Source organism: Lepus europaeus, chromosome 17 (genome assembly GCF_033115175.1).
Source record: "Lepus europaeus isolate LE1 chromosome 17, mLepTim1.pri, whole genome shotgun sequence".
Lineage (NCBI taxonomy): Eukaryota > Metazoa > Chordata > Mammalia > Lagomorpha > Leporidae > Lepus > Lepus europaeus.
In genome coordinates this window covers 84,793,727-84,865,815 of record NC_084843.1, presented here as the reverse complement: position 1 = coordinate 84,865,815, position 72,089 = coordinate 84,793,727, and the positions used below count along the sequence as shown (strand labels likewise).

Here is a 72,089-nt window from a genome sequence, read left to right as displayed (position 1 = left end):
GCAATGGACAGGTTCATCATTGTTGGGACTGGGGACAGCTAATGGTGTCCTGCAAAGTTCAGCAATGTTGAAATGGACTTGTGAAGGTAAGGAAGGTTATATACGGCCTTATGTTCTTCCCTCTTTACCATTTACACTATGGGGAAGAGATTTCTTGGACGCAATGGAAGTTAGGTTGGTAACAGCAGATAATTTAAATAAACAGCATTTTTTATAGGGGCCACTGCAAAAAATCTTTTTACAAATAAAATTCAGTGACTGACTCAAAAACCTGTGTGGGTGAGTCAGTGGCCCCTTACGGAAGAGAAAATACAGGCTCTTGAGCAGCTAGTACAAGAACAACTAGAAAAAGGGCATTTAGTAAAATCAAAAAGTCCTTGGAATACACCAGTATTTGTTATAAAGAAAAAATCAGGTAAATGGAGGCTTTTACAAGATTTAAGAGCCGTTAATGCAGTTATGAAGGACATGGGTCCGCTGCAACCTGGACTGCCATCTCCGGTTGCTGTTCCTAAAGGATGGAAAGTCATTATTATAGATCTACAAGATTGTTTCTTTACCATAAAATTGGATCCTACAAACTGTGAGCATTTTGCTTTCAGTGTGCCATCATCAAATTTTAAGCAACCTTATAGAAGGTATCAGTGGGTCACTTTACCACAAGGGATGAAAAATTCTCCTACATTATGTCAGAAATTTGTAGACAAGGCTATGCAAGTTATAAGGAAAAAATATGCTACTGCATATATAATTCATTATATGGATGATATATTATTGGCTCATAAAAATTCTGCTATATTAGATAATTTGTTGTATGATACTATTCAAACTTTAACTGCTCATGGCTTGGTTATTGCTCCTGATAAAGTGCAGAGAGATTGACCTCTAAATTATTTGGGTCAAATTATAAAGGATGATTATATTATTTCACAAAAAGTTACAATAAGAAGGGATAGGTTAAAGACATTAAATGATTATCAAAAATTATTAGGAGACATTAATTGGTTAAGACCTCATTTAAGAATAACCACAGGGGAACTGAGTCCCTTATATTCTATCTTGCATGGGGATTCAGATCCAAAGTCACTTAGAATTATGACCCCGGAAGCTTTACAGGCTTTACAGTTAGTTGAAGAGGCATTATCAAAAGCAAGAGTGCATCAGGTAAATTATACTGAGCCATGGAGTCTGTTAATATTTTCCACAGCTTATACGCCTACAGCTTGCCTATGGCAGGAGGGAGTCTTGGAGTGGCTTCACTTGCCTCATACACAGGCAAAAATGCTTGCAGATTATCCTTATTTATGTGCTTTATTAATTACCAAAGGTAGAGCTTGCTCTAAAGAATTGTTTGGCAAGGAGCCAGCCACTATTGTCACACCCTACAATAAAAATCAAGTAGAGGAGCTAATGCAAAATAATGAAGATTGGGTCATAGCGCTGCAAAACTATACAGGGCAAATAAAATATCATTATCCAAAACATCCTATTATAGAATTTGCAAGGCATGTGGAATTGGTATTTCCAGTCTGGTTTTCGCCACAACCCTTAGCTAAAGCTCAAAATATTTTTACTGATGGGTCATCTTCAGGTTGTGCTGTGGTTTATTCTAAAGAGCACGGTGTGTATGTTGAGAGTGGTGAAAAAACCTCTGCCCAGCAGGCGGAAATAAAAGCAGTCATTTTGGCCTTTACAAAATTTTCACAACCATTTAACCTTTATTCAGATTCTAAATATGTGGTTAATTTATTTCCGGCTCTAGAGACAGCTCTCTTATCAGGAAAATCACCCATTCTTACTTTATTAAGACAATTACAAAAGTTAATCAGGGAAAGAACGGCAAAGTTTTACATAGGACATATAAGAGGCCATAGTAAATTACCAGGTCCTTTAGCAGAAGGCAATGCTATTGCTGATATGCACTCAGCCTATTGTAGCTACAGTGCAGGAGGCATTAGAGAGTCATAACATTCATCACCAAAACGCAGCCTCTTTGCAAAAAATGTTCTCTATTACTAGAGAACAGACAAGACAGATTATAAAACAATGTACTCATTGTCCCCCCGTACATCATCCTCCAAAGATGGGTGTAAATCCCCGAGGTTTAAAAGCTAACATTATTTGGCAGATGGATGTAACTCATGTGTCTTCTTTTGGTAAGTTAGGATATGTGCATGTGACTGTTGACACTTTTTCTCATTTTGTGCATGCTTCTGCTAGAACGGGAGAAGCAGTAAAAGATGTTATTCAACATTTAATTCAGTGTTTTCAAATTATGGGCATTCCTTCTCAAATAAAAACTGATAATGGACCAGCTTATATCTCTAAAGCATTTACAAATTTTTGTGCCCAGTGGCACATAACTCATATTACAGGAATTCCTTATAATCCTCAAGGACAGGCAATCATTGAAAGAGCTCATCAAACATTAAAATTACAATTAGAACGTCTTCAAACTGCAAATTCTTATTTCTCACCCCATCATATATTGTCTCATTCATTGTTTGTTTTAAATCATTTGAATGTTGATGAAAAGGGCCTTACAGCAGCCCTACGACACTGGGACAGGGAGGTTTATAAGACCCCCCTGCCCAAAGTTCTCTGGAAAGACCTCTTAACAGGAATGTGGAAAGGTCCGGATGTGCTAATCACCTCGGGACGAGGTTATGCTTGTGTTTTTCCACAGGATGCAGACTCTCCTGTCTGGATCCCAGATAGGCTCATCAGGGAGGCCCCCGGCACAGCGCCGCAAGCAGCGACGCTGGAAGAAGCAGAGAAAACGCATGGAACATCAGATGAAGAAATTGGAAATAGTCCAGCAGAGGCAGAAAATCACTTGGACGATGATCCGTCACCTAGCTCGAAAGGCAAAGGAACTTCTCGCTAAACAAAAGAAGCCTCGTACAACCTCTTATCTTTTTGTGGCTTTTCTTGCCTTGATTTCAACTCCAAAAACTGAGGGGACTTCATATTGGGCTTATGTTCCTAATCCTCCCATTGTACAGCCTGTGGGGTGGTTGGATAGGGAACCCGTAAAAGTGTTAACAAATGATTCATTGCGGTTAGGCGGCATACAGGACTCTAACGCAAGAGTCTCCTCCTCCTCTATAATTTCCTTTGAAGGGAGAGCAGACTCATTGCCAATTTGTCTCACACTACAAGAAAAAGTTCCTAATGGTTGTCTCACCACGAGCTATAAAACTTTCCTAACTGACAGTCCAGACCACGACAATCCCGGTAAACGGTGGGTCTGGGAAACACAAATTCAAACATTAGGGGCTCAGGCTCCTTATTTCAATGACAGCTTTACACATGTTTCAGAGATTGATCTGCCACTCACGCCATGTGTAAAAAAGTATCAAAACCCAGATAAGACGTGGTTATCGTCTTTAACTAAATTCCCAACCTGGTTATCTTGTGGATTTTCTGTTGCTGCTTGGTATCAACCTGAGGGTGGTGACATAACAATTTGGGACTTTTCTAATTCAAATCCTGGGGATGGAAATTATGAAAAGTACTTAAAAGAAAAGAGTAATAAATTTCATAATTATGCTTATCTTAAACCGGGAAAACCTTTACGGTGATGGTTTTCTCCTGGCTTTGTAGAACCTACTTGGTTTGCAACAAAGGATAATGTAACTCGTAAACATACTGATTTATTTCGCTTAACAGCTGCTACAAATATGTTGTTAGAGAAACAACCCAATCAAACTGTTTCACAGCCTATTGCGGTTAAAGCATGTGTAGCTTATCCTAGTGCTATCTTGTTAGCTCAAACTGAAGCTGTAAAAATAACAAAAGAAGGTCGCTCATATAAAATTACTTGTGCTGCATGTAAAATGACAAATTGTATTACTTCTGCTGAGCCTAAGAATTTTACTACCATACTGTTGGTGCGTAGACCGCCGTTTGTGCTGCTACCTGTTGAATTAGGAGAAGAGAATTGGTATGATAATTCTGCTTTACAAGTATTAGATCTGTTAAGTGGGCTTTTACGTCCGAAACGCTTTGTTGCTGCTTTGATCTTAGGAATTACTGCTCTAATTACTATTATTACTAATTTTGCTATAGCAACTACTGCTCTAGTTCAGGAAATTCAAACTGCTCACTATGTCAATACATTAAATAAAAATATTACCATGGCATTAATTACACAAGAAGCAATAGATCAGAAATTAGAAGCAAAAATAAATGTGTTAGAGGAAGTAGTCTTGGCTTTGGGACAGGATGTTGCTAATCTGCAAACAATGTTTTCTGCTCGTTGTCATAGTAATTTTAAGTCAATCTGTGTTACTCCACTATCATACAATACTTCAGAACCTTGGGAGAAAATAAAAGCACACTTGCAGGGTGTATGGCATGATAATGAGGTTACACATGATTTACATGCTTTGCAAAAGGAGATAGCTGCCGTTAGTCAATCTAGGTTGCAAATAGGGGATTTACAGAATATAGCTGCAAGCTTAGAAGCAGGAATCAGAAACTTAAACCCCATAACTTGGAAAAACTACCTCATATATATAGGAATAGTGGCATTAGTAGTTTTGCTAATAATTCTTTTTCTTCCTGGAATCTTAAAGCTTCTATTTAGCTCATTACAGAATGTCCAGCAGGAGGTCTTCGAACTTCATCTTAAAAATAAAAAAAAAAGGGGGAGCTGCTGCGCCCACAGCTGTTGTGACACCCGCGTAGCAAACTTTTGTTGCGTTGGGGGGTCCACGCTGCAGGGACTAGAACCCGGTGTGCCGGCGCCGCAAGGCGGAGGACTAGCACGTTAAACCACAGCGCCAGCCACTGACCTTTACCTTTTCTTAAAAGTAGGACTGCGAATCATCACTACAATGTCTCCCTGTGTCCCTTGTAAAGTTAATCATGTAACCCCATTAGCCTTAACAAGTTTTTGTAATCTTGGAATTTCTTTTGTCTTCAGCAATGTAAGCTTCCCTATATAAACTCTGGTTTTCCCGCCAATAAACTGCAGGCAGACAACTGCAGCAACAGCATACTCAAAAAGTGTGTGTGTCTGTCTGTCATTCCCTTGGCCGATTTCTGTTCCTCCTGTGCTTTCGCCCCTCGTTCTCCCTCGGGTCTGGTGACTCCGCGAGAGCCGGTCCGCGGCAGTGTTAAAAAAGGATGAAATAAGAAATGAGAACAGAAATCAATGACAATAAAGTTATGCAATACAGAGAAGGCAGTTAAGTGTTTATACAGAGGAATAAAGTCAGTCAAGTTTTTCCTGGATATAGCTCCATCCTTTTTAAGGGGTTATAAAAGACTATTTTTGTCCTGGTTATCTTATTTTTTAAATATTTATTTATTTTACTTGAGAGGCAGAGTTATAGACAGAGAGAGTAAGAGACAAAGAGAGAGGTCTTCCATCTGTTGGTTCACTCCTCAAATGGCTACAATAGCTAGAGCTGAACCTATCTGAAGCCAGAAGCCAGGAGCTTCTTCCAGGTCTCCTATGTGGGTGCAGGGGCCCAAGCACTTGGGCCATCTTCTACTGCTGTTCCAGGCCATAGCAGAGAGCTGGATTGGAAGAGGAGCAGCTGAGACTCAAATCGGTGCCCACATAAGATGCTGGCACTGCAGGCATAGGCTTAGCTCACCAAGCCACAGAGCCAGCCCCCTGGGTATCTTATTAAAATAAGCCTATTTCCCTTTTGTTCTTCCCTCTCACCACCTTATCCATTTTCTAACCTACCACTGTTTCCATGTTTGCATGCTCTGCTTCTGACAGGGTAAAAAATAAGATTTATTCCCACAGGAACAATCTCTGGTAAAATCATAGGCCTACTGGAATAAGACCCAAAAGTTAACTGCATGCTTTCCAACAGCCAGAAATAATTCACAGCAAATAAGTCCACAAAACAGCCTGTGGAATGTCATAAATCTCCTAGGGGAGACTTTGCACTGTCAGGCAGTAAAACAAACTTGGCTATACACACACACACACACACACACTGGACTGTGGTAGGTAGGAATTGTGGGTAAGAATAAATTAGGGTACTGATCTGTGACCAATTTCCACTTGAAGTCCTGTTGTGTTGGCTTATTATATCTTTTTTAAAATTTTTTTTATTTTTTTGACAGGCAGAGTGGACAGTGAGAGAGAGAGACAGAGAGAAAGGTCTCCCTTTTGCTGTTGGTTCACCCTCCAATGGCCGCCGTGGCTGGCGCGCTGCGGCCAGTGCACCGCGCTGATCCAATGGCAGGAGCCAGGTGCTTATCCTGGTCTCCCATGGGGTGCAGGGCCCAAGCACTTGGGCCATCCTCCACTGCACTCCCTGGCCACAGCAGAGAGCTGGCCTGGAAGAGGGGCAACCGGGACAGAATCTGGTGCCCCGACCGAAACTAGAACCCGGTGTGCTGGCGCCGCAAGGCAGAGGATTAGCCTAGTGAGCCGCGGCTCCGGCCGGCTTATTATATCTTTAATTTAAATTGTGTTATGGTAATACTTTATTCAGAAGGGTATTTATTTATTTATTTATTATTGTAAGACTGACAAATGGGGCTGGCGCCGAGGCTCACTAGGCTAATCCTCCGCCTTGGGGCACCAGCACACCGGGTTCTAGTCCCAGTCAAGACACTGGATTCTGTCCCAGTTGCCCCCCTTCCAGGCCAGCTCTCTGCTGTGGCCCGGGAATGCAGTGGAGGATGGCCCAAATGCTTGGGCCCTGCACCCCATGGGAGACCAGGAGAAGCACCTGCTCCTGCCATTGGATCAGCGCAGTGTGCCGGCTGCAGCGCGCCAGCCGTGACAGCCATTAGAGGGTGAACCAATGGCAAATGGAAGACCTTTCTCTCTGTCTCTCTCTCTCACTGTCCACTCTGCCTGTCCAAAAAAAAAAAAAAAAACAAGATTGGACTTGTTAATTCTTAGATATAAATTCATGTGGATGGCAACGTTGTTGCTATGGAATCTGTGTTTCTTACATTGAATTCTAGATCTGGATTGAAGGGGAAAAAATCTCTGCACATTTAGTGCATGCATGGGGTTCTGTATTCTGGGATTAACGGGAAGCAGTAGTTTAACTACGTTCTTTTACTGAAGCCACCTTGGAATCCAGGGACAAGGTTAGAGTTGAATGTCTGGAAAAGCGATGATGGAAATAAAATTACTTTAAGAAATAAAAATCGGGGGCAGGCACTATGGTGCAGCAGGCAAAGAGACCACCTGGCATTCCATATGGGTGCCAGTTCCAGTTGCTGGCACTTGAAACTTCCACTGCTCCACTTCCAATCCAGCTCTTGACTATCACCTGGGAAAGCAGAGAGAAGATGCCCAAATCTTTGGGTCCCCGCATCTGCATGGGAGACCAGGAAGAAGCTCTTGGCTCCTGGCTTCAGATCAGCTCAGCTCCAGCCATTAGAGCCATTTGGGGAGTGAACCAGCAGATGGAAGACCTCTCTCTTTGTCTGCCTCTTTGTCTCTATATCTCTGTCTTTCAAATATATAAATAAATCTTAAAAAAATAAATAAATAATCTTTAAAAAAGAAATAAAATTCAAGTCCATCATATGGGAAAGATTCGACTTTGCAAGTTAGAATATTTGACTATTGTTACATATATTATGCTTCTGCCCATCTGCAGACTGGGAGTTTTATTTTGATATGTTGTATTCAAATTGTTCTGTTATTTTTGGAAGTTTCAATGCATTTGTATCTGTGAATATCCTGGAAGAATACCTAATGGGTCTCAAAACAAAGAAAGGTAATTCTCTTAAGGGAATCAATCGACAATTAAAATGGAGACGCACTCTCAATATGCATCAGTCCAATTTAACCATGTTCCCCAAATCTGAGTATCCCTAAGATTTAACAGTCTTCCTTCCAGTTTGCGGTCTCAGAAAATCCTCTTCCCTTCCACAAAGACACATCAGGGGATTCCCAGACCCTCCTGCCCTGCTGTATTTGATTGTCATCCATCTTGTTACCTCAAACACTGACATTTCCTACAGTATACACACACACACACATCTAGACTATAACTATAGTCATAGTTCCTAACTTAACCTGAACTCTGGGCCAGTTTTATTCCTCATTACTTCTAATTTGGGAAATGGCCACATTTCTGGCTTCATTTGAAATATGGGTGAGGGCAGAATATATCAGATCAGGTTTTGTTGCAGTTGATTTCTCCACAATGTTGCAGTGGGTTCGTTTCTGAGAAGAGCAGCGTGGTGGGGGCAAGAGGCGCGGAGTCAACACACAGACCCCGGGAGTCCGGTGAGAGCAGGCTTGAGGCAAGCAGCCTGCAGACTCGTTTATTACAGTTGGTACAACAGCTTATATAGCCAAGACCAGCCAATCTGGTCAAGGGGCAGTCCATACCCCAACCAATCACAGCCTGTTGCCAGGCAGTTTCCAGAGCCATCCAATCACAGCCTGTCGCCAGGCAGTTTCAAATCCATCCAATCACAGCCTGTCGCCAGGCAGTTTCCAGAGCCATCCAATCACAGCCTGTCGCCAGGCAGTTTCAAATCCATCCAATCACAGCCTGTTGCCAGGCAGTTTCCAGAGCCATCCAATCACAGCCTGTTGCTAGGCAGTTTCAAAGCCATTCCTGACTAACTGACGCTCGCTTGCCAGTGGCCACCTTGGCATGGCCTTCTCATTCCACTACAAGGTTTTAGGGTGACAATGGTATGAGGAAGGCAAGGGCAGCACACACTGCTCTCCCACCTTCCCTGAGAATAGGGGTCTCAACCAGGAAGTCTTCATTCTGTCTCAAGAAATGAAAGAAAGACGAGATGGCCAGGGCCAGGGCAGCACTGGGCACACAGCACTGTGCCTCTAGTGTCTGCACCTGTGACAGGGTTATTCCTTTGTGCATTCATGCCACTATGTTTTCAAAGCAGGAAACATGAGGCAGAGACAACAACGGAGTGTGCTCCTGACAGCTTTCTTTCCATCTGTGCATCGCCATGAGAATTCTCTAGAGCTTCTGTGTGCTGCCCTCATGGGAAGGCCCATGGGAGGAATGTGAGCTTGCTCCTGTTCACTGCAGGACAGAGTCATGGAGCCTGGAGGGGCCCAGGCAGAGCCAGCAGAGGGTAACTCTGCAACCAGATTCAGATCTCACAGGAGCACAAAAGGGCAATGAGAAGACTGATTGACAGAGAGGGGTTCTCCTACCCCAGCCTTCCTTTCATCAGCATTTCTGCTTCTGCCCTGGTGATCCTGGTCACCTGGCTCTCCATGTGGGAGCCCCAGTGGAAGCTCAAGGGGCTCAGCCACACCAGATACTGCAGCTGGTCACAAGTCTCCCATCTGGGGAACCCCTGTGGGCTGTGATTATAATTGCAATCCCACCTAGGATTCCCACTGGAGTTTCTTTATGTCAGAGTCAGGATTCCCTGAGCACCACACACTGCTTAAACAGAACATGGTAGGTCAGGTAGGAAATACAATGACCACTGACCACATTGACCTCAATTATTTGCAATACAGACACATATTAAGCACTAGAACAATGTTTTCCAATTTACACAAAAAAGGACAACAGAGTAGGTTCTTAAGATGGGCAGCTACCTTAAGATGGATGGGATTAAAATTTGTATGTTGCTGTTCTGGTTTTGCCACTCAGATAAATACGTAAGGTTCTGTTTTACAATACAAGAAAGATGGAGTTTGATTCCTTATTCAACACTATGGATTGAGTGTGACCTCCCAATTGGATGTGTCCTAGTAAGATTATCCTAATACGTGGCAAATTTATATCTCAGTTATTAAGACAGATGAGAGTTTTTCTCATTGTGTGCCTGTGTCTCTGCAAACTGAGACAATACTACATATTTCTGCTGCAAATATAATAAACAGAAAATGACATGATCTGGGCTGGTGCTGTGGTGTAGCAGATTAAGCATCTACCTGCCTGCCACCATCCCAGCTAGGTGTCAGTTTGAGTCCCAGCTGCTCCTCTTCTGATCCAGCTCCCTGCTGATGGCCTGGGAAAGCAACAGAAGATGGTCCACATGCTTGGGACCCTGCACCCATGTTGGAAACCCAGAAGAAGCTCCTGGCTCCAGGCTTTGGATCAGCCCACCTTAAGCCCTTGTGGTTATTTAAGAAGGATAACAGTGGCTGGATGGAAGACCTCTATCTCTCTCTCTCTCCCTCTCTGTGTCTGTAACTCTGTCTCTCAAGTAAATAAATAAATCATTAAAAAACTGAAAATAACATAATATGAAAAAATACTTGTTTCTATGAATTTATTTCAAATAACACTTATTTTAATTTCATGATACTTACCTAACCTGAAGAAAGTTAGCCTACATTAGAAATACATCATATCCAACATATCTTTCTAAGCCAGTCTTAAGTGTAGAGAAATATGAAAAGATATTTTGTTGTTAATCAATGTATACCAAATAAACTTGAACATTTATAATACTACCTAGTGCAATTTAAATATCTCAATATAATCACAGAAATAGGATGAAATATTTCATGTTTGCCAGCACATATTGTAATTTAAAATAATCATAAAACTTGAATTTATTTTAAGAAGGAATAGATTAATGCGAAATAAAATTGAGGGAGTTTAACAACTACAGATGGGCAGTTAGAAGCATGAAGCTGAATTTCTGACTTTTTGTCAGTCTAATCAGTTGTTTTAATTTTTTTATAAAGATTTATTATTTCACTTGAAAGTTAGAGTTACACAGAGAGAGGAGGAGAGGCATAGAGAGTGAAAGGTCTTCCATCTGCTGGTTCACTCCCCAGTTAGCTGCAACAGCTGGAGCTCCTCCAAAGCCAGGAGCAGGAAGCCTCTTCTGGGTCTCCCACATGGGTGCAGGTACCCAAGGACTTGGGCCATCCTCCACTGCTATCCCAGGCCATAGCAGAGAGCAGGATCAGAAGAGGAACAGCCAGGACTAGAATCAGCACCCACATGGGATGCTGGAGCTTCAGGCCAGGGCATTAACCTGCTGCACCACAGCACTGGCCCAGTTGTTTTAATTTTAAATGTTGAACATTTGAACATGAGATATTTTAGTATGAAAGTCTTTGATCTAAAGACACTTTGACATTTCCCATAACATCTTAAAAATATAGCATTTATATTACTGATATTTGGCTTGATACATTGAAAAATATGCACAAAAAATTCCCTTGAGAGGAGAACACAAAAAGACTCTTAGATCAAATCATATTCCAAATAAAAAAACCCTCTTTGAAAGAGACAAATATACTGCACAGACCATATCTGGGAGTGTGACCTGCACTTATGATTGGAGGAGAAAAGCTCATTCAGGTTTGTGCCAGTGAGGCTGACACAGAGAAGGACATTCTCAGTGTGTGGAGGGACCACAGTCATGACCATGATGGCCAGTCCCAAGTGCTCTCTGAACTCACTCAGACCCCTGGAATTCTAAGCCCTAGGTGCAGATTCTCAACACATAGTCAATATGTGAGAATGGGCATGCAAAGTACACTAATTATTTATGCCTATAGGAAATCCTCACCCCCCCCAAAAAAAACCCTGCAATTGGACAATCTTACAATTGGACAAACACCAGGGAAAACACATGGGCGACTGACAGCCACAGCCTTGATTTCAAACCAGGCCAGAAAGGTCAGAGTCCTGTGTGAACAAAGACTCAGGCTGCATGGCCAGTGTCTCCATCTTTCCCACACTGCTCTCTGGAGACCATCAGGAGGGTAGATACTTGGGTGTCCGAATCCTCACCTTCCAAAGGGAATGCAACATCCATAGAATTCTCAGCAGTACGTAGGAGCCACTGTTTCACCTCGTGGAACATGTTTTCGACAGAGCAGATGCTAACGACGACACATCTGACTGAGGCCTATCTTCATGAGACACAATGTGTTCTGAATGTTTGGTTTATAGTGGGAAATACAAGCCCAGAAAATAGTCTAATGAAACACTTATTTTAGATGATAGAATTTTTATTTCACTCTCCCCTTTTCTATTTCCATGATTTTAGCAAGGAACAAAATATTGTGGGATCTCCTATTACTGAGTATTTGAAGTCAAGTATTATACTATTTATCTTTTATGCTATGAAATTATAGAGTTTAATGTCTCAGATTTAAAATATTTCCTCAATGTCTAATTTATACATAGCCTGCATGAAATACCATGCAAATTTAACAGAAAAAAAGAGATACAGATATTACCTTAAAATATTCCTTCCTTCCTTTTAATACAGAATGCCAGCTTAAAAATTACACATTTGATTTGCTTTCTGTGTATTTTCCATCTTTAGCCATCAGGAAACAGTCATGCTTCATTAACAGATGCTAATTTTTGTGATACATTAAGTAAACTATTTTGCCAGATGTTGTCTTTGAGTATTATTTTAAAGTTTACACTTTAAATTTAGCATAGAAATCAACAGGGTGTGAGTCCTCTGGGTAATTAAATCTTAATTTTTGAGAGTGGATTGGGTCTAGGGAAAAGCTTCTAAGAAGGGGTTTGTTTTTGCCACAGTTGTCACTGCAGAAGTGACCCATGAGCTGGAGCAATGGGAAATCCCTGTTTTTCCAGTGATCAGCTGATTTCTAACCCTGTTGACTGACTCATCAAAATGGCTGACTCTGCCACTCTCTGCTGGGGCGGTGGAACCTGAAAGATTTCCTTGTTTTGTCGCTCTGTTTTCCCATAAATTCCTCAATGCAGTGTTGACTACTCACTGACCTCCGGAGCAAGTGCAGATTGCTTCCAGCATTCATGGCGAGAAGAAAGAATGCTGCTCCACGTGATTTGTGATCACTTCTGACTGCGTGACTGGGCAGCCTCTGATGCTCTCAACTGCACAGGTTGCCCTAAAACAGGAGACTGTTCCAGCTACAGGCAAGAGGACCATGTAGGTCAGGAGCGCTGCCTTCCCAGTCCCGGCTCACCCTTCCCAGGAAACTAGGTGGCAAGGGTAAGCACAAAAATTAAAAAACAAAAAACAAAAAGAAAGAATGAAAAAACCACACCAGTAGGATCTCTGTCTTTAATCTGCTGTACACTGCTATTTAATGCTATAACTAGTAAACCAACAGTATTTTTCACTTTGTGTTGCTATGTGGGGGCAAACTGTTGAAATCTTTGCTTAATATATACTGAACTGATCTTCTGTGTATAAAGAGAATTGAAAATGAATCTTGATGTGAATGAAAAGGGAGAAGGAGCAGGAAAGGGGAGGGTTGCAGGTGGGAGGGAAGTAATGGGGGGAAGCCATTGTAATCCATAAGCTGTACTTTGGAAATTTATATTCATTAAATAAAAGTTTAAAAAAATTGATTAATTTTCTATGCAATTTCCAACTTAACACCAGGTTGTTTTTTTTTTCATTTTCAATTATCTTTATATACAGAAGATCAATTCAGTATATACTAAATAAAGATTTCATCAGTTTGTACCCACACAGAAACACAAAGTGTAAAAATACTGTTTTAGTACTAGTTATAGCATCACTTCACATTGGACAGCACATTAAGGACAGATCCCACATGAGAAGTAAGTACACAGTGACTCCTGTTGTTGGCTTAACAATTTGACACTCTTGTTTATGGCATCAGTAATCTCCCTAGGCTCTAGTCATGAGTTGCCAAGGCTATGGAAGCCTTTAGGGTTCGCTGACTTTGATCTTATTCCGATAGGGTCATAGTCAAATTAGAAGTTCTCTCCTCCCTTCAGAGAAAGGTACCTTCTTCTTTGATGGCCCTATTCTTTCCAATGGGATCTCACTCGCTGAGATCCTTCATTTAGGTCTTTTTGTTTTTCCAGGGTGTCTTGGCTTTCCATGCCTACAATACTCTCATGGGCTCTTGAGCCAGATCTGAATGCCTTAAGGGCTGATTCTGAGGCCAGAGTGCTATTTAGGACATCTGCCATTCTATGAGTCTGCTGTGTATCCCGCTTCCCATGATGGATGGTTCTCTCTCCTATTGATTCTATCAGTTAGTATTAGCAGATATTTGTCTTGTTTGTGTGATCCCTTTGACTCTCAGACCTATCAGAGTCATCAATTGTGAACTGAAATTGATCACTTGGACTAGTGAGATGGCATTGGTACATGCCACCTTGATGGGATTGTGTTGGAATCCCCTGGCACGTTTCTAACTCCACCATTTGGGGCAAGTCCGATTGAGCATGTCCCAAATTGTACATCTCCTCCCTCTCTTTTTCCCACTCTTATATTTAACAGGGATCACTTTTCAGTTAAAATTTAAACACCTAAGAATAATTGTGTGTTAATTACAGAGTTCAACCACTAGTACTAGAACAACAACAACAACAAATACTAAAAAGGATAAAGTATTACATTGTACATCTAGAGTCAGGACAAGAGCTGATCAGGTCATTGTTTCTCATAGTGTCCATTTCACTTCAACAGGTTTCCCCTTTGGTACTCAGTTAGTTGTTGCTGATCAGGGAAAACAAATGATATTTGTCTCTTTGGGACTGGCTTAATTCACTCAGCATGATGTTTTCCAGATTCCTCCATCTTGTTGCAAATGACCGGGTTTATTGTTTTTTACTGAGCTACATATTCTTTTTAAAGTCATTTATAATATATTTAGGATAATTTAGAATGTATTAGTGATCTGGACTAGTCAAGTACTGGGCAAAAGCACTTGAAGTTAAGTTTATAATTCGCAATTTATCTTGACACTTAAATTTGCAGGCCACCTTGCAAAAAATCCAATTATAAGTATTTTTGTAAATTACCAAACTATCCAATCCAATGGAATTCAGTTCTATGATCATGCCTCAGTGACTATCATTCTGATAATTATATATGAGTAATCATGATGTGCAGATCATATGGTTTACAACCTCAATTAGATTGAAAGAACTGATCAGCATCAATCTTTGCTAAAATGTCTTCCTTAATAGCTTTGTAAACTGTCATTTGCTCCAAAATTATGATTGTAGAGATGATGGAAAACTTAATTCTGTTCAAGTAGTCTGACTTCTCTTATCTTGTTTCCACAGGAAGTTTTTGTGCTTTTTCTTTCTGGGTTGCTGAAGTGGAGGGCTAACTTGTAGTTACGTGAACACCTGGTCTTCTGCGGAAACAACTATGGTGAGAAAACTAGTTTGTCTGAGGGGTCCAAAGTACTTCAAAAACTCCTTTGACCATCTTTATTGCATAGCTAAGGATTTTGAAATCCATGCAGTCGTTGTCCATGCCTTTCCCTTGGTTCAGTTTCTTTTGGCCTAAGATGAACCTCAGTATAACTAGGAATAGTATCATTTATGCTTATAGTTTCAAAAACACAATGGGACTGAGGGAGTCCTCAGTCATAATCACTTAGATGACCACAGATGGGGCTAACTTGTACTTAGACAAGTATTCTTGTACTCTATCACATCAAGCAGTTTCTTCATTTTAGTTTTGCTATTGTTGCTACTGTTGTCATAGAAGGTGGGGCTGGGAATTAGTATGTAACAATGCAAAATTTACAAGCTTTCATAACTAAAGCATTGGAAAACAATCCTGAAAGAAGGAATTCCCAAATAATCTCTTTTAATGGAGGTATATGCCATCTTTTCTTATCAAACAGTGAGTCACTGTGCTGAATGATTTGTGTGGGCATGTATATCATAAAATGGTACTTTAGAGATATTTTCTAGCATTCTTGAAGATGAAATATTGTCTCCTAGCCCTTGTTTTTTTGTATATGTTGTTATCATCTTTCCTTAAGATTCTATTGTTATTTTAATTGTACATATTTTTGGGTGTAGTATGATAACTTGATGCATGTGTGCAAGGTGTACAATGACCATATCAAGGTAATTATTATCTCTGTCTACTTAAAATTTTTCTTAATTTTTGGAAGCAAGCAATAATTGTACATGTTTGTGGCATACAGTATGATATGATATATATTACATATATGATATAATTTACATTATGTATATTATATAATATATGACACTCTGATGTGTACAATAAAATAATGGTAGCTAATGCTTTCATTTTCTTATATTTTCATTGTATTTGGAGCCTATCAGCCACTCTCTTCTAGTTCTTCATATCATATAATATATACACCATATATAATGTATACCCAATTTAGTATGGTTTAAAAAGAATTGATATTAGTTCTTCCATCCTTTTCAGTATGTTGGAATAGTTTGAAAAATGTTGAGGTTATTTCCTCTTTTTTAAAGGTTTATTTATTTATTTGAAAGACAGAGTTAGAGAGAGGCAGAGGCAGATAGAGGTCTTCCATCTGCTGGCTCATTCCCCAGATGGCTGCAACAGCTACAGCTGAACCAATCTGAAGCCAGGAGCCAGGAGCTTCTTCCAGGTCTCCCAAATGGGTGCAGGGGCCCAAAGACTTGAGGCATTTTCTACTGTTTTCCCAGGCCACAACAGAGAGCTGGATCAGAAGTGGAGCATTCAGGTCTTGAACTGGTGCCCATATGGGATGCCAGCACTGTAGGCAGTGGCTTTACCTGTTATGCCACAGCACTGGCCCCAGGGTTATTTCTTCTTTAAATGTTTTGTAGAATTCAATAGTAAAGTCATCAGGTCCAGGAGTTTCTTGGATGGGAGACTTTTTTTTGAAGATTTATTTTATTTATTTGAAAGACAGAGTTACAGAGAGAGTTAGAGGTCTTCCATCTGCTGGTTCACTTCCCAGATGGCCACAACGGCTGGTGCTGGGCTGATCCGAAGCCAGGAGCCAGGAGCTTTTTCAGGGTTTTGCACATGGGTGCAGGGGCCCAAGGAGTTGGCCCATCTTCCACTGCTTTCCCAGGCCATGGAGAGAGCTGGGTCAGAAGAGGAGCAGCTGGGACTAGAACTGGTGCCCATATGGGATGCCAGCATTTCAGGTCAGGGCTTTAAACCACTGTGCCCTTTGATGGGAGACTTAATTACTACTTCAATCTTGTTGCTTCCTATGGGTCCACTTTGATTTTTATATTTTTAATTTAATCTTGGTAGGTTATATACATGCAGGAATTTACTCATTGCTTTAAGGATTCCCAGTTTATTAGCATATAGTTGTTTAGAGTAGTTTCTTATGATCCTTTGTATTTCTGTAGTATTAGGTGTAATGTCCCTCTCTTCATCTTTAATTTTACTATTTGAATTCTCTCTCTTTTTCTTTGTTATTCGGGATCAAAGTTGTCTAATTTGTTTATCTTCACAAAAATTCACTGTCATTTTTTCAACTTTTTTATTTTTAAGTTTCAATTTAATCCATTTCAGCTCTGATTCTTATTGTTTCTCACTCCTGCTAATTTGGGGTATTGTTTGTTGTTGCTTTTCTAAGTCCTTGAGATGCATCATTAGATTCTATCTTTGAGATCTTTCTATTTTTTAATACAAGTAGTTACTGCTGCAAGTTTTCCTCTACATATTTTATTTCACAGGTTTTGGTATGTTGTTCTTTCATTCTCATTTTTTAAATTACTTTTCAAATTTCTTCAATGACCCAGTGGTCATTCAGTATTTGTAAGTTTTCCTTTTTCAGAAAAGGCTATTATTTGAAATGCAAAGCCAGAGAGAGGTGTGCATATATATATATATATATTTATAAATATATTTATATATATGTATATATGTATACACATATATATTTATAAATATATATGTGTATACATACACATATATGTGTATGTATATATACATACATATACACACACATATATATATATATATATATGGATAGAGAGAGACAGAGAGACAGAGAGACAGAGAGTCAGAGAGCTGGTTCACTTCCCGAATAGCCACAACAGCTGGGGTCAAATCAGGTCAAAGGCAAGAGCCTGGAACTCCATCCAGGTCTCCCACATGGGTGGCTGGGACCCAAGTGCATAGGCCATCTTTGGGGTCTTCCCAGGGGCAATAGCAGGCATCTGGATCAGAAGTGGAGTAGCCAGGACTCAAACTGGCACTCAAATGGGATGCCAGTGTTGCAGGTGGAGGATTAACCCACTGAGCCCCAATGCTGGCTACATATTTTAAATTTTCTACTATTCATCTTGTTAATGATTTCTAGTTTTATTCCTTTGTGATCTGAGAAAATACATGGTATGATTTCAGCACTTCTAAATTTATAGCCTTGATTTGTAGCCTAATAATATATGGTTTACCCTGGAAAATGTTCCATGTGCTAGTGAGAAGAATGTGTATTCTATAGTTATTGAGTGAAATGTTCTACAAATATGTGTTAAGTCTATTTTTTCAACACTATGGTTCAGCTCTGATGTATCTTTGTTAATTTTTGAGAAAGTGATCTGTCCATTGATGACAATGGGTGTTGAAATCCTCCACTATTATTGCATTGGAGTCTATCTCTTCCTTTAGGTCGAACAATATTTACTATATATATCCGGGTAGAATTGTGTTGGGTGCATATATATTTATGAATTTTTAAATCTTTTACTGAATTGATACTTTTATCAACATATACTATCCTTCTTTACTTCTTTTTATAGTTTTTGATTTAAAGTCTATTTTATCTGACATCAGGATAGCTATTCCCACTTGTTTGTGGTTTCCATTGCAGTGCCAAGAGCCGACACTGGCAGCAATGGCAGCCCCCCTACTTTTCTGAGTCTCTGTGCTGTTTATAGTTCTATCACTTTTTATTGAAGTATTCCTTCAGTGTATTCCCTCAGTTCTAACATTTTAGTATAGAACCCTTTTCCTGACAAGTCTCCCAGCCAGAGCACTGGGGTAGGAGTAGCAGTCCCTTACATGTTTATCATGTGTTTGTGAAAAGAACACTTCAAATCTCTTCTATTAATAATAATCAGTTGTACAATACATTGTTGTCATCATGGTAACTGTTGTGCAATAAACCTCTTGAATTTATTCCTCCTTTCAAAATGAAATTTTATATTCTTTGATCAACATCTCCCTAGTCATCACCCTCTCAACTCCACCCATTGGAGTCTTCACTCTTTTTGTAGTTCAACATTTTTAGCTTCCAGTGAGAACATGTAGTATTTGTCTGTCTGTGCCTGGCTTATCTCAGTTAACATAATGTCCTCCAGATTTATCTATTTTGTTGCAAATGGTAGGATTTCATTCTTTTTTTAAAGGTGGAATAGATTTTAGTGGGTATGTATACTATTTCTTTTATTTGACAGGTAGAGTTATAGACACTGAGAGAGAGAGAGACATAGAGAAAGGTCTTCCTTTCATTGGTCATTCCCCAAATGGCCGCTATGGCCAGCGCTGATCTGAAGCCAGAAGCCAGGTGCTTCTCCCTGGTCTCCCATGTGAGTGCAGGGGCCCAAGCACCTGGGCCATCCTCCACTGCCCTCTCGGGCCATAGCAGAGAGCTGGACTGGAAGAATGAGCAACCGGGACTAGAACCCGGCGCTCATATGAGATGCCAGCACCGCAAGTGGAGGATTAACCAAGTGAGCCATGGCACCAGCCATGTATACTATTTTTAATCTGTTCATCTGTTGATGTATGCTTCAGTTGTTTCTTGCCTTGGCTGTCTTGCTACAAATGAACATGGGAGTACAGATACCTCTTCAACATTGTAATTTCTTTTACTTTGTATAAAGACACAGGAATGAAGTTACTGGATCATGTATATTTGAAAAGTTTATACTGTGTTATACTAGTAGCCGTACAATTCATATTAATTAACATGCCTGTCAACAGTGTGTAAGGGTTTGTCTTTCTTCACATCCTTACCAATATGTTCTGTTTCTTTTTTTGATAATAGTCACTCCAACTGGTATGAGGTGATGTCTCATCATGGTCTTAATTGTACTTCCCTAATGATCAATGATGTTGAGCATTGCTTTTATATACTTGGTGTTTGCTTGAGGCTACTTCAAAAAGTTCATGAAAAATTGAATTAAAACTTAAGTTTTTTGGCATGGGCACTGTGGCATAGTGGATTAAGCTGCTGCCTGCGATAACAGTATCCCATACAGGCACCAGTTTGAGACCCAGTTGCTCTACTTCCGATTCAGCTCTCCGCTAATACAACTGGGAAAGCAGCAGAAGATGGCCCAAGTATTTGAGTCCTTGTACCAACATGGAGACCTGGGAGACCATGGAGACCATTTTATTTATTTATTTATTTTTTTTTTTTTACATTTTCAGAAATTCGTGTTTAATCATTCTATATTTTGTATTAATTTGTCTTACAGTAAATGTTTTTCTAATTACATTAAAGTCGTAAGATTTTTCATTTGCTGAGTCTGTTAGAAATTGAGTGATTACTTATGGTATACTCATTTCTGTTTCTTTTCATGTAAACTGAAGAATGATTTTTAGGAGAGGGATTTTTTTATTCATCACATTGATTTTTATTTATGAACTCCCACATGTCTCTTGATGTCTCATTTCTGGCTAATTTCTCATATTAACTGAATTCAAAGGATACCACCTTTTGCAAATTCTATATCTATGTAAGCCTGAATTCTATGAAAGTTTTCTATATCCCTTAAACAACTAAGAAAACCCCTGTGTGAATTATCTGATGTATAATGATTTATTTCCAACAAATGGCTTTTTTCACATTAATAACATTTATAAGCTTTCTCTCTTACCTGAACTCCTTTTGTACTGGGTGTGACTTTCTTAGCAAAAGGCTAGGTCACAATGGTTACAGTGATTTCAGGGAAAAGCTCTTCCATATTGTATTTTAATGTTGTTCCCTTGTTTAAATTCCATGACATGTCATGAGGTATTACTTCTGACAAAAGGATTTCAACATTACAGTCATTCTTAATTTCCACATTACAAATTTTCTGATGTTGTAAGGTGTGATTCTGGCAAAGAGCTTTCCAACACTCATTACACTCACAAGCTTTTTCCCCGTGTGAGTTCTCTGGTAAAGATTTTTCTACATGCATTATATTCAAAGGGTTTTTCCTCATTATGAATTAGATGATGTGCAATGAGGGTTGAATTATGGTAAAAAGCTTTCTGAGTCATTTCATTCATAAGGTTTCTTCCCTGTGTGAATGTTCTGATGTTTGATTAATGGTGAAAGGCTTCTCCAGTCATTGCATTTGGAAGTTTCCCCTCTATATGTGTTCTCTGATGCATTATGAGTTATCACTTATTCCCAAAGGCTCTTCCACACCCATTACATTCATAACTTTTCTCTCATGGAGACCATTTTAAAATTTGCCAATCAACCTTTAAGAAAGTGGACGTTTTATTTTGGAATAATTTTAGATTTACAGAAAAATTGTGAAGAGAATACAAAGCTTGCATAAATATTTTACCCACATTCCCTTACTGTTATTTGTTAAACCTAAGAGATTGCCATGGGTATATTGTTACTAATTAAACTCCATACCTTTTTGAATTTCACTAGTTTTTCTACTGTTTTTTTTTCTGTTCTGGGATCCAATCCATGACACCATATCGCATTTAGTCGTCAAGTGTCCTTAGTCTCCATTCATCTATGACAGTTTCTTAACCTTTTAACGTGTTTTCACTCTCTTGATAGTTTCAGAGTCCTGCTGAATATTTTATAGAACATACCTTGGTTGCATTGTCTGATGCCTTTCACATGATTATAGTGGGATTATGTTTCTGAGGACAAGGAATACAGAGCTGGAGTTCCCTCATTTTATCATAACATAGGGAGTGCTATTAATATGAGTTAATCACTGGTGATGTTAATTTTAATGACTTGAATAAAGTGATATTTACAAGATTTCCCCCATGTAAGGTCACTATTATTATCTTTTCAGTCTATTTTTTTGGAAATGAGTCATTCAATTCATCCCACATTTGACATGTATGTGTCTATAGTCAAGGCAGGAAAATGAGAGATGGGGATTAACCACTATGTCTTGGAGTTCTTTGTAAGGAAAATTCTTATTTTATTCTTCTTTCTTTAATTTTTAAAAAATGTTATTTATTTCATTTTGTTTGAAGGGCATAGATACTGAGAGACAGAAAAAGGGAGGCAGAAAAAGGGGGGAGATGTACAGTTCAGTACATGCTCACTCAGACTTACCCGTAATAGTAGAGCTAGAAATGTGCCATGGGACTCTAAATCCCATTAAGTTGGCATGTACCAATGCCATCTTACTAGTTAAAGTGATCAGTTTCAGTTCACAATTGATCATAAAGATAGGGTTAAGTGTCAAAGGGAACACATAAATAAGACCAGTGTCTGCTAATAATAATTGATAGAATTAAAAAGGAGAGAACAATCTAACATGGGAAACGGGATTCACAGCAGACTCATAGGATGGCAAATGCCCTAAATAGCACTCTGGCATTTGGATCAGGATAAAAATCCCATGAAAGTTTCTCAGGCATGGAAAGGCAAGACACTGTGGCAAAAAAAAAAAGACCTAAATGAAAGACCTCTGTGAGTGAGATCCCAGCGGAAAGAACGGGCCATCAAAGAAGGAGGTACCTTTCTCTGAAGGGAGGAGAGAATTTCCACTTTGACTATGACCTTGTCTAAATAAGATCGGAGTTGGTGAACTCAAAAGGCTTCCATAGCCTTGGCAGCTCATGACAAGAGCCTCAGTGATTACTGACATCCTAAATAAGAGTGTCAATTGTGAAATCAACAACGGGAGTCACTGTGCACTTGCTCCCCATGTAGGATCTCTGTCCTTAATGTGTTGTACTATGCGAATTAATGGTAAAACTACTACTCAAACAGTACTCTATACTTTGTGTGTCTGTGTGGGTGCAGCATGTTGAAATCTTTACTTGCTATATCTTATGTTGATTTTTTGTATACATAAATAATTGAAAATGAATCTTGATGAAGAGTGGGATGGGAGAGGAAATAGGAGATGGGATGGTTTGCGGGTGAGAGGATGGTTAGGGGGGAAAAATGCTATAATCCAAAAGTTGTACTTTGGAAATTTATATTTATTAAATAAAAGTTAAAACAGGAAAATCCCAAAGAAAAATCCTCTGTCCACTGGTTCACTCCCCAAATGCCCAGGACAGACAGGGCTGAGCCAGGCCAAAAGACCAGAACTCTAAGTCTCCCAGGTGGGTAACAGGGATAAGAGTACGTGAACTATCACCTACTGCATTCAAGGATGTGTATTAGAAAGAAGCTGAAATTAAATGTGGAGGTGGGACTTGCACCCAGGCACTCCAATATGGGAGGGAGGCATTCCAAGCAGTGTTTCAACAACGTAACAAACAGCTACCTCTCCCCATTTCTTAATCAAATAATTTATTGGCATTTGTATGGATTCATGAACTTATTTTATGATTTGGGTTATAATCCCCTGATATATTTTGTTCTAAGTTTTCCAGCTTTGGCCATTGGGAACTGTTTTAGGTTGACTCCAATATTCTTTTGACATATACATGATTTTTTCCCTTTTATCTCTTTAGATATTGGCACTAAAGATGCTCTCAACTCATTTTATGTTGTTCTATACTCCTAGAGTCAGTTATTTTTCCAGAAATTCCTAGTTCTTTTTATTATAAAATATTTTTAGAAACCAAGATCTGAGTATTAGATGTGCTTATTGTAACTTAATGTCATTGTCTCTGGATCTTCTCTGTGGACAGAGCTAGGGAATATGAGTATGTGAGGGGCTTCAAAAAATCATAGAAAATATGCATTATATTTAAAATTATTTTATTTAATTATTTTTATTACTTTGGAAAGACAGAATTACAGAGAGGTAGAGACAAAGAGAGATGTCTTCAATCCACTGGTTCACTCCCCAGAAGGCCACAATGGCCAGAGCTGTGCTGATCCGAAGCCAGGAACAGGAACTTCTTCTGGGTCTCCATGTGGGTGCAGGGGCTCAAGGACTTAGGCCATCTTCTACGGCTTTCCCAGGCCATAGCAGAGAGCTGGATTGGAAGAGAAGCAGCCAGGACTAGAACCGGCACCCATATGGGATGCCAGCGCTTCAGGCCGGGGCTTTTAACCCGCTGAGCCACAGTGCCAGCCCCACTGCTTCAGTCTTCTTGGTTGTTTATGGGTCTGGCTAGATTTGCTATATCTTCTTGATTTAATATGGGGCTTGCACGGGCTTGCCTTGCCTTAACAACACACCTGAGGCCAGGTGCTTAGCAAGAGGGCTCTAAGTTCAGGCCCTGGCCAGGGTCCTGCAGCTGTGTCAAACCAGGGGTCTGCTGTCACCCTGGGGAGCTGAGATAGAGCAGGACAGGAAGCTGGGGCATGGGGCAGGGCCAGTAACCACCAGCCACAGGCCCCGCCTCTTAAAGGACCCGTCATCCCCACACAGCACAAGCTCCCATCACTGGAGCCTTTGGCGGCTGCTCAGACCCTCTCAGACCTGACGGTGTGTGCACATCCACAGCCACATCTCTGCACGTAGATGGGAGCATGGCCCGATGATGCTGACATGGCAGCCGGCTTTCTCCATCTCAGTTTCTGCAAAGCCTCTGTCCGGGAAATGGGCAGTAGGCTCCACGTGCCCTTAATGCCTTTCCTCGCGTGCTGAACCCTAAAACTATCTGCAAAATGCTGTCCCCAGCACTGTGGAATGGCAAGGCCACCAGCTGTGGTTCTGTATCTCTCTCTCCTGTTGGGTGAAATTTGCAGGGAGCAAAGTGCTGGCATCCCGGGGCAGGGTTCTGCGGGAGTCTACACGGTTCCCTTTCCCCACCGTGGGTGACTGTCCCTGCCCTTGCACCTTCGCTGTTCCCATTCCTTGAGCCTTGTGCGCACCTGGCCAGCTGGATCTAGGGCAGGGACGTGGCCACAGACAAGGTGTTTATCCACCTGGGCAGCTTCTAGCGGAGTTGCTCGAACCCTGCTGCTCCCAGTGTTCCTGGGGGCGGGTAGTGACAGGAAGAGGGTGCACTCAGGTGGGAGTGGGCCATCTCAGGTGACTGCCGTGGGTGCTGTCACCCCAGCAGGTCCACTGGTACCAGGTGCTCCACATGGCTCTGCCTTCAGCCCTTCACAGAATGATGTAACTGACAATCACCCACCATTCCGGGTCTGACAAAGGCCAGCACTTGCCATAGTTTTGTTTTACATAAATTCCAGTTGTTGAGAAATGTTCCGTGGAAGCAATTGACAGTCTTTTCCCTGGGTAAACTGAGGCTGGCCACAGTGGAGTTATGGGAGGGTGGTGGGGCCACTCTGCTAGTGGGGAGCAGGGAAGAAGGGTGCCTTGGCCTGGGCTGCTGGGCAAGGGGGGGTCAGGGAGCTCTCTCTGCCAAGCCACCAGGTGTGTGGGAGGGGAGGCTGCCGCTTGCCCACAGACCCTGAAATGACGGCCTCATCCCAGGGGCTTGCCAGGCATGTTCCGGAAGGGTCCAGAAGGGTCCTTTCACACCCGCTCCCCTTGTCCATCCTGCTCGCTGTACTCCCTGCTTCCCCTCCTCACTCCTAGGATGACGCTCCTGCCTTCTCACAGACCCCCCCCCCATCACCTCCTGCGCAGCTGGGGGCTGAGGTGGGATTCGCTCAGGGGCTCATTTCCCAGGAGGAGCAGGTTTTGGGCCAGGGACACTCACCCACGCCAGAGCCAGCTTGACATGGCTGCTCTCAGGCCAAGTGGGAAGTGAGTTGTGAAGAATGAGACAGGGGAGGTGAGGGCGGGAGGCAGGTGCTCCTTTGGCTCCTTGGCACCCTGGGGGGCACGGGCATGGAGGTGGCTGCATGTGCCTTCCTTGCAGCATGAGGCTGAACCCTGGAGCCCTGGCCTGCTCAGGGAGGCATTTGCCGCTTCTGGACGGGGGAGCTGGGGTTTGTCCAGTACTGCCCGCGGCATGTCTAAGGATGCACAGGTGGGGGTGTAGTGAGGCCCCAGTCCAGGGCTTCCTCCTGGGACCCCAGGCCCTCCCTGAACCAGCAGGTGTGCGTGCCTGGCTGAGCGGGTGGCGCTGGGCAGGCACACAGAGGCTGTGGGCTTCCGGCTCCCATGAAGGGAATGTGGTATCTCTGAAGCTTGGCGAGATGTCACCCCCAGACCACCTGTGCCTGTACCCCCTCCCCTCTTGCAGAGGTCTCTCTGCTCCTGGAGGAATGGCATGGCCAGAGAGGGGACAGAGGTGGTGGGAGGCCTGGCCACTCTCAGCTGAGGCCAAGCACCCAGGCTCCTCCTGGCTGCCCTCAGCACCTCCTGCGCCCGACTGCCAGACCTCTCCCCCCGGTGCTGCCATCTCAGACAGGAGCCCTGAGGCCTTGGTGTCTGCCTGGCCACCCCAGGCTTCATCATAGCTAAGCTCAGGGGCTGGGGCCCCCAGCAGCTGAGCCCCTACAGGTGCCCAGGGCCCAGTCCAGCCAACACGAGTGGAGGATGTGGGAGGCTCAGCTGCCAGTTGGGGCCTTTTAAGTAGCGCGAGCTCATTCCCATGCTTTTTGGAGGCAGGGGTCCCAGGCCGAGCGCCAGCAGGGCTGTGTTCTCTCTGCTCACGCTGGCCGGGGCTCCTGTACCTGTGTGGCTTCCATCCCCAGTGAGACGTAGCTCAAGGCTGTGTTCCACCTGGCTCAGCCTCTGTCTTTCTGGGGCCACATTTTCTCTGTCTGCTCCTCCTTGCAAGGATGCCAGGCACTGGATTCGGGGCCCACTCTAATTGAGGGTGACCTCACTGCAACCGATTCCTGCCATGGAGACTTGATCTCCAGATGAGCTCACCCCAATGTTTGGCATTTGCAAGTATGTATGGGCAGGGGGCATAATTTGACCCACAGCAGATACATTCTGGGAGCTGTGACCTTGGCCTGGTGCTCACTGTGGTGCAGATCCCTGGAGAGCCTGGGCTGGGGGAATCCTGTGGTGAAGCTCCTGGGCTCGGGCCAGCACCCCGGGGGTGCAGAGCACCCGTGAAATTCAGCTGTCTGTGGACATGGCACTTCCCAGGGCCATGCAGACCTGAGAGGCAGGGGCCACGAAAGAGGGAGGTGCTGTTGCCCAGTGCTCCCAGTGTGCAGGGAGTCAGCCCAGGGTTCCCAGCTCTGCATGGCTGAACCACCAGGGATGAGAGCGGAGGCCAGCAAGTGGGCTGATTCAGGACCCACCGGTCCTGGGAAGACATGGATGCCTTTGATTCCAACGGCACTTGTCCCAGCCCCCCAATGAGCAGGGGAGTGGAGGGCATTGAGGATGATGGGGTTTGCAGGTCCCAGGGTTGGTTCCCGTCACCATCTTGGCACTCATTGGATGGAAACTTCCCAACCGGCACAGGTCCCTGAGGTGCTGGGCATGGCTGCAGCATGGAGTCATCAGGTGACAGGTAGAATCAGCTGTCCCAGCCCCCGGGGTAGGGAGCAACTGTGAAGTGGACTGTGGGCCTGTTGTCCTGTGCGGGTGGAGGAGTGGAGCGGAGCTGATTCCAAGTGTCAGGGGCTGCACCTTGCTTGTTTCACTTCCTTTTCCTGCCTGGGTTCAGCACTTGTCCCTGGAGCCCCTGTGATGGACTGGAGCTCGGAGTTAATGAGACAGCCCTGGGACCTCCAGAGCTCACCTCCCAGGGGAGGGGCAGAAATCAAACAGCACACACACTGAGTGTTAGAGTAGTGTGGAGGAAAGGGATGAGTGAGACGGCAGTGTGGTGGCAGGGTGCGGGCAGGCCTCAGTGACTCAGCAGTATTGGAGTAAAGACGCGGGAAAGACAGGTGGGTATCTGGGTGTGCACATAGCAGAGCAAGGCAGGCCTGTGCCAAGGTCCTGCAGCAGGCAGGCATGGGGGGTGTGCAGCAGGCTTGAGCAGAGAGGAGCGGGGCTGGATGGAGCTGAGGTCAGAAGCCACAGGGTAGGAGGTGGCTGCAGGGATCCGGGTGAGGGCGAGGGAGGAGTGGCTGTTGGGTACCACATCTGACCAGAGTCCAAGCTGGTGGTGCGTGTGAGTGGAGCACCCTGGGGCTACAGTCTGAGCAGGTGGGAAGCCTGGAGGTGAGGACCCAGGCAGAAGGACCTGTAGGGCTGCTTTGTGACACATGGTGGAGGGGGATGGGCCCGATCCAGGGTGTGGCTCAGAGGGGACAGGGACCAGGGCCCTGGGTGCTGCAGGAAGCAGGCCATGGGGGAACCCAGGCTCCTGTCAGTGCTGCCTCCTCTGAGCTCGGGAGGAGAACCAGACCCTCCAGACCCTCGGGTGCAGGCGAGAGGCTGGGGACAACCTGGGACTTACCCAGGGGACAGGCAGATGTCTGGGCTCAGCAGGGGGGCCTGGTCCCTGGCAGAAGTGTGGGAGTCACAACCTCCCATGGTATTTGAAGTTCAGAGGTTGGAGACACCTTGGAGAAAATGGCAGGGAGGAGCCTCAGGAACGTGGGCAGCATGGCTGGGGGCTCCCAGGGCTGGGGGCTGCTGGGGCTGGAGGCTCCTGGGCTCAGAGCCAGGTTTGCAGGGTGTGCCCCCTGGAGCTCCAGGCCCGGGCTGCCACTGAAGAGGGTGGGAGGTGCACTGACGGCTGGGGTTGGCTGGGGACCCGGATGTGGGGCAGCGTGGGGCCCAGCAGCGAGTCCTCATGGAGGAGGGGCTGGGGAGAGGTGTTCAGGAGTCAGAGGAGGGCTGGCAGCTGATGCTAGTGTGGAGGGAATGGTTGTGAGGCTGCCTCTGAGGTAGATCCTTTGGGGTGGGCTGGTGCTAGGTTAGCGCTAGGGTTGGCTAGTGTCCAGCCCTTTCACCAAGGCTATGGCTGACCCCACTACTCCTGAGTGTGCACAAGCAGGCCCTCCTCCCTCCCTCTCCCTACCCCTGCCTTCTTGGATGTTCAGCAACAGCTGATGAGTGATGAGTGACGCTCAGGGGTGCAGGCTCCAGGGCTGCTGGTGAGCCCCTCCCCACCTCCACCCTGGGCTCTGACAGCCCCTGGGCCTGGCTCCAGGTCCTTGCTGTGCTCTTCCAAGAGTGGGGGCATTTATGGAAGTCCAGACCATGTGCTGGGGCAGGGGAGCCTGGGACCCTAGCAGCCCCCTGGCCTCATGAGCTCCGGGGTTCCAGCTCAGCGCTGGCTCTTGTACCTGCCCCATTTGTGCAATCAGTTGAGGCCTTGCCTGCCCCCTCCCCCTGCAGTGGCTACACCTCCTCCTCTTGGGTCGGGGGCTCTCAGGAGGCTGCACCCCTCATCTCAGGGTGGGGGCTCTCAGGAGGCTGCAGCCCCTCCTCTTGGGGTGGGGGCCTCTCAGGAGGCTGCACCTCCTCTTGGGGTGGGGGCTCTCAGGAGGCTCACCCCTCCTCTCAGGGTAGGGGGGCTCTCAGGAGGCTGCATCCCCTAATCTCAGGGTGGTGGCTCTCAGGAGGCTGCAGCCCCTCCTCTTTGGGTGGGGGGGCTCTCAGGAGGCTGCACCCACCCCTCTCAGGAGGCTCACCTCTGCCCCTTGGGGTGGGGGGCCTCTCAGACGGCTGCACATTTCCCACTAATACACAGAACCCTCCCGCCCGTTAGAGCCTGAGATTCCACTCCTTGGGTCCCTGTGCATCCCAGCTCCACAGCTGTGCACAGCTCTGCCTGCTTCCCAGGATCCCCTCCTCACTGTGCCACAGGCCCAGAGCCGCTGAGCCCAGCTCCTCTCTGCCTGCCTTCTGGAAGGTTCCCCAAGTGCCCCTCCTCTCTGCCTGCTGAAGTTGGTAGCCAGAGTCAGGGATGCGCGCGCCCACGCAGCTTCCTGATCTTGCCCGTCTGACTCCCACTTGGCATGTGTTTGCATACCTGGGCCCCAGCACGGTCACCCCTCCATCCCCAGTGCCCAGCTGTTCACCTGACTTCTCTGTCTCAGTTTCTGTGTCTGTAAGATAGGTTAACAACAGCAGCAGTCTCATAGGCTTGCCGGGGCTGGAACGAGTTAACGCACGTCGAGGAGGCTGCATGGCACTTGGCACGCATGGGCATTTGGCGTTGGTCAGTCAGCCCAGCTGTCACAACAGCACCTGCACACTGGGCCTTGAACAACCGACACTCACCAGCTCCCAGTGCCTGAGGCTGCAAGCCCAGAGTGGATGTGTGGGCGGCGCTGGTTTCCCGAGGCCTCTCTCCCTGTGGCTGGAGTGGTTGTCCCTCTGTGGGCATCCGGATCCTCGTCACCTCTTCCTGTGAGGATGGTCAGAAACGGGGGAGGGAGGGTGCAGGGGGGCACACCCCACAGCCGCACGTGTGGCCTCACTCAGCTTTCACGACCCTGGGCCCGGTCAGCCTGTGCCTGCCCCAGCGGGTGCTCGCTGATGCTGTGGAGTGAGTGAATGAATGAATGGATTATGCAAATGAGGTGCTGAGGTGCTTCCTGGGCGCCTGGGGAAATCACGGGGCGCCAGGGAGCTGCCTCTCACCTTCAGGTACGCCGCCGAATTGCTTTGTGTGTGCGTCTCCCACTCTCCGTTTCCTGCCCAGGACCCTGTGTGTTTGTGTGTTTGTGTGATTGCGTGATTGTGTGTGAGCATGCATGTTTGTGTGGGTGCACACACACCTGTTTTCCTAGAGGAGGGAGCACTTCCTCTTGGGGCCAGAGGTACTGGTGAGAGGCTTCATGGCATTGTGGGAGAGGGCAAGAGGTGCCAGGGAGACCCCCATGCAACCCCCCTGTGGCCTCTGTGACCAGCCGCTCTGGATGGAGCAGGTACTTGGCTGTTTGCCCCAGGAGCAGTAGACGCAGGTCCTGGCTGTGCCGGGCACCCTTGTCTCTGGGGACCCGCCCTACACTTAGGCATTGGGCTCCTGTGACCTCATCCTGTTCCAACCTCCTATTTGTGAGCTGTTGGCCTGGGCAACTGTCTGCCCCCAGGCTGTGGAGAGGGGAGTGGGGAGGGCTGGGGTGGAAGACACACCTGGGGGCCTGGGTCTCACGCTCCTGAGGACACAGGCCCCCAGCACACAGGCAGAGGCCTCTCCAACCACCCTGCTCCTGGGTGTCTCAGACCTCTCCAGGGCCAGCCTGTGGCAGGCACACAGCAAGTGTGTGTTGAATGACTGACGGGCTGCGTCACACACAGTAGGTCTGCAGACTTTGTTTCCCAAGTGCAGGCTGTGTGTGGTGTGAGCCCAAGCCTCCGTACTGGGGGCCTTTGTCTTGAAGGGACATGAGCAGGCCTGAGGCAGAGGCCGGGGCCAGCAGTGCCCCAGTCCTGAGTGGCTGTTGCCTGGGGAGCGGTGGCTTCCAGTGCATAACGTGAGTTGGCAGTTGTGGGCCACTGGAAGTGGCAGCAGGGCAGGTGCTTCTGCCTGACTTGCTCTGTCCTGTGGCCACAGGGGGAGGGACAGGGCAGGGATGGACATGGTCGGCTGTGTGCTGGGCCTCTGGAGAGAGGCTGGCCAAGCTGCGCCCCTGGGACCCCCAAACTGCCAGCCCCCAGAGGCTTCAGGCTTCCGCAGAGCCAAGCTGGCACTGGCCATGGTCGGTTGCTGCCTGCGTTGCTCAGTGTTGGTCCCTGAAACAGAGTCCCTGAGGTGGCCCCCTCCTCCAGAGAACACAGCTCAGCTTTGACCATGGCCTGGGGATGCACTATGGCCGGCAGCAGCAAGAGGCAGGGAGACGCACGTCCATGTCTGTGTCTGTGTCCTTGGCTCTGCCCTCATGACCCCACCCAGCTGCATCAGCACCGGAAGCCCCCAGCTCTGAGAACCATCGTGGCGTGATGGTTCCACCCTCTTCTGGCCACAAACATGGTCTTGGGGACTCAGAGCCTGAGCGTGGGGGTGGATGTTGAAGCCTTGGTGGTCCCCGGGGTCCCCAGCATGCCCTGGCTGGGCTGTGCTTCTGAGAGCTCCAGAGAGGGGCACTGGTTCCAGGGAGCGAGAGGAGGGGAAGCCGGGGTCGGTAGCTGCCTGCATTGCTCAGTGTTGGTCCCTGTGTTCCTCCAGAGAACACAGCTCAGCTTTGACCATTGTCCATGGATGCACCATGGCTGGCAGTGGCAAGAGGCAGGGAGATGCATGTCCATGTCCATGTCCTTGTCCCTGGCTCCACTCTCATGACCCCACCCAGCTGCATTAGCTCCCGAAGCCCCCAGCTCTGAGAACCGTCGTGGCGTGACGGTTCCACACTCTTTGGGACATGAACATGGTCTTAGGTACTCAGCGCTGGAACATGGGGGCAAATGTTGAAGCCTTGGTCCCCAGGGTCCCCAGGGAACCCTGGAGGGGCTGTGCTTCTGAGAGCTCTGGAGAGGGGTGCCGGCTCCAGGGAGTGAGAGGAGGGGAAGCCAGGGTCCCCAAGGCCTGGCTGCCTGCGTGCAGAGCAGCGCTGACTTCTACAGGCACTGGGGGTGGGGGTGGGGGGTCTGCGAGCAGCAGGGCTGTCGCAGGGGAGGGCTGTCTGCAGTGGCGTGGGGTGGGGCCAGGCAGGTTCCTGCAGAGCCCTGGGACTGGGGCAACTGAATGGAGCTGCCCCTTTCCTCCCTTCCCCCTCCCCAGCACCACCCAGCCCTCACTGCCCATGGTGCTCCTGGGTGCTGCATTTGGGACAGAGCTCCAGCTACCTAAAACTCAGAGGGGACTCTGCCAGCGTGAGGCCCACGTAACGTGGGGCTTCACTGCCACCAACTCACTCATCAGCTGCGACCTGGGTGTCCTTTCTCAGGGCATAGGTGGAACAGGCCCCAGACAGAGGCCTGGCCTAGTGAGGCTGTGATGGGCCAGGGGTATTTGTGCAGAGGCTCAGGTGCTGGCTGGCCTGAGCTCAGGTCTGGCAGGGGACAGGGGCTGCCTAGGCATCCAGAGCAGCAGGATGTCACTGGTGTCACTCCCCTGCGCAGAGGCCAGGGGGACAGTGAGGGGTGGGCAGGAAGAGGTGAGGCCTCAGACATGAGACCTGGAGCCCAGCTGACTCACCTGTAGAATGGGCTTTAGCCCAGTTCCTTTCTCTGGACCGTGGTGGGTCTGGCCCTGAGGGGCCAGGACTCTGTAGACCACCTGGCCACACCCCTGGGCACCCCACATGGGGCTGTCAGAGATAAGGCCCTGTCGTTTTGCTGTGTGTGGGTGGGGCCTCAGAGGCTCTGCCTCTCCATTCCCCTCCCTGGGCCTCTCTCTCCTCCCTACCCTGTGCCTGAGCCCTGCCCTGAGCCCTGCTTCCTTGGGGAGCTGCACTTCTCTGACCTCGCCTGGTGGGAGAGCTCAGCCCTCAGCCCCCAGCCCCTGCTGGCCCACCAGAAATGCTGGCAGCTGGGCACGGCCAGGGCATCCACTCTGGGCACCACCAGGAATGCTGCAGGCTCCCAAGGGCCGGAGGCACAGAGGAGGAGCTTTCTAGCTCCCAGCTGGATGCTGACCCTGCTGGTCTGATGGGGCCCCTCCTCGCCCTCCTGCCTCCGCCTCCAGGAAGCCCACACACACCCAGGCTTAGGTGGTGTCTTACTGCCATGAAATGAGCATGCACAGTTTGCAAATAACACTAGGACATCAGGGTCTTCCATGGAAGTCCCCCGTGGCGCGTGGACTGTCACAGAGTGATGGCAGCCTGGATCCCCGCATGTGCAGCCGGCCGGGGCCACAGTTCAGCGGAGACCATGGAAGTGGGCTTACAGCCTGCCTGCTGTTCCGCAAGTGCTGAGTCACCAGGCACCATGTAGTTGATGCCTTGCATGGACTCTTGGCTTCTACCAGGACACAGCCCCACCAGCCCTTCCCAGGGGAAAATTCCACTAGTTGAAATTTTCTTCATCCCCAACCTCCCACACAGCCCTCTGGGAGCCCTGGCCATGCCCCCTTGGGCCTGCAGGCTGGCTGGGAGCTTTGGTCACTGTCCCTGCCCCCTCCCTGCCCCTGCCTCTCAGGAGCCCAGGGTACCACAGGTTTCTGTTGAGTCAGAGCCTTGGCAGGTGGGGTTGGCAGTCTGGGGCTCCTCAGGGTGTTTGTCTCCTGGGACCCATCTGCCCACCCCTGCAGGGTGCTCACAGGGGTGGGGGGGAGGCCTGGTCCCCACACTCTGTGGCCCCCGCCTGGGGCATAATCTGGCCTGGCCCATCCAAGGGAGCTGAGTACTGCTCCATGGAGACCCACAGATGCGCAGCAGCCTGGCCCCAGGGTCCCTGGTGCTTTGGGGTGCCGGCCCCTGGCTTGGAGGGTCCAATCTACTCCCAACAACACACCATGGCCAGAGTACTTTCTGGCTTGACTCCGCCAGCCTGCAGCGTGAGTTTTGTGCCAGGGCACACGCATGTGTGCAGGAACAGCTGTGGGTGTGAGTGTGGGTGTGGGGAAGCGCTCGCTGAGCACCGTGGTCCCTGTATGGCCAGGGCTCCTGGCTGCCCAGGAGCTCCACAAGGGCACCTCACAGTCTGAGGATGCGACCCCGCCAGCCAGCTGCTAATCAAGTACTCTTTGCTGTGGCCCCCTTCCCCACCCCTCTCCTGCCAGGGTCTGCCACCCGGGGCTGAAGGCCGAGGGAGAGTTTGCCTGAATCTCCTTGGAGAAACGCCACAGGAATCAGGGCGAAGGTGCTGTCCAGCTGCAGGAAGCGGCGATCCGAGCAGCGGCCCGGTTCTTTCCCCAAATTAAATTACTCATCATTTCCTCCTCCTTAATAAAATAATTACTGCCTCCACTCTCTGCCCTCAGCGCGCAGGTCTCTGAATGCAGAAGGAGCTGCAGGTGCTGCGCCCATCCCATCCCGTCCTGCGCCCCCCCCCCAGGGACCCTGCCTCACCCATGGCTCTATGGCTGCCGGCCTGGCCACACCCGTCCTGCCTCTGAGCAGTGGCTGCGAGCCCTGGATGACCACTGGGGACGAGGAGAGGCGTCGCCATCGCGCTAGGGCATCGCTGAGCACGAGAAAAGTCACCACCCACGCGTTCCTCACCACTTGCGACCCCTGCTGAACTCCCCCTTGCCCACTCCCCGCAGTGTGGTCTGGGACCCCATAGCGTCATACGCCATCCTCCCTGTCCCCCGCTCTGATCCGTGCCTGCGTCTTAACGAGGACTCCGCAGACGCCAGGCCACCGGCGAGACGCACGCCGACACCTGCCAGTCTTCGTGTCCACAGCTCCAAGGAATAAAACTGGGCTCCCCAGAGGAGCCCCAGCACGGGTGTCAGCGAGAGGACGTCGGGGATGCCACCCTCGGGACTCCCAGGAGGCGGCCAGATCCCCTGCAAGGCGCTCCTGGCAGGGGTGCATGGGCGGGGTAGAGCCAGGGTGGGAGTCAGAGCTTTGATCTCAGCGCGACCACCCCTGGACAGATCACTTCGTGCCAGTACCCCGGTTTCTCCATCCGCAGACGGTGGAGGAGGCTGGCCTCCCTCTACAGCTGGGGTGGGTCTGTGCTGTAGGGACCCTTGGTGTGGAGGATATCTGGTGCACCTGGCCACAGTGCCCAGCACACTGGACATACGAGTGCACGCCCTTGGCTCTTAGCCCAGGTCCCTGGCTTTCTGAGCACCCTCCTGAAGCCCCATGCCCTTGTCTGCTCCAGGGTGCCCCCTGCTGCTCAGCGTGAGCTTTGCGTGAGTGCAGCAGGTGAGGTGATGGCGGGGGCCCCGTGGACCCAGAGAAGATATGAGTGTCCTGTTTCTATGTTTGGTTCTATGGGACCGACTGAGACCATGGCGCTGATCAGTTGAGCTGCTACTGTTTGCCGAAGTGGGCTAGGAGCCGGGGTGCTCCAGTGAACAACTCCCCAAGTCTGCAGTCGGGACCACCAGGCTGGAGGAGCCAAGGGCACCCAGAACAGGGTCCTAGCCAGTGGTGCCATGCAGGGGCCCTAGGGTGGTAGGTGCTGCATCAAGAGCAGATCACTAGGGGGTGAGGTCTGCGGTGGGTGGGAGTTGGGCATTGGCTCGGTGGTTAAATGCTGCTGACCCACCTTGGAGGGCCTGGGTTCGAGTCCCAGCTGATTGCAGCTCCCTGCTGATGCACAACCTGGGAGGCAGCTGGGGTGGCCCAAGCACGTGGGAGACCTGGAGGGAGGAGCACTCAGCTCCTGGCCTTGGTGCAGCGCAGGTCTTTCTGTTGCAGGTTTCAGGGGTGAGGCAGTGGATGGAGATCTCTCTCTTAGTCTCTCTGTGTCTCTCAAACCAAAACCGAAAATGGGGCTGAGGGGTGGGCCCAGGGCCCACGTGCATGTGCCCCGGTCAGTGAGACGTGGAATGCAGAATGACCGTGACCAGGTGTCTGTGGTGGACATCTGGATGGACCCAGTGAGCTCCAGTGTGCTCGGGAGCAGGTGCGGCCCAGGAGGGAGCAGGGTGCACAGCGGGGCCCCTGCCCAGAAGCCCAACCACACTCCCCCTCCTCACTTCTGGCTGCCGTGTCCTGTGCCCAGCCCCCAGGTGTCCTGACCAGGCCCTATTACCCACTGGACAGCAAGGATGGAGAAGTGACAGGTGCACGGGGTCTGTGGTGGTGAGCCACAGTCGGTCCTCTGCCCTTCTGTGGGGTGGTAGAAGCTGGGTGGCCATGGCTGGGGAAGGCCTGGGGCCCACCCTGTAGCCAGACTGTGTGGCCTTGTGGATTTCTCTGCAGTGTGAAGTCTGGAGGTGGCCACAGGCCTAGTGTGCAGTGGGCAGCCCATTCCAGAGCCTCACGGCCTCCCAGGTCAGCAGTGCGTGGCCTGCCTCTTCCACGTGTGCCCACAAGGGCTGGGGCAGGACACACTGACAGCAGATGCAGGCTGGATGGCAGCAGGACTGAGGCTTCTGTGGGTTTGCAGGTAGGGATCTGGTGGGAGCTGCGAGCTTGACTGGCAGGAAGCTGGGGACTGGGGCAGGGGTGGCGAGCAGAGACTATCTCCTGCAGCAGAGAAGCTGCAGGAGGCCACGTACAGGGAAAGCTAGATCCGGAGCTGCGCCTGGCAGTGCCCAGAGGAGCAGAGTGCTAAATGCACAGCTGGGAGGGTCCTGTTGCCAACTCCCCTGTGTCTGTGAGATGCCGGCCTAGGGTGAGAGCAAGCACCCTCTGGCCCCAGGCTTTGTCCAGGTGTTCCCTCCTCCCTCCTGTCCTTCCCTGTTCAGGGCCCTCCTGACCACGTCTGACAGGTGCCTCCACCCACTGTCACCCGCCTTCCACATTCAGCCCTCTGACATCGCCAAGCCCTGTGCCGCTGTCTCTGCAGACAGCACCAGGTTAGCCTCGGATGAAGCAGCCAGCGCCCCCTGGTGGATCCCTCAGGGCTCACCGTCCCCTGGGATGGTGACTGACTTTCTGAGCTAATGCCACTTTTCCTCTGACCACACCCATGCCCCCAGGACGAGGAGAGGCAGGCTTTCCTCTGGGACAGGGCGAGACTCCACCTCCCGCTGTCCCCACATCCTTGGCAGATCCTGCTTGGGGCAGGCATGGGCCTGGCTACAGTGTGGCTCACGTGAGACCCCTGTGGGGCAGTGGTGAAGTGTGGTGCTCCCACCTCCTTGCTTCCCTGCACCTGGATGGTGGCCTGCCAGTCGCCATCACAATTGGGAATGTTTGCTTGCTGAGCTGGAGAGACCATGTCATGTGCATGCAGGGCATGCTCCTCCCCCGAGAGCCCACAGGAGTTACCTGCCCCCATCAACCTTGTCCCAGGCACCCAGAGCCGCCTTGGTGGGGCTGGGCTCCCCAATCCCCCTGCTGTCCACTGCCCACTATTCCTAGTGAGCAGGGGTTCCTGCTCTGCACTGTCTGTGCTTTAGGGGCCCTGTGGGTGGTGGTTTCTCCCAGGCTTGTCACATGTCCCCTGTAGACATACATGATGCATGGCCTCCTGCCCTTCTGGTACACAGGAAGCAGATCCAGAGCAGAGCCACCCCTTCATCAGTGAGGATCTGCCTTTTCCCCGCTGCAGCAGGGTAGCCTGGAGGTCATTTGGGTCTTCTGGTACCTGGGCTCCATGCACTGATTCTGAAATTGAGATGGTCTCAGCAGCAGAGTGAGGTGATTGATTAGTGATGCCTGCCACAGTCAGGATGGGACTCGGGTCCGTTTGCCCACTCCACTCAAATCCTTTAGGTCTGACCATCCAGTTTTGCTGTCACCAAGGGATTGTTTCCAGCCCTCAAAAGCTCAGCAGGACTCACAGCAATAGCCATGTCTGTGCACTCTGCTGAGAGGGCCCCACTGTGGGCAAGGGGGAAGTCTGAGTGTGTTGTGGGAACCTAGTGGGCTTTGAGAGGGTCAGTTGCAGTCTCAGTTTGGGAGATGAGGCCAGAAGAAGCAGTCATCCTCATGGCCCTGTTTTGCCACCCCTGTGGTATGGATGCTCCCACCTGCATAGACTCTGTACCCCACTTTTGCTGGTGTAGACCCTGCCTCCTGCAGCCCCTTCTCAGGTTGTCCTAGAGCTTCCTGGTCCTTTAAAGCACTTTACAAGAGATTCATTCATTTATTTGAAATGCAGAGTCACAGAGAGAAAGGGAGAGACAGAGAGAGAAGTCTTCCATTCACTGGTTCACTCCCCAGGTGGCTGCAACAGACAGGGCTGGGTGAGACCTAAAGCCAGGAGCCAGGAACTCTGTCTGGGTCTTCCACACAAATGCAAGGATCCAGGCACTTGGGCCATCTTCTGCTGCTTTCCCAGGTGCATTAACAGGGAGCTGGTTTGGATGCAGAACAGCCGGGACTCCATGTGGTGCCCATATGGGAATGCCGGCATTGTGGGGGGCTGAGGCACCAGACCCTACAGAGCTCTTTGCCTGGCATTCCCACGGTCTCTGCTGTTGGCTGGGCAGGAATGGCTGCTTCCCTTATAGATGGGGAAACTTAGAGACAAGGCTCGAAGAGCTGGAGGAATGAGCAGGTGCAGAACCACAGCAGAGGTGCGTGCCTGTCACATGGCCCTGTGGACAGGACCCAATCTGCATGTGTCCTCTCATGCCTGCCTTCTGAGATGAGACAAGACCTTGTGCTTAGATTTCTTTATAAAGCACTTTGTAAATGAGCCAAGACTTAAAGCTTTAAACTTCTGAGGCAGTAAGTCCACATTTTTCTATTTGCTATGTCCATGTGGCCCTTAATGTGGCAAGTCCTCACGGGCTTCCTTCACATGCTCGAGCCTTGTCATCCATCAAGTCACCCACCCACCCACCCATTCATCCCTTCATTCATCCACCCATCCATCCATCGAACCACCCACACATCCATCATCTGCCCTCCCATCCATCTACCCACCATCCATCCACACACCCACCCATCATCTATCCATTCTCCACCCATCCATCCATGCATCATCAACCCATCCATCCATCTACCCACCCATCTATCCACTCATCCATCCATCCATCCACTCATCCATCCACCCATCCATCCACTCATGCAACCATCCACCCATCCACTCATCCATCCATCCAGCCAGCCAGCCAGCCATCCCATTCATTCATTCATCCACCCATCAACTCAGCTGTGGCTCCCTAAGGAGGCCTTCCCCTGGAGTCTGCCCCCGACAAGTGAACCTGAAGGAACTGAGTTCTAAAGGGGGAATGGACATAGAGTAAAAAATTTGTCTTCATTGAAGAGCCTGATTTGCAGGAAGGTCCTGAGCACCTGCTGCATGCCTCGGCCCAGGCTCATGCATTTCCTTGGGAAACAAACACCGGTCCCCACCACCAGGCCCCCCAAAGGCAGTGGGGGTGCACATGTGACTCCATGCAGTGAACTGGGGACCCCGGCACCTGAAGTACAGCTGAATCCTCCCTCCCCAGGTTGCTGTGTCTGTCTGTGATACATGCCAGAGGGGAGAGAGGAGAGGTCCCCATGTGACCCTAGAAGGGACTCACCCCAGTGAGAACGTGCTGTCATCCAGGAGGCCTGGGGAAAGAGGAAGTGGGCTGGTGAGCAGTTACGTGGCCCCTACTGGGTGTTCCTGGGGGCTCTCCAGGGAAGTGACATGGTACATGAAGAGGCAGGGGCTTCCCGTGCCCTAGGGCTGAGCAGCTCTGCCCCCACCCCTTATGGCTCAGCAGCCATGAGACAGTGGGGGGTCTCTGTGAGCAGTTCTGCATGACACCTGTGGCTCTGCCTGTAGCCACTGGTCAGCTCCCTAACCCTCCTCCTGGGGCCTGGGCTCCAAGCTGGAAGGTAACACATATGGACCAGATGGACCTGATGGCCCTATCCTGTGTGCCCGAGGAGGCGGGACCAGGTGTCCCAGGTGGGCTGGGGTTAGGCGGCTTTCACAGTGCAGTGTGGAAGACAGCACTGGCCAGTGGCTTCCTGGCATGGTGAGGCTGTCCCAGCCTGCTGATTCCTGGCATGGCCTGTTGCTGCCTGGCCTGGCCTGGCCAGGGCTCTGTTGGGCTGTGGCTGCTCCCACTCTCTGTAATGCCGTCTCTTTGGGGGACACTTTCTTGCTGATTGCAGGCAGCTGGACTTCTGTTTGGAGTCCCCTCCATCCCCTCCTGGTCCAAGTCTGAGCACCTCTTCAGCCTTGGCCAGCTAGGGACCTGAGTGAGATCCCACTCACCTTGGGACTTTGGGGTTTTCATGAGGCAGGAGTGACCAGGCCACCCTTGCCTTTCCCCCCTCACAAAGAACCCAACAAGCCCCTGGGACTGGCCCCCTTGCTTCAGCCTGGAATCACGTTCAGAGTATCAGAGAGGGTGGGTGGCCAGCCAAAGGCCACACAGCACCTGAGATGCAGAACTGGGATTCAGATCAAGGTCAGTCCAGCTCGAGGGCTGGTGCTGGCCCCAGGACCCTGGCTTTCTGCTTGGCTAGGCAGTACTGGTGGCATAGGATGCCTGCTTCTCTTTTGATCCCTGAAGCACCAGCAACCACCACAGCTCAGTGTCCAAAGTGAACAGAGAAGAGGGGAGGCGGTCCACTGCTTTCAGGGTAGGGAGAGAGCTCGAAACTGGCCACTTTTGGTGCCAGGTTCCCCAGGCAGCACGCAGCAGATTAGGGAAAAGCTCATCCTTTGGGAGAGTTGCACACAGTGAGCCAGGGCAGGCATGGGCAGGCACCTGAGGAAGACAGGCAGCGAGGGTGGGGTCACAGAGGAGAAGAGGGTAGGTGCTGTGGGAGCTGTGTGTGGCCGGCACTGAGCACCAACCAAAGTCCTGCTTAATCCACAGGTGCCAGGGCAGACCTGGGTGCCGATTCTGCCCCCAGCCAACAGCGTGGCCTTCAGCTGCTTCCCTGCCTTCTCTGGGTACCTGTAGGACCAAGCATCCTTTCTTGGGCTGGCCCAGGCTGGCCCCCGTCCCTGTGGCCGGCTCTAAGGCTGCGACATCTGGGCCGCCAGACCAGGGATGCGGTCCCTTCCTGCGCACGCAGGGGGACTGAGGCTTACAGCCTCTCATCCACTGTCTTGACCCACGACCTGGGGGCACAGCCACGCCCTTCGCACTGCGCCCTCGGCTTCCTGTTTGAGTCTGAGCTGCAGACAGCCCCACCAAGGTGGGCCAGGGGAAACCGAGGCACTCAGAGCCAGCGTCGGGAGTGTGGCCGCGGGAGAGTGTAGAGAGAGGCCTGCTCAGGGCACCTGAGGATATAGGTCAGTCGTCAGCCCCAGCGGATGGCAGGGGATGTGGCTCAGCGGTGGGAGTTGAGGCTCTCTTGAAGAGTGCTTGTCTTGCTTCTGGAAGGTTCTTCCTGATGCATGTCAGGACAGAGCAGGGTTCCCACTGGGGCTGGCTGTCGGGCCGAGCCCTTCCCTCTCCACCACCACTCCTGCCCCCATACCCCGTGTTCCTGGAACGTTCTGGAATTAGAACTTTCTGGAAGGCTCTCAGCGCCCCCACCGCATCCCTCCCCCCACGCAGGGCGGGCACCCAACCGGGCTCTGTGCGAGGCTGTAAAATTAGCAGCTTCGTTCTGCTGTCAGGAAGTCAGCTGGGTACACGCGTGTGCCAGGGGGTGTGTTTTTCTGCAACCCACCGTGATAAAAATACAGAGGCTGCCCCCGCGGACAGAGGCCGTTTGCTAAATTTATACCACAGCCATGTTCCCAAAGGCCATGGCAACCTGTGGCAGCCGGCTGGGGCCAGGGGCTGAGGCTCAGGGGCCTTGTGATGGGAGGCCGGGAGTACAGCCCGGCTCTGTCCTGCAAGGCTGCGCTCCTGGCCCCGAGAGCCCAGTTCAGAGATGTCACCTGACGCATGGCAGGGGGACGAGGTGGCCCAGGCTGGGGCTCCAGCCCTGACCTGAGTGAGCTGAAAGCCGTGCGGTGAACGAATGCCGGCCAGGCAGAGAGGATACTGAGGCCGGAGTGCTGAGGGGCACCCATGTCATGCGGTGGGCTCTGCAGTGGAGGCTCAGTTCTACGTCCCACGCAAGGTGAAGGGGATGGGGCTGGCTCAGCTCTCCGGGGGGTGGGCACTGCTGTCCGGTGTGCAGCGTGAACGGGGGAGACTCGCTGTGAGCCGGGGAGCCCAGCCACAGCCAGGGACACAAGGCAATCCCAGAGTGGCCAGGGCCATTCCTGTCCATGTTCACAGGTGAGGGTTTGCACGTCCATCCCAGCAGGGAGCATGGCGGGCAGGGCCTCGGCTTCACCTGGGAAGGCACTGGGGAGTCCACGCACATTTTCCTGGGGCTCGGCACCCTGTCTGAGGATGTTGGGGGTGTCTGGTTGTGGTGTCCCCCGTGGGGCTGAGGGGTGGTTCTGAGCCTGGAGCTGGGCAGGGAGCTCCACTCTTGGGGTGCTGTGTGAATGCAAAGGATCGCACCACAGCGGGGAGAGGGGACCCTGGGGACAGTTGGGGGGCTGGTCTAAGTACCCCACAGCCTCCGCATTGCCTCCCTGTGGCTGCCCAGCCCCCACCATCACGGGCACCCTCCATCTTGCAGGCCCATGAGGAAGAAGAGTGACATGTTCAGGGCATGCAGCCGGAGGAGCAGAGCTAGGGTTCGAGGCCGGGGCTGCAGTCTGGCCTTCGTTCTGGCCGCTGTGTGGGGGACAAAGCCGGCCCTGCCAACCGTGGATGCCCCGCCACATTCACGTCCACTGACGCAGAGAGCGTTACACAGCGTCAGCGTCAGCAGCCGGGGGGCGGGGCCAACCTCAGTGCTGTTCCACTTCCCTTGGGAGTCTGCCTGCTGTCAGGCCCCCCCATCTCAGCTGCCAGGCCTGGGGACCCGACTGCCTGCAGAGGCACGGACCAGCCTGCCCCAGCCTCGCCTTGGGGCTCACAGCTCACATCTGTGTCCCCGCTCCGGAGGAAAAGGCCATAGGTGCTCGAGCTGTCCCCGTTTGTGGTCAGGTACCTGCCTGTTGAGAGAGGGGCATCTCTGTTCAGAAACAGGGTAACTGAGGGGCTGGGGCAGGCTTTGTAACTTCCCAAAAATGCAAGGTCTTCACCCGGTCCGTCCAGGTTCTCCAGCCTCAACCATGGGGACAGGGGGTAGAGGGGGTACTTAGAGACGTGGGACAGAGCTGGGGACAGAGTCAGAGATGCACTTGGCCGCCCATATCCTCGAGGGTCCATGCCAAGACCCCCAGCGAGCGCCTGAAGCCACAGCTGATGCCGGACGTGCCTGTTTCACTTCCACACATGCGGTACACATGATAAAGATAAATGTATAAATTAGTAATGGATGAGCAACAGTAGTAGAATAATTATCATTTTTATCCACTTGTTTTATTTGAGAGGCAAATAGAGAAAAAGGGTGTCCTCTGGCCCTCTCTCCAGTCACCTGTGGTGGCCAGGGCTGGACCAGGCTGCAACCAGGGGCTGTGAGGTCCATCTGGGTCCCCATACGGGCAGCACCCAAGCACCGGCACTGTCACCGCTGTTGTCCTGGCACATCAGCAGAGAGCCGGGGTCAGGAGCCCTGGCACCCCAACAAGAGATCCGGACAGCTTTTTTTTTTTAAGATTTATTTTTTATTTATTTTGAAAGGATTACAGTGACAGAGAGAAATCTCCCATCAGCTTGTTCACTCCCTAAGTGGCCACAGTGGCCAGGGCTGGGCCACTAAGTGTTAAAGTGAACATATGGATAGGATTAAGTGTTAAAGAGACCATATAAATATGAACAGGTGTCTAATAATTATAATAGATAGAATTTAAAATGAGGGAATGCTTCACCATGGGAAGCAGTCCATACAGCAGACTCACAGAATGACAATCACTTTAAGTAATACTCTGACCTCAGAATCAGCCCTTAGTCTTCCTGGGCTGGTTGAAAGCCCATGAGAGCACTTCAGACATGGAAAGCAAAGACATTGTGGCAAAAAATGTTCTACATGAAGGATATCTTTGAGATTCCAATGGAAAGAAGAGGCCATCAAAGAAGGATGTGCATTTCTCTAAAGGGATGAGAAAACTTTCACTTTGCATATGGTCTTGTCTAAATACTGACAGAGTTTGTGGTCTCAAAAGGCTTCCATAGCCTAGTAGCTCATGTCCAGGGCCTTGGGTGATCACTGATGTCATACCCAAGAGTGTTAATTGTTAAATTAACAACAGGAGTCACAGTGTACTAACTCCCCATGCAGGACCTTGTCCTCAGTGAGTTGTATTATGAGAGTTACTTTTCATACTTGTTCTCAGTATTTGTGTGTGTGTGTATGCATGTGTGTTCAAATTGTTGAAACATTTACTTAGTACAGAGTTGGTCTTCTGTGTACCAAGTTAATTGAAAATGAATCTTAATGGAGAATGTGAGTAAGGAAGAGGGAGGAGGGGGAGGGGTGGGAATGTGGGTGGGAGGGCAGGTATGGAGGGAAGAATAACTATATACCCAAAGTTGTAAATTTGCATTCCTTAAGAAATAAATTAATTAATAAAAAATGTTGGTAGAACAATGCTGGGTTTTCCTTTGTTGGTAAGGTCTTTACTACTTATTCAATATCTGCCTTGGTTATTAGTCTTTTTATGTTTTCAGTATCTTCATGACTCAATATTTGTAGTATATATGTGTCCTTAAATCTATTCCTGTTTTTTAAATTTTCCAACTTGTTGGCATAGAGCTGTTTTTAATTATTTGTAATGATTCATTTCGGTAGTGCCACTGGCAATATATTTTCATCTCTGATTTTATTAATTCCAGTCTTCTCTAGATTTTTGGTTATCTGGGCCAATGGTTTAAAAGTTGTGCTTATGTTCTCATTTTAAAAGACTTATTTATTTGAAAGGCAGAATTACAGAGAGAGAGAGAGAGAGAGAGAGAGATAAAGAAAGAGACACAGAAAGTGAGATCATTCCTCAGCTCGTTTGCTCCCCAAGTAGCAGCGATGACCAGAACTGAGCTGATCTGCAGCCAGAGGCTAGGATCTTTTTCTGGTCTCCCACATGGTTGCAGGGGCATACATACTTGGCCATCTTCCACTGCTTTCCGAGGTGTATCAATAGGGAGCTGGATTGGAAGCAGAGCAACTGGAACCTGAACTGGCATCTATATGGGATGCTGGTACCACAGGCAGGGGCATTAACTGCTATGCCTCAGTGCTGCCCTCCCCATTGTTTCTTCATTTCACTGATTTTTTTTGCATTTTTATTTCATTTTTTCTTATTTCTTCTCTAATTGTTATTATTTATTATCTCCTAATAATATGGAGTTTGATTGTTCTTGTTTTTCTAGGTCCTTGAGATGCAATGTTAGATCATTTATTTTATGCCTTTCCAATGTCTTGATTGAGGTACTACTTGCTATAAACTTTCCACTAAATGCTACTTTTGCTGTATCCCCAAATTTTGATAAGTTGTCTTGTCATTTTTATTTGTTTCAAAGAGTTTTTAAATTTTCTTTTGATTTCTCCTATGATCCACTGTTCAATCAAAAGCATGTTGTTCAGCTCCATGTGGTTTGTATATTTTCTAGAGTTTCTTATGTTGCTACTTTCCAGCTGCATTCAATTAGGGTCAGAACAGATATATGGTGTAATTCCAGTTTTTTTTTTATTTATTGAGACTTGTTTCATATTCTAGCAGATGGTCCATTACAGGAAATGCCCCATTCATTGCATGCTGTAGCTGTGACATGAAATGTTCTGTAAATATGAATTAGATCCATTTGGTTAATAGGTTAAGTTAGCTCTGTTAATTGTTTTTTGCCTCACTGATCTGTCCATTGATGAAAATGGGATGTTAAAGACTCTAATCATCGCATTGAAGCCAATGTCTCCCTTTATATTCCTTATTTTGTTTTAAGTAGCTGGGTGCTCTAGGATTGGGTGTACAAAAAATTCATATATTTCTGTAGAACTGATCCCTCAATCATTATATAATGACCTTTGTCTTTTAAAATAAGTTTTGACTTAAGGTCTATTTTGTCTGATATTAAGATAGCTACTTCTATTTGCTTTTGATTTCTATTTGCATGGAATACCTTTTTTCAACATTTCAGTTTCAGTCTATGTGTATTGTTGCTGAGGTGTGTTTCCTGCAGGCAACATATAATTTTTTAATCCAACCAGCCAGTATGTGTCTTTTTTTTTAAAGTGGAGAATGTAGTCCATTTGCATTCAAATATATTATTGATAACTAATGAATTGTTCTTTGCATTTTTCTGTATTCTTATTGTTTGGGATCTCCTTCAAACTATTACTAAGACATTTTCTGCCATCACACTCTTTAACTGTGCTGGTTATCTTTCCCTATTTCTCTGTAGCACATCCGTAAGTATCATTTGTAAGGTTGGCAGAGTGGTGACAAATTCTTTCCATTTTATATAGTCTTGGAAAGTCTTTGTTTCAGCTTCATTTATAAATGTGTGTGCTTCCCTGAGCACATTATTCTGGGCTGGCAATATTTTCCGTAAGGACTTGAAATGTATCTCTCCATTCTCTCACAGCATATAGGGTTTCTGTTCAGAAATCTGCTCTCAATATAATTTGAGATCCTTTAAAGGTAATCTGACATCTCTCATACATTTTAGGATCCTTTCTTTGTCTTATGTGTTTTTAAAAGATTACAGGCCGGCACCATGGCTCACTAGGCTAATCCTCTGCCTGTGGCACCAGCACCCAGGGTTTTAGTCCCGGTTGGGGCGCCGGATTCTGTCCTGGTTGCTCCTCTTCCAGTCCAGCTCTCTGCTGTGGCCCAGGAGTGCAGTGGAGGATGGCCCAGGTCCTTGGGCCCTGCACCCACATGGGAGGAGGCACCTGGCTCCTGGCTTTGGATAGGCACAGTGCACCAGCTGTATGCGCTGGCAGTAGCGGCCACTAGGGGATGAACCAACAGAAAAAGGAAAACCTTTGTCTCTCTCTCTCTCTCTCTCTCTCTCTCTCTAACTCTGCTTGTCCAAAAAAAATAAAAATAAAACTAAAATAAAATTAAAAACAAGATTTACAAAGATGGTGAGAGAGAGAGAGAAATGGCCAAGACTAGTTGATGCTGAACCTAGGAGCCAGGAATTTACTCTGGGTCTTCCATGTTTATGATGGGGGTCCAAACACTTCAGCCATTTTCCTCTAATTGGGAAAATTAGGCCATTAACAGGAAATTGGATTGGAAGTAGAATATCTGGGGCATGAATCAACATCCATATGGGATGCTGGCATTGCAGGCTGTGGCTTTACCTGCTGTAAAACAACGTCAGTCCTTGTATTTAACTTTTAGATGTTTGAATATAATGCTTCATGGTGATGATTATCTGATTCATGTATATTTGAGGTTCTATGTGCTTCCTGTAATTGGGTGACTGTATTTTTTAAGCAAATTAGGGAAATTTTCTATTACTTCATTGAATAGATTTTCTAAGCCAACTGTTGGCATATAGATGTTTGTGGTAATTCCTGATTATTCTTTTTATTCTGTAATATCCATTGTAACACCTTCTTTTTCATCTCTGATTTTATTATTTTTGTTCTTTTCCTTTATTTTGCTTTGCTGGGCTAATGATATATCAATTTCAGCTTTTTTGGAAAAACGTCTCTTTTTTATATTGATCTTTTGTCTCATGTTTTGATTAAATTTATTTCTTCTCTATTTTTATGATTTCTTTCCTCTTACTAATTCTGGGTTTTCCTTGTTCTTGTTTCTATGTCCTTGAAATGAGCTGCATTGTTAGATCATTTATTTGAAGCCTTTTGAATTTCTTGACCTCAGCGCAAGTTACTAACAACTTTTCTCTAAACAGTGCCTTTGTACTATCCCATAAGTTTTGGTATGTGATGTTCTCATATTCATTCATTTCTAGGATTTTTTTTAAATTTATTTCTGATTTCTTCTATAACTCACTGTTTATTCAGGATAATGAGGTTCAGGAATATATATATTTACTTTTAAAAACCTTGTTTATTGAGTAACAATATTTAGCAGATAATGTTCAGGGGAATTCTCCACACACATTCATTTTCCATTTAGTCTTAATAAGCAGATTCACTACTTAGTGGTTTACTAATGTTACTTTTTCCATACCCAGGCAAAGTACCTTTATAAATTATACATCTTTCAAAAATTGAGGTGACTTTCTAAAGGCTTAAGATATCTAGTAAGGAAAGTGAACAATTAAGGCTAAATTACTGTGAAAACAAAACTTAACACCACAATTAAAGAATAAATACAAAAATTAAAAAACTATAGAAACTATATTATACATAGTATTATACAAAGTTTATTGAACATATTTAGAATATCAAAATACCTCTTCCACTTCAGTAACTAATTTTTTTGAGATTAAAAACATAGCTCAAGCATTCCTACATTTAAAATTTGGGGTTTCTGTTTATTGAAAATGAAATAATGTCAGTATTTTGAAAATAACCATATATCAATATAAATATTTGGAATTGTGAGAATAGAAATAGTGAGCAGCCTCAAATTTCTCAGTATTTTATAGACATAACTTATCTTTTTTCAGTCATTTAAAAAAATTCTATTGGCTGGCGCCATGGCTCAACAGGCTAATCCTCCACCTAGCGGCGCCAGCACACCAAGTTCTAGTACCGGTTGGGGCACCGGATTCTGTCCCAGTTGCCCCTCTTCCAGGCCAGCTCTCTGCTGTGGCCAGGGAGTGCAGTGGAGGATGGCCCAAGTGCTTGGGCCCTGCACCCCGTGGGAGACCAAGAGAAGCATCTGGCTCCTGCCTTCAGATCAGCGTGGTGCGCCAGCTGCAGCGCGCCAGCCGCGCCGGGCATTGGAGGGTGAACCTGTCGGGGCTAGTGGCCCTGACCCAACATGAGATGCAGCAGGCTGAGGCTGTCCCTTATCTAATCCTGTTTCCTGTGCTTATTGTTCTGAAGGCACAAGACTCATTCCTGCAGGCAGGATGTGACTTCTGATGAAGGTTTATGATGTTCTTTGCTCTATCGGCAGAGCTTGTACCCTGATCTTTGCCACCTTGTAAACTTGTTTTGTTCCTGTGCTATGCATGATTGCACGCAATGAATGTTATCTGTATGGAGCCTGGGGTATATATCCTTGTGTTTCTTGGTGCTGGCTTCTGGAGGCTGAAGAGTTTCCCCATGGAGACGGCCTCCAGTCCCTCATCGCTGGGCCCCCTACTTTGGCCTGGAACGTGACGAGGCAATAAACATGGTGATGAATTGACTGAATGCTGTGTCTCCGTGTGGTTTGTCGGGTGGCCTCTGACAGAACCAACGGCAAAGGAAGATCTTTCTCTCTGTCTCTCTCTCTCACTGTCCACTCTGCCTATCAAAAAAAAAAATTCTACTTTTTTTTTTTTTACTATGACCTTGTCTAAATAAGATCGGAGTTGGCGAACTCAAAAGGCTTCCATAGCCTTGGCAACTCATGACAAGAGCCTCAAGTGATTACTGATGCCATAAACAAGAGTGTCAATTGTTAAATCAACAACAGGAGTCACTGTGCAATTACTTCCCATGTAGTATCTCTGTCCTAAATGTGTTGTACTATGTGAATTAACAATAACTAGTACTCAAACAGTACTCTACACTTTGTGTTTCTGTGTGGGTACAAACTGTTGAAACCTTTACTTAGTATATACTAAGTTGATCTTCTGTATATAAAGATAATTGAAAATGAATATTGATGTGAATGGGATGGGAGAGGAAGCGGAAGATGGGATGGTTGTGGGTGGGAGGGAGGTTTTGGGGGAAAAAGCCACTGTAATCCAAAATCTGTACTTTGAAAATTTATGTTTATTAAAAAAGTTTTTAAAAAATCACATTAAAAAATTTGCTATAGTAAAAATGGCAAGTAGTAGGTTACATCAGTTAGGAAATAATGTTTATAACTGTCTAAATGTAATAATTTAAAAACATAAATTTGTGGTAGGAAAATATGTTTAAAAAAGACACAAGGAAGTATCTCCCATAAAAATACACATGCACCTTCTTTGATTATATGAGTATCAAAAACTAAATATTCTTTCTTAAAAGTTAGTTCTACAAAATGTTGGTGTTGTATGTATTGCTTACTCTCCTAATGTAATGTATATATAAGAAATAATTCTTTCTCTATTACACAGTAAAATCAGTACTCTTAGCAAAAATGTACTATATACAGGGGAAATTGGGCATTGGCTGGTATTCAAGTTTTCAAATTTTTTTTAGTTTTTTTTATAGATTTATTCATTTATTTGGAAGGCAGAGATACAGAAAGGGAGAGGCAGAGGCAGAGGCAGAGAGAGAGGTCTTCCATCGCTGGTTCATTCCTGAAATGGCCACAAACGGCCACAGCTGAGCTGATCCGAAGCCAGGAGTCAGGAGCTTCTTCCAGGTCTCCCACGTTGGTACAGGGACCCAAGTACTTGGGCCATCCTCCACTGCTTTCCCAGGCCATAGCAGAGAGCTGGGTTGGAAGTGGAGCAGCCGGGACTTGAACTGGTGCCCATATGGGATGCTGGCACTTAGGTGGCAGCTTCACCCACTATGCCACAGTGCCGGCCCCAAGTTTTCAAATTTGATTTCTATTTGCCGGCCGCAGTGCGCCGGCTGCGCTGGCCATTGGAGGGTGAACCAATGGCAAAGGAAGACCTTTCTCTCTGTCTCTCTCTCTCACTGTCCACTCTGCCTGTCAAAAATAAAAATAAATAAATAAAAGAACTAAACGTGCAAAAGTAAAAAGATGAGGTAAACACCTTATACTTTTAAGAAAGTACTTGAAACTTAATATTCATATACTCCCAAGATCTAGCCTCTAGAATGATGCTTGAAAAGTTCTTCCATAATGACACACAGATGAACCATAAAATGAACTTAAGGTTTCTCAGTCTTCTGAGTAGGCAATGATGTTCTTCCTGTTATTACAAAAGAATTTAGACTATTTTGCCAACAGTATTGCTCCAGTGTGGATTGACATGAGGCACCATGCTACAGTAAGAACAGCCACAATGCCATTCAAAATTGTCATGCTATAGCCCACGTGGAAGGAGTGTCCAGTCAGTTTCTTGAACCTGGCAGGTGGAAGAGGAGTAGGAAACATTCCTGGTTCAAAAGAATCAAAATAAGTCACTGTCCAAGAAAAGCTGCAACAGGAGAATCCAGCAGTTAGGGATAGTATAAGCAGAGTCCAGAATCCTAACAGCCCAGTGTCTATGCCATCTTCATTTTTCAAATTCTCAGCATGCAACTCTTTAACGACCAGGTAGACAACGGGGAGCAGAAAGGTGAGGAGGATGGCGAACACAGAAGAGAAAGGACCTGACCAGCCACTGCCAAGCCGGGGTTCAGCTTCCCGCAGCAGCCGGGAAGATGCCATGGGCTTCTCCAGCATCACCGGCGACCCAACTCCAACTGGCGGGAACAGAGAACCTCTCTTGGACTCCGACGATGGCCCAGCCCAGAACTCTGCCCGCAAGTCGCGGGCCAATTGGTTGCATCCCTCCTCGTCGTCGACTTCGCCTTCACCCCAACTGTCCCCCTGAGAGAAGGCAGGGTACTGTGGGCCCAAAAGGGCACTGGGGTACGGAGGCAGGCAGCAGCGTGGAGCCGAACACCTCCCGCTCTCCTCAAAAGACAGGGTGGGAAAGATGGAGAAAACCGCCGAGGTCCTAAATGAAAGATCTCTGCATATGAGATCCCAGTGGAAAGAATGGGGCCATCAAAGAAGGAGGTACCTTTCTCTGAAGGAGGGAGAGAACTTCCACTTTGACTATGACCCTATCAGAATAAGATCAAAGTTGGCGAAACCTAAAGGCTTCCATAGCCTTACAACTCATGACTACAGCCTAGGGAGATTACTGACGCCATAAACAAGAGTGTCAAATTGTTAAATCAACAGGAGTCACTGTGTACTTATGTCTCATGTGGGATCTGTCCTTAATGTGTTGTCCAATGTGAAGTGATGCTATAACTAGTACTAAAACAGTATTTTTTTATTAAACTTTTATTTAATGACTATATATTTCCAAAGTACAGCTTATGGGTTACAATGGCTTCCCCCTCCCAAAACTTCCCTCCCACCCACAACCCTCCCCTTTCCCGCTCCCTCTCCCCTTCCAATCACATCATGATTAATTTTCAATTATCTTTATATACAAAAGATCAGTTTAGTATATATTAGGTAATGATTTCAACAGTTTGCCCCCATATAGCAACACAAAGTGAAAAAAAAAATACTGTTGGAGTACTAGTTATAGCATTATAAAGAGTGTACAGCACATTAAAGACAGAGATCCTACATAACATTTTTTTAAAAATTAATTAATTTTCTATGCCATTTCCAATTTAACACCAGGTTGTTTTTTTTTTTCATTTCCAATTATCTTTATATACAGAAGATCGATTCAGTATATAATTAGTAAAGTTCTCATCAGTTTGTACCCACGCAGAAACACAAAGTGTAAAAATACTGTTTCAGTACTAGTTATAGCATCACTGCACATTAGACAACACATTAAGGACAGATCCCACATGGGATGTAAGTACACAGTGACTCCTGTTGCTGATTTAACAATTTGTCAGTCCTGTTCATGGCGTCAGTAATCTCCCTAGGCTCTAGTCATGAGTTGCCAGGGCTATGGAAGCCTTTAGTGTTCGCTGACTTTGATCTTATTCCGATAGGGTCACAGTCAAAGTGGAAGTTCTCTCCTCCCTTCAGAGAAAGGTACCTCCTTCTTTGATGGCCCCGTTCTTTCCACTGGGATCTCACTCACAGAGATCTTTCATTTAGGTCTTCTTCTTTTTTTTCTTTTCCATGGTGTCTTGGCTTTCCATGCCTACAATACTCTCATGGGCTCTTCAGCCAGATCCGAATGCCTTAAGGGCTGATTCTGAGGCCAGAGTGTTGTTTAGGACATCTGCCATTCTATGAGTCTGCTGTGTATCCCACTTCCCATGCTGGATATTTCTCTCCCTTTTTGATTCTATCAGTTAGTATTAGCAGACACTTGTCTTGTTTGTGTGATCCCTTTGTTTCTTAGACCTATCCAAGCCATAGAATGTGAACTGAAATTGATCACTTGGACTAGTGAGATGGTATTGGTACATGCCACCTTCATGGGATTGTATAGGAATCCCCTGGCACATTTCTAACTCCATCATTTGGGGCAAGACTGATTGTGCATGTCCCAAATTGTGCATCTCCTCCCTCTCTGTTTCCACTCTGAAATTTAACAGGGATCACTTTTCAGTTAAAATTTAAACACCTAAGAATAATTGTGTGTTAATTACAGAGTTCAACCACTAGTACTAGAACAATAACAACAACAACAAATACTAAAAAGGATAAAGTGTTACATTGTACATCTAGAGTCAGGACAAGAGCTGATCAGGTCATTGTTTCGTATAGTGTCCATTTCACTTCAACAGGTTTCCCCTTTGGTGCTCAGTTGTCGCCGATCAGGGAAAACAAATGATATTTGTCTCTTTGGGACTGGCTTAATTCACTCAGCATGATGTTTTCCAGATCCCTCCATCTTGTTGCAAATGACTGTGTTTCAATGTTCCTTACTGCTGTATAGTATTCTATGGAGTACATGTCCCATAATTTCTTTATCCAGTCTACTCTTGATGGGCATTTGGGTTGGTTCCAGGTCTTAGCTATTGTGAATTGAGCTGCAATAAACATTAATGTGCAGATGGCTTTTTTATTAGCCAAATTAATTTCCTTTGGGTAAATTCCAAGGAGTGGGATGGCTGGGTTGTATGGTAGGGTTATGTTCAGGTTTCTGAGGAATCTCCAGACTGACTTCCATAGTGGCTGAACCAGTTTGCATTCCCACCAACAGTGGGTTAGTGTCCCTTTTTCCCCACATCCTCTCCAGCATCTGTTGTTGGTAGATTTCTGTATGTGAGCCATTCTCACCGGGGTGAGGTGAAACCTCATTGTGGTTTTGATTTGCATTTCTCTGATTGCTAGTGATCTTGAACATTTTTTCATGTGTCTGTTGGCCATTTGGATTTCCTCTTTCGAAAAATGTCGATTGAGGTTGTTTGTTCTGTTGTTGTGGATTTTCTTGATTTCTTTGTAGATTCTGGTTATCAACCCTTTATCTGCAGTATAGTTTGCAAATATTTTTTACCATTCTGTCGGTTGCCTCTTCACTCTCCTGACTGTTTCTTTTGAAGTACAGAAACTTCTCAATTTGATGCAATCCCAAATGTTAATTTTGGTTTTGACTTCCTGTGCTCCTGGGGTCTTTTCCAAGAAGTCTTTGCCTGTACCTATATCTTGCAGGGTTTCTCCAATGCTCTCTAATAATTTGATGGTTTCGGGTCGTAGATTTAAGTCTTTAATCCACGTTGAGTGAATTTTTGTGTAAGGTGAAAGGTAGGGGTCTTGCTTCAATCTTCTGCACGTGGAAATCCAATTTTCCCAGCATCATTTATTGAAAAGGCTGTCCTTATTCCAGGGATTAGTTTTGGATCTTTGATCAAATATAAGTTGGCTGTAGATGTTTGGATTGATTTCTGGTGTTTCCATTCTGTTCCATTGGTCTATCCATCTGTTTCTGTACCAGTACCATGCTGTTTTGATAACAACTGCCCTGTAGTATGCCCTGAAATCTGGGATTGTGATGCCTCCGGCTTTGTTTTTGTTGTACAAGATTGCATTGGCTATTCGAGGTATTCTGTGTCTCCATATGAATTTCAGCATTATTTTTTCCAGATCTGAGAAGAATGTCTTCGGTATCGTGATTGGTATTGCATTGAATGTATAAATTGCTTTTGGGAGAATAGACATTTTGATGATATTGATTCTTCCAATCCATGAACATGGAATATTTTTCCATTTTTTGGTATCCTCTTCTATTTCTTTCTTTATGGTTTTGTAGTTTTCATCGTAGAGATCTTTAAAGTCCTTGGTTAAGTTTATTCCAAGGTATTTGATTGTTTTTGTAGCTATTGTGAATGGGATTGATCTTAGAAGTTCTTCCTCAGCCGTGGCATTGCCTGTGTATACAAAGGCTGTTGATTTTTGTGGATTGATTTTATATCCTGCTACTTTGCCAAACTCTTCGATGAGTTCCAGTAGTCTCTTTTTTTTTTTATTTTTGACAGGCAGAGTGGACAGTGAGAGAGAGACAGAGAGAAAGGTCTTCCTTTTGCCGTTGGTTCACCCTCCAATGGCCGCCGCGGTAGCGCGCTGCGGCCGGCGCACCGCGCTGTTCCAATGGCAGGAGCCAGGTGCTTATCCTGGTCTCCCATGGGGTGCAGGGCCCAAGCACTTGGGCCATCCTCCACTGCACTCCCTGGCCACAGCAGAGAGCTGGCCTGGAAGAGGGGCAACCGGGACAGGATCGGTGCCCCGACTGGGACTAGAACCCGGTGTGCCGGGGCCGCAAGGCGGAGGATTAGCCTGTTGAGCCACGGCGCCGGCCTCCAGTAGTCTCTTAGTAGAGTTCTTTGGGTCTCCTAAATAAAGAATCATATCATCTGCAAAGAGGGATAGTTTGAGTTCTTCCTTCCCAATTTGGATCCCTTTAATTTCTTTTTCTTGCCTAATAGCTCTGGCCAAAACTTCCAGAACTATATTGAAGAGCAGTGGTGAGAGTGGGCATCCCTGTCTGGTACCAGATCTCAGCGGAAATGCTTCCAACTTTACCCCATACAATAGGATGCTGGCCGTGGGTTTTTCATATATTGCTTTGATTGTATTGAGGAATGTTCCTTCCATACCCAGTTTGCTTAGAGTTTTCATCATGAAAGGGTGTTGTATTTTATCAAATGCTTTCTCTGCGTCTATTGAGAGAATCATATGGTTTTTCTTCTGCAGTCTGTTAATGTAGTGTATTACGTTGATTGTTTTGCAGATGTTGAACCATCCTTGCATACCAGGGATAAATCCCACTTGGTCTGGGTGGATGATCTTTCTGATGTGTTGTTGCATTCTATTGGCCAGAATTTTATTGAGGATATTTGCATCTATGTTCATCAGGGATATTGGTCTGTAATTCTCTTTCACTGCTGCATCTTTTTCCGGCTTAGGAATTAAGGTGATGCTGGCTTCATAGAAAGAATTTGGGAGGATTCCCTCTTTTTCGATTGTTCTGAATAGTTTGAGAAGAATTGGAGTTAGTTAGAATTGGAGTTAGTTCTTCTCTAAATGTCTGGTAGAACTCAGCAGTGAATCCATCTGGTCTTGGGTTTTTCTTTGTTGGGAGGGCCTTTATTACTGTTTCAATTTCTGTGTCAGTTATGGGTCGGTTTAGGTTTTCTATGTCTTCCTGGCTCAATTTAGGTAGGTTGTATGTGTCCAAGAATCTGTCCATTTCTGATAGATTTCCCTGTTTGCTGGCATACAAGTCCTTGCAGTAATTTCTGATGATTCTTTTTATTTCTGTGGTGTCTGTTGTTATGTTTCCTTTTTCATTTCTGATCCTATTGATTTGGGTCTTTTCTCTTCTTTTTTTAGTTAGTTGGGCCAATGGGGTGTCCATTTTGTTTATTTTTTCAAAAAAACAGCTCCTCGTTTGGCTGATTTTTTGTAATGGTTTTTTTGATTCAATCCTGTTGATTTCTTCTTTGATTTTAATTATTTCCCTTCTTCTACTGGGTTTGGGTTTGGTTTGCTGTAGATTTTCTAGATCCTTGAGATGACTTGGAAGCTCTATTTGGTGCCTCTCCAATTTCTTGATGTAGGCACCTATTGATATAAATTTTCCTCTTAACACTGCTTTTGTTGTATCCCATAGGTTTTGGTATGTTGTGCTGTTATCCTCATTTACTTCCAGAAAATTTTTGATTTCTCTTTTAATTTCTTCTATGACCCATTGTTCATTCAGGAGCATGTTGTTCAATCTCCATGTGTTTGCACATGCTCTGGGGATTCCCGAGTTGCTAATTTCCAATTTCATTCCTTTGTGGTCTGAGAAGCTGCATGGTATGATTCTAATTCTCTTGAATTTGCTGAGACTTGCTTTATGGCCTAGCATGTGGTCAATCCTAGAGAAGGTTCCATGTACTGCTGAGAAGAATGTAAAGTCCTTAGATGTATGATGAAATGTTCTGTAGATATCTGTTAGATCCATTTGGGCTATAGTGTCATTTAAATCTGCTGTCTCCTTGTTGATCTTCTGTCCTTTTGATCTGTCTATCTCTGAGAGTGGAGTATTGAAGTCCCCCAGTACTATTGTATTGGGGTCTAAGTCTCCCTTTAAGTCCCTTAACAAGTCTTTTAAATAAGCTGGTGCCCTGTGATTAGGTGCATATACATTGATAATTGTTATATCTTCCTGTTGAATGGATCCCTTAATCATTATATAGTGCCCCTCTTTGTCTCTCCTGACAGTTTTTGTGGTAAAGTTTATGTTGTCCGATATTAAGATTGCTACGCCCTCCCTTTTTCATTTCTGTTGGCATGGTATATCTTTTTCCAGCCTTTCACTTTCAGTCTGTATGGATCATTGTTGGAAAGATGAGTTTCTTGTAAGCAGCAAAAAGATGGGTTTTGTTCCCTAACCCAATCAGCCAATCAGTGTCTTTTAACTGGACAGTTCAAGCCATTAACATTCAATGTGACTATTGAGAAGGAGTAACTTTGCCCTGCCATTTGCCAAAGATATTTTCTAATATCTGGTTGGAGACTCCTGTGATCTTTTGCTGTGAGGTTTCCTTCCTTTACCTTCTTTCATATTGGTGACCGTGTTTCTGTGTTTCTGTGTGTAACACATCTTTAAGCATCTTTTGCAGGGCTGGACGAGTGGCGACAAATTCTTTCAATTTCTGTTTGCTGTGAAAGGTCTTTATTTCACCTTCATTCACAAATGAGAGCTTTGCAGGATATAATATTCTGGGCTGGCAGTTTTTCTCTCTTAACCTGGGCTATATCTCGCCATTCTCTCCTGGCTTGTAGGGTTTCTGATGAGAAGTCAGCTGTGAGTCTAATTGGAGATCCTCTGAGAGTAATCTGGCGTTTCTCTCTTGCACATTTTAGGATCTTTTCTTTGTGTTTCACTGTGGTGAGTTTGATTACAACGTGTCGTGGTGAGGATCTCTTTTGATCATGTTTATTAGGGCTTCTATGAGCTTCCTGTACTAGGATGTCTCTGTCCTTCTCCAAACCTGGGAAATTTTCTGCTAGTATCTCACTAAAAAGGCCTTCTAATCCTTTCTCCCTTTCCATGCCTTCAGGAACTCCTAGAACCCGAATGTTGGGTTTTTTAATAGTATCCTGTAGGTTCCTGACAGTATTTTTTAGATTTCTGATTTCTTCTTCTTTTCTTTGGTTTGCCTGTTTCCTTTCCTGTTCTCTGTCTTCTAATTCCGATATTCTCTCTTCTGCTTCACCCATTCTGTTTTTAAGGCTCTCTAATGTGTTTGCCATTTGATCTATTGAGTTCTTCATTTCATTGTGGTTTTTTTGTCACTATCTCAGTTTCCTGTTCTACTAGTTGTTTCATTTCATTTTGATTCCTCCTTAATATTTCATTTTCACGGGATAGATTTTCTATCTTGTCCATTAAGGATTTCTGTAGTTCAAGAATTTGTTTTTGAGAACTTCTTAATGTTCTTATCAATTTTTTGAGATCTTTTTTTTTTTTAAATTTTTGACAGGCAGAGTGGACAGTGAGAGAGAGACAGAGAGAAAGGTCTTCCTTTTGCCGTTGGTTCACCCTCCAATGGCTGCCGCGGTAGCACGCTGTGGCCGGCGCACCGCGCTGATCCGATGGCAGGAGCCAGGTGCTTTTCCTGGTCTCCCATGGGGTGCAGGACCCAAGCACTTGGGCCATCCTCCACTGCACTCCCTGGCCACAGCAGAGAGCTGGCCTGGAAGAGGGACAACCGGGACAGGATCGGTGCCCCGACTGGGACTAGAACCCGGTGTGCTGGCGCCGCAAGGCGGAGGATTAGCCTGTTGATCTGCTTCTTGCATTTCCTCTATCTCTTCATCTTCATAATCTTGCATTGGCATGTCTTGTTCACTTGGGGGCGTCATAGTGCCTTCCTTGCTCTTGTTACCTCGGCTTCTATGTTTGTTGTTTGGCATGTTGGAGATAATTTATGGTGCTTTTGGTTTTTTTTTTTTGTTTTTGTTTTTGTTTTGTTTTTGCTGTGGTTTTTTTTCTCGTTATACTATGCCTCTAAGTGAGCTGTCTGCTTTGTTGGATCCTTAGGGGCTGTGATGGGTGTGGCCAGATAGCTATGCTTGATTCTTCAGGTTTAAGGCTGTGCAAAGAGCAACTCTCCCAGATTGCTCACTCCCTTGCTCCTTGCTGGATCGCTCTCTCTCTCTTTTTTTTTTTTTTTTTGACTCAGTTGGGAGTGGAGTTGAGGGTAGTTGAAATCTGGCCTCTGTGAGTATTCGTTTGATCTACCCCTGGGACCACACAAAGAGTTTATGCAGCCCTCAATGTAAAGTTACTGAGTTTGGCTGCGCTTTACATATGTAAAATCGCGGTGCTCTTTGTTTTGCTTGGTGAATGAAGGGAGAGGCCTCTGTTCCCCCCCCCCCAATGTCTCGGGTTTCTGAGGTCTTTGTCTTACCCTCCTCCGTTGGTTCCCGCGCTGGCGAGATTCTGTGGCTCTGGCTCGTCTCCCGCCGCTCGGCTCATCTCGGTTGGTTTTCCATGCGGTGGGCTCCCTGTAAGTCCTCTGTGTCACATCCACTAGATCCAGAAGCGTTTCCTCTGCAGTTTTTTTCTTGAGTCTTTTCCTGAGGCTACAGTAATTCCACTTTTATGAAACTTTATTTTCACAAACTAAGGCGCATGTCCTCACTATCCACCATCTTGGCTCCGCCCCTGAAACAGTATTTTTACACTTTGTGTGTCTGTGTGGGGGCAAACTGATGAAATCTTTACTTAGCATATACTGAATCGATCTTCTGTATATAAAGATAATTGAAAATAAAAAAGAAACTTGGTGTTAAATTGGAAATTGCATACAAAAGTAATCAATTTTTTAAAAATATCATGTAGGATCTCTGTCTTTAATGTGCTGTACACTGTTATTTAATGCTATAACTAGTACTCCAACAGTATTTCTTCACTTTGTGTTGCTATGTGGGGGCAAACTGTTGAAATCTTTACCTAATATATACTAAACTGATCTTTTGTATATAAAGAGAATTGAAAATGAATCTTGATGTGAACGGAAGGGGAGAGGGAGCAGGAAAGGGGAGGGTTGCAGGTGGGAGGGAAGTTATGGTGGGGGAAGCCATTGTAATCCATAAGCTGTACTTTGGAAATTTATATTCATTAAATAAAAGTTTAAAAAAAAAAAAAAGAAAACCGCCAAGGTCCAGTGTCTCTCACTGGCCCCGCCCCACGACCGCAACAGCCAATCAGCGGCAGGGCGCTCCTGAGGCCTCCACCACCTGGCCCAGGCACGCAGGGGTGCGGAGGGTGGGCGGCGGGGCTGAGAGGGAGCAGTGGGCTCGCGGGAGAGGCTGGACGCCCCAGGAGCGCGGGAGGATTCTGGGGCGGCAGGCGAGAGCGGGCGCAGGAAAGCGCGCAGGGACAGGCAGGCCGAGGCCCCAGTAGGCCGGGTTGCGTCTCTCCAACGTGCTTAGTCTCGGCCACCCAGGCTAGCGCAGGCCCCTGCAGTCCCACGGTCTACACCGGGTCCTAAAGCTCGCCCAGGCCCCTCCAACATACATTCAGGAGCCTGTGTGCTTCCCCCGCTCCCTATGCTCACTGCTCCCCAGTCCACTCTCCTAACCCGCAGTTAGCGGCCCGGCGTCATCGCGGTGCCTCAGGAACCCATCCCGCTCTCCCTTTGGCGCGTTTCTCCCCACGCATAACTTCCCTCCCAGCGACTCAGCGCGCTCATCGCCGTGGCGTGCAGAGCTCCACTGCTCTGGACTCCTCCTCTCTGCTAGCCCGCCCCCCCTCTCCCCTCCGCCTCCCACTCCAGGTGCACAGGGGCCAGCATCCTGACCCAGCCACCGCTAAGGCTGGACTGCTTACTCTGGCACCCTGAGTATTTTTCACAGTTCCTTAAGTTGTTAATTTTCAGCTTCATTCAATTGTGATCAGGAAAGATACATGGCATGGTTTATTTTTTTTTAATTTGTTGAGACTTGTTTTATAGTCCTGCAAATGATCTATCCTAGGGAAAGTTCCACGCACTGATGAGAAGAATGTGTATTCTGAAGTTTTATGAAGAAAAGTTCTGTGGAAATCAATAGGTCAGTAGTTTAGGTTAGCTCTGTTATTTCTTTGTTGAGTTGTTGTATCTGTCAATTGATGAAAGTGTGGTGTTGTATTCCACCAGTATTACTGTATTGGAGTCTATATCTCCCTTTAGATCTATTAACGTTTATTTTAAATAGGCAAGCACCCTAGCTTTGGTTGTATATACAGTTACTATAGTAACATCTTCCTGTGACTTGAATTATGTCCATTCTCTTATAGCCTCAAAGATTGCTGATGAGGCTATGAGAGAATCAGCTCTCAATCCGATTGGAGATGCTTTGAACAGAATCTGGCATTTCTATCATACACACTTTAGGATCTTTTCTTTGTATTTTACTTTGAAGTACTGACTATAATTCACTGTTGTGAAGATTTTTTCTGATTTTTTTAGGCCTTCTATGTGCTTCCTGTATTTGGATGTCCCTATCTTTCTCCAAATTAGGGACGTTTTCTGCTACTATTTCACTGAACATGTCTTGTAATCTGCTCTATCCAGTCCTTCAGGAACTTTAATACACTTATGTTTCATCATTAGGTAGTATCACAAATCTCAAATACCATTTTTGGTTTTTCTAAATTTTTTTCTTCTTTTTTGACTAACAGATATAGCCTAGGTTTTGTCTTGTAGCTCAGATATTCTTTAATCTGCCTTGTTTTGTTCCTTTTAGGGAGTAATATTGTCTTTCTTATTCATTATTATTGTATTTGTATGTTTATTTATTTATTTATTTATTGACAGGCAGAGTGGACAGTGAGAGAGAGAGACAGAGAGAAAGGTCTTCATTTTCTGTTGGTTCACCCACCAATGGCCACTGTGGCTGGCGTGCTGCAGCCGGCACACCACGCTGATCCGAAGCCAGGAGCTAGGTGTTTCTCCTGGTCTCCCATGTGGGTGCAGGGCCCAAGCACTTGGGCCATCCTCCACTGCACTCCCGGGCCATAGCAGAGAGCTGGAATGGAACAGGAGCAACCAGAGCAGATTCCTGCACCCCGACCAGGACTAGAACCCAGGGTGCTGGTGCCACAGACAGAGGATTAGCCTATTGAGCTGCAGCGCTGCCCTCTATGTTTATTTTTAAGCATTTGTGGCAACACATTTTGGTTTTCTCCTCTGATGGGATTTATCTTTGGAATATGCCTCTATAGTGGAGTATTCCTTTAGCAGATATCCTGAGGTATGTGTTGGGTGGGGCCAGGGATGTCTGACATTGGTCGAGGGTGGGGCAAGTGTGCAGGGTGACACACTAGTTGGATGTGGTACATGTCCTTTATTGGATGTCCTTTATTGGATGGAGGGCATACTCACATCAGCTGGCATGATCAGAGCTTCACTCCATCTCTGCCAAGGTGACCAACTCTCATGGTGATCCCACAGTGGCTACACATCCCACCATGCATACGCATGAACTGCACGAAGCATCTGTGTGTGCCTAAGTGTGAGTGTAGAACTCTCTGACAGGACCCAGTCCAGGCACGCAGGCATTCCCTCCCTTTTTCTTCTGTAATCCTCCCCTGGTCAAAATCAGCATGTCTTTTCCCCTAATCACACATTTTGGACCCTCCTGCATAGTAATTGATCTAAAAAATAGTTTTAGGGGCTGGCGCCATAGCACAGTGGGTTAAAGCCCTGGCCTGAAGTTCTGGCATCCCATATGGGCACCGGTTCTAGTCCCAGCTGCTCCTCTTCCAATCCAGCTCTCTGCTATGGCCTGGGATAGAAGTAGAAGATGGCCCAAGTCCTTGAGCCCCTGCACCCACGTGAGGGACCCTGAAGAAGCTCCTGGCTCCTGGCTTTGTGTTGGTGCAGCTCCAGCCATTGCAGCCATCTGGGGAGTGAACCAGCAGATGGAAGACCTCTCTCTCTGTCTCTACCTCTCTCTGTAACTCTGTCTTTCAAATAAATAAAATAAAAAATAGTTTTAAAGGCAAAGAGGCAGAGATGAGCATACAAGCAAGGATCTTCCATCTGCTGGTTCACTCCCCAAGTGACATGTGCACATTCAGTGTCTGTTTTTAGCACATCTGCCTGGTATATGGTAGTTACTCTGCTCATCTGGGTTAGATATTATTTGTGTATGATATATATTTATATGTAGAGCAGAGTCATACAAGTTTTAATTGGTTGAAGTGTTTTCAGCACCTTTCCTATGGGCTCCTATATTTAAATGGAGAAACAGGCAAATTAGTGAGATTGTGTGTTCCTCTATGTCAGCCTGTCTCTGGTGCATTTCATGGCCAATAAAATGACATTAAAGGTTCCCTGTTGGGGCTTATGCTATGGGCACAGTGTAGCTTATGTTATGGGCACAGTGTAGCTCTGGTCTGATTGGGCACAGTGTAGCTCTGGTCTGATTGGGCACTGCATTCCAATTCTACTCTTTCCTCTGTATTGTCCATATTTCCAATCTGTCCATATTTCCAATCTGTCCATCTGTATTGTTCTGTATTGTTTATATTTCCAATCATGCATTTCTATCTACATTGTTTTTGTGGCTGTATATTTATTTCAGATGTTGGACAATTGTAAGTGGCAATTATAGAAAAAGTGAATTAATATGGCAATGCAACTATTTGACACATATATAAATACTTTATTTTAACTCAATTCAATGTATATCTTTTCCTCAATCTTTGAGCTATAGACCAGAAGCTCTTTCTTGGGAATGGATCTCTCATAGATCTTAATCATAATATCTTCTTTGAACATATTTAGAATGAATGCAGAATAAAAATTTTGTGATGGCACTGAATCCAACATGCTACATTGTTTACAATTTTTTCCAGGTTTTTAATAATACATATAACTGGTGAACAAAGATGTTTGAAATGGATAAGAGTAAGTCTTAGAGCGGGCATTTCTGAGATTTTGAAAGCACAATGTGTAGTCTTGTTAGTGGCTATACTATTACAGGAAAGTAGAGAATGTCAGCAAATTTAACTCAGAAGTTTGGAGTTAGAGGAGACCGTGTCCTTTCCATTGCACAGACAAGCCCTAAAGAGTCTCCAAGTCCCATGTTTCTAGGGATGCTGGGGATATCCAAACAAGTCTTCTCACATTGGAGCAACTCTGTAGTGATCCTTAGCCTTGATTCCTGGCTATACGGCTGCTGCATGCACACATGTGCATATTATCTTTGAGATACATTGCCAGGCTACTTTCAAACATAATTATATTGTGTTCTGTTCACTTCCATTAGACTGTTGGATTGGGCCCATTTTGGTTCCTTTTCCAACAGGCAGTTTCATAACAATAATAGAAAAATCCACAAAACATGCTGAGTTCAATGTGTAAAATAGTAAACTGTATATTGTTTCAGCTGAAATGTTCTTGATTTACCATTGACATTTTCCATTTGTTAACTTCTTTGTCAATTGATATACTATGCCATGCTTATTTTTCTAAGTGTTTCTCAACCAACCCTGTTGGTTTTCCTCCATTATTTATAACTTCAGTAAATAAAACTTTTGTCTATCCATATGACTGAGATATTCATATTCTTGGTATATCAAAGAAAATGAAGCCAATATATGAAAGAGATTCCTACACTCCCATGATAGGGGATCAACCTAGATACCTATGAGTGCATGACTGAGTAAACAAAATGTGGTATATTTCACAATAGGATATTTCTCAGTCTGAAAAAGTGATAAACTCTTGATATTGAAAGCAACATGGATGAAATTGGAGATCATCATATTAAATGAAACATACCAGACACAAAAAGTCAAATATAGATGTGGCATGAGCATCACTCTGCTGCTGCGTAGGACAATAGAGTGAGCACAGTCTTCAATAAATGAAATGGGAAGGCTAATAGACTGGTGTGATGGGTTTATATAGTGTGTATCAGCTGATATTCTGCACAGCAAGTCATAAAATACACAACAAATTTATGACTTTCCCCAATTGCTTTCCAAAAGATTCTCATATATTTCATAGGCATTTGAAATAAACATTGATTCAGACTTACTTTCCACTTAAAGAATCATATGTTGAAAGGTTTTCATAGTCCCAAAAAGAAGTTAAACTTGTTTTTTCATTTATTTAGGTATGATTTCAGAAAGCAAAATACAATATATCTAGAGGAAGAAAATGAAAGAAACACTACAATGCATAAAAGATTCTACTCATTTAAAATTTTTCATCATTAATCATTAAAAGAATATGAAGAGGGGTCTGGATTTATGGCACAGTGAATTAAGCCACCACCTCTGACATGGGCATCCTACATCAGAGTGGACAGTCGAGTCTCAACTTCTCCACTTTCTATCGAACTCCCTTCTAATGTGCCTTGAGAGGGCAGAGGAAGACAGCCCAAGTGCTTGAGTCCCTGCAACACACATGGGGAATCTGGCTGGAGATCCAGGATCCTACTTTTGGCCTTGCACACCCCCAGCTCTTGCAGTCATAGGGGCAGTGAACCAGTTAATAGAAGATCTCTTTGTCCCTCCATGCTTTCAAATTGGGTAGTGAACCAGAAGATGGAAGGTCTCTCTCTCTCTCTCTCTCTCTCTCTCTCTCTCTCTCTGAGCTTCACACACCTTTCAATGTTACTATTTGAATACTCTTATCAGTGTTCTCCCCAGATATGTTTTATTCTATATTTTAAGCACAAATGAAAGAGAAAGTAAATTCTGTTTATCAGACATGAATTTCAAATGTAATACTCCTGTAACTCAAGGCTTAATTTGCAGTGTTTACTGAATTAATCAGTCCCTTTGTCAATTAAAAATGTTGGCTTCTAATCTCAGGGGCAAAATAATATATCTACATGTTTTAATTCTATCTGTAAAATAATTATGGACAATGTTGTACTATCCCTCTCACTCTCTCCGTTTTTTAACCAATAAGTGGGATATAATAATATTTTCAGTTGAATAAATCTATGAGTATTCTTGTATAAAATATATAGGGTGCATGAATTTCAAATGATTTAAACAAATTTTATTTTAAGGATATGACTATTCATTTAATGGATTTAATTTCAACTATGAAAATGCACAAAATACAGAAAGGAGAAAGAATAACCATTATTCAAATTCCTATCATTCAAGATAAAACACATTTCAAAATCTTGGTATATTTGCTTTGGATTTCGTCATTGTGTACTTTTAAATAGAAGTGGCATATACTTAGTATACAAATTCCAAAAATATAGAATGGTATAAAATGCAATGACAACAATTTAAATCACAGCAGAGATCCTGGCTGCTTCACTTCCCATCCAGCTCTTTGCTATGGCCTGAGAAAGCAGTGAAGGATGACCTGAATCCTTGGGTGCTTGCAACCACATGGGAGACCTGGAAAAAGCTCCTGGCTTGGGGCTCCTGGCTTCAGATCAGCACAGCTCCAGGTGCTACAGCCATTGGGGAGTGAACCCATGGATAGAATAGCTCTCTTGGCTGGTGCTGTGGCTTAACAGGCTAATCCTCCACCTTGCGGTGCCAGCACACCGGATTCTAGTCCCAGTTGGGATGCCGGATTCTATCCCGGTTGCCTCTTTTCCAGGCCAGCTCTCTGCTATGGCCCGGAACGGCAGTGGAGGATGGCCCAAGTCCTTGGGCCCTGCACCCGCATGGGAGACCGGGAGAAGCGCCTGGCTCCTGGCTTTGGATCAGCACAATGTGCCGGCCACAGTGCCATTGGAGGGTGAACCAACAGCAAAAAGGAAGACCTTTCTCTATCTCTCTCTCACTATCCACTCTGCCTGTCAAAAAAAAAAGAATAGCTCTCTCTCTCTCTTTCTCTGCCTCCCTAACTCTGCCTTTCAAATAATAAAATAAATAAATCTTAAAAAAAGACCTCTGAGGTTTTTAAGTTAATGATTTCTTCCTACAGGCAATATGTGTCTCACTGCCTTCATCTCCTTTCTGAATATTGCCTTTAAGGTTGTAAACATCTATGGCCACCCTAGGTAAACTCATAACCCCTTCCATCTCTTCCTCTCTCCCTCTTTTCTGGTTTATCTTTCTCATTACCATCTCACTACCATTTCACATGGAATTCGCCTTGTTCATCGCCCTCCCCTATTAGAATGCCAGCTGCATAGTTTGCCAACTGCTGTATCTCTAGCACCTAATAGCATTCCAGACACAAAGTGGCATTAAGTAAATATTCATTGAAAGAGTGTGCTGTTCATATATATGAATAGAAAGCACATACCCTTGACTTTCAGTATGGTTGATGGTAGCAGATATGTAACATTAAGAGTGTATAAAATAATGAAACCTGGAGTACAGAGAAGATAGAACATTCTACATGGAAGCAGTGAAAGAGCTGACAATTGATGTAAGTTAAAACATTACCAGGACTTATGAGAAAGAGATGGCCAGCGGTTGGTCCTTTGGCCTGGCAATTATGAATCCTTGAACCATATTCGAGTACCTGGGTTGGATAACTGCCTTCTGACTCCAGGTTCTCACTAATGCAGATCTTGGGAGGCAGTGTTGATGGCTCAAATAATTGAGTTCCTGATACCTATTGCATGAGAACTGAAGAGTTCCCAGATTTCCGCTGGCTGGCTCTGGAGCAGCAAACCACAGAATGAGACATCACCTGTCTTTCAAATAAATAGCCAGTTTTTCCTTAAAATATTCAGTTAGGGTTGGAATTAGTCTTAGCTGTTAAGACAACCACATCCCACACTGGGGTGTGCCTGTTTGTGCTCTGAATTACTGATTTCTGCTAATGCAGACACTGGGGTACAGTAGTGATGAACCAGGTAGTTGGGTTCCTGTTTCCCAAATGGAGTATGTGGATTGAGTTCTTGATTCCTAGTTTCAGCACCAGTTCCAGATAACTGCAGGCACTTTTGGAATGAACTAGCAGATGGGAGTTTTCTCTTTTTCTCACTCTTAAACTCACTCTCCCTTCTTCTATCTCTCTCAAGTAAGTATATTTCAAAAACTCAATTAAAATATGAAGCATTTCCAAGATAAACAAATATTGATAAGTGAATTTAGTGTTATTTCATAAAATACTGATATTCATTTATGCATATAATAGGTTAAAATAATTTATATTCATTTTCTAATCACAAATATATTATGCTAATTTTTCCACTGTTAATATCGTATTACTACACTATTCTTCAGCAGAAGAAATACCATATTTTTATAGCTAAAATAGTTTATTTGTTATCCTTTTGCATATATGAGTTTGCTAAAAAAAAATCAGTAGTTTAGTCAGGATAGGTAACTAAAGGATTAATTTTCCAAGAATTTTGTCTTTATTCTTGTTTTTTCAACTTTTATTTAATAAATATAAATTTCCAAAATACAACTTTTGGATTATAGAGCTTTTCCCCCCATAACCTTCCTCCCACCCACAACCTCCCCATCTCCCACTCCCTCTCCCATCCCATTCTTCATCAAGATTCATTTCAATTTTCTTCATATACAGAAGATCAACTTAGTATATACTAAGTAAAGATTTCAACAGTTTGCACCCATACAGATACACAAAGTATAAAGTACTGTTTAAAAAGCCCATGAAAGTTTTTTAGGCATGGAAAGCCAAGACACTCTGGCAAAAAATGACCTAAATGAAAGATCTCTGTGAGTGAGATCTCAGCAGAAAGAATGGGCCATCAAAGAAGGAGGTACCTTTCTCTGAAGGGAGGAGAGAACTTCTACTTTGATTATGGCCTTGTCTAAATAAGGTTGGAGTTTGTGAACTCAAGAAGCTTCCATAGCCTTGGCAAATCACGACAACAGCCTTGGGTGGTAACTGACATCATAAACAAGAGTGTTAATTGTTAAATCAACAATGGAAGTCACTGTGCACTTACTCCCCAGGTAAGAATGATACACTTTAATACTAGTGCTGCTCTGTTAGTTTACACTGGTATTTATTTCTTACAACTCATATATATTTTTCAGCATTTACATTTTTCTTCATCTTTCTCTTCATGAATTTTGTCTTATATTTTTTCCTTTACCATAAAAAATATTGACATTAATAATGAAAAATGAGTCTCTCAAATTAATTCCTTATATTTATCATGTTTCTGATACGTTCTTTTAGATGTTGACATATATATTTTGCTTCCTTTAAGTTGAATATTTTCAGAAGCACTATAAAAAGTACAACTCTAGTTCTTCATAATTCTTATATTAAACCTTCTTTTGATATGGGCGTTTGTTGCTATGAACCTCATTCCTGGACCTGATTTTACCATATTTCATAGAGCTGGGCATTCTGAATTTCCAATCTTATGTCTTAAGGTGATTTGAATATCTTTTTATATGGTTGGCCTGGTCATTGGGAACACTGGTGGTATTGGTTCACTTTTGGTGACCAGCCTATCCAGCATCATTCCTGACCTCTATTTGACTACAAAACATCTTTGAGATGGGTATTCCATGGGTCAATCTAGTTGCTATGGGCATTTGGAGGTCTTCTGTCCAAAAGTATTCAGCTCTGAAAAATCTGGGTTATTTCACCAGTGAAGCAGCCATTAGTATGATAGGAGCTTTCTGAAGACAAAGGGAATAACAGACTGGACAGTGGAATAAGGGAATTATGAATATGAGTCATTTCTCCAGATGCGGAAATGCAGTTGAAATTATATAACTATTTCCAAACTTTGAATATTAAATTTATATGTATGCTTATATACATGCATTTATATGTTTATATGTAAACATATGTAATGTTTACAAGAGTATATACATACATATATGTTTTCTTATGTACTAGTCTCATGTAACAAATTACATCAAATTTAAATGTCTTTAAATGTTACTAACTTAAACAACAATACATATTTATATTGCACCATGTGTTTGCCCTAGACAAATACACTGTACAATTTTCAAATCAGGGTAAGCATCAATATCTTCAAACATTTGTAATTTTCTTATGATGAAAACATTTAAAACTTATTTTTAAAGAAAAATAGATGGTATATTATGATCACCATAGTCACCCTACTCTATCATTCAAGGGAACACCAGAACTTCTTCCTCTTACATACAACTTGGTAGCTATTTTTTAAGATGTATTTATTTATTTGAAAGGCAAAGTTACAGAGATGGAGAGAGAGAGAGAGAGAGAGAGAGAGAGAGGTCTTCCATTTCCTGGTTCATTCCCCAGATTGCTGCAACAGCAGGAGGTAGGAGCTTCCTTTAAGTCACCCATGTGGGAAGAGGGGCCCAAACACTTGGGTCATCTTCTGATGCTTTCCCAGGCAGGGATCTGGATTGGGTGTGGAGCATCCAGGACACCAACATGCACCCATAAGGGATGCTGGTGCTGCAACTGGTGGCTTTACCTACTATGCTATAGCACTGGCCCACCTAGAACCTGTTAAACAAATTTTCCCAAACAATTTCTCATTCCTACTCTTCCCTGCTTCTGGTAGCCACCATCATACTCTTAGCATCTATGAGAAGCAATTTATTAGAGTCCACATATGACTGAGACTGTGCCACTCATGTCTTTTTGGGCTTGGCATATTTCTCATATGATAAGATGTTGTTGTAAATGATAAATGTGTCCTCCATTTTCTTTCTTTCTTTCTTTCTTTTTTTTTTTTTGACAGGCAGAGTGGACAGTGAGAGAGAGAGAGACAGAGAGAAAGGTCTTCCTTTGCCTTTGGTTCACCCTACAATGGCCGCCGCAGCTGGTGTGCTGCAGCCAGTGCACCGCGCTGATCCAAAGGCAGGAGCCAGATGCTTCTCCTGGTCTCCCATGGGGTGCAGGGCCCAAGGACTTGGGCCATCCTCCACTGCACTCCCTGGACACAGCAGAGAGCTGGCCTGGAAGAGGGGCAACCGGGACAGACTCCAGCGCCCCGACTGGGACTAGAACCCAGTGTGCCAGCACCGCAAGGTGGAGGATTAGCCTATTGAGCCACGGCGCCAGCCTGTGTCCTCCATTTTCATCACATAGTTTTCCATTGTGTGTATGCACAACATTTTCTTTTTCCATTCATCATTTTGTAGACACTTAGTTTTTCTTTCCATTTCTTGAATATAATGAAGGTATGCAGATTTAATTTTCTTCAGATATATATACCCAGGAGTGGGACTGCTAGATTGTATAGTCTTTCTATTGCAGGGGTAGTAAGGGATATAAAGGAGCAAAAAGAAATTATAAATTATAGAGATCAATTTCTAAGTCATAAAATGTGAATATATTGGATGATGTTTATATACAGAAGTAATCCATAAAAACAAATACAACTGGTAAAAGACATTATTAGAAATACCAATTTTATATATATATATATATATATATAGAGAGAGAGAGAGAGAGAGAGAGAGAGAGAGAGACTTAATCACAAAGTACCAGCAAGAAACAAAAGGAAATATAAAAGGACAATAGGCAGACTAGAAAAAAACTTGCCAGAGAAATGGGAAAAAAAGGATTAAATTATGTGGTATCTTTATACATTCTTTAAATAAATATTAAAAAGAAACACAGACGACTCAACATAAAAGTGTGTTCCACATACCAATAAGAATGGCTTTGAAGCCAATCAACAGACATTAAATTGTAACTGACCTGAAGGAGTTTCCTGCAATATCCAATAGGATCTTTTCCAGAAGATGGACTGGGAGGTGGGAGGTAGTCTAGCGGTTTGCCAGACCAGGGAGGAGAAACTCCCTCCCACTACAGGGTGGCTGGAGCCAAAGAGGACACACTTTTGGAAATGAAGCCGACTCCTCTTATTTTTTCCATCCGGCACGTCCTGAACTCGTGTGTCAGCGCTATGGAGGATGCTGATTGGCTGCGTCTTTTAGATGTTGTGCACACGCACAGCAATGCAAGCTGTTCAATCAGTCGCAGTGGCGTAAAGGCTACGTAATGATGCAGGATCTTGATGCAATAGTAGTCTTCCAGTTCTGAGGCTGAGAGAGGTTCTTGGAGTGGGCTCCGTTGCTGGGAATCTCCAAAGGCAGTCAGTGTTTGCTGTTCTCTGTCCGCCGTTCCCTGATCCTCTTCCATTGAAGGACAC

At 45.8% G+C, this 72,089-nt stretch overlaps 1 pseudogene; it reads right to left on the bottom strand.

Annotated features, from left to right (window-relative positions):
- Positions 1-50,867: 50,867 nt before the first annotated feature.
- LOC133775858 (ADP-ribosylation factor-like protein 6-interacting protein 6) lies at positions 50,868-62,443 on the bottom strand (annotated as a pseudogene).
- Positions 62,444-72,089: the final 9,646 nt, after the last annotated feature.